Below are 72,089 nucleotides of genomic sequence, written 5' to 3'. Positions count from 1 at the left end.
TCCGTTTCTTCAGCCACTCCCGCGTTTTTCCCAGAAACGGTAGCGTTTTTTCGCACACACCCATAAAACGGCCTGTTTCCACCCAGAAACACCCACTTCCTGTCAATCACATTACGATCACCAGACCGAAGAAAAAACCGTGAGTAAAATACCTAACTGCATAGCAAATTTACTTGGCGCAGTCGCAGTGCGGACATTGCGCATGCGCACTAAGCGGAAAATCGCTGCGATGCGAAAAAATTTACCGAGCGAACAACTCGGAATGACCACCATGGTTTTGCCAAACTGCTAACAAATTTGCTGCTGCGATCGACTCTAAATTAGCCCTGTAATCTCGCAAATAACCTGTGATTTGAAATCGCAGCTGAGCATGCAACTCTGTGCACCTCTGAATTAGACCCACAGTTAGTTACATTTTTAAATAACACAAAATAGTATGTGAAACTATTTTTACCATCCTTGGAACACTGTATGAAGAGATAACTGAGATCATTATACAATAAAACGGGATCCGGACAGGACCATCAGGATACTGGGTGTCAAAATACCAACACCGGAATCCTGACCCAGCTGTAAATGCTGGCACCAGAATCCTGTTTGTGATCACAATCCTGGAGGGTTAGGTTTAGGCTGCGGGGAGGGGGGATTCAGTTTAGGTTGCGGGAAGTGGGGGTTAGGTATATGCACCCCTGGGGAGGAATAGAGGTAGGCTGCAGGGGGGGAGGCAGGGGAATAGGTTTAGGTTGCGGAAAGGGAGGATTAGGATTAGGAAGACAGAGAGGGAAGGTAAGTATTCTTAACTTTCTCTTGTCGGGATTCACAATGTTGGGATGCTGTGGTAAGTATTCTGACCACTGGCATCCCGACCGCAGGCACTGAGAACCCAGCCCATAGATTGCCTTCTTCTGAAGCCTATGTAGTCACTTCTATAGGAGAACTCTTTTTTTTCAGTAGTGTTCTCCAGTGCTTTCACCATATCACAGGCTTTAGCAGTTCTTTCGTGCATACATCCTCTGCAGAGAATCAACTGGCATCTTGGTTTGCACTTGATAAGTAAACAAACCCATTCTCCAGTAATAGATTGTTAATATACTATATCCTGTGTAGTTCCATGTCACTAAACAGTGTATTTCAGTTATATTGGAAATCTACAGTATTCCCCAGATGACATACTTACAAACATTTCTTATTAAGGGTATTTCTATTTCTACAGTAGGCTTCGTCCGAATTTAGGTACTGTAGATTATAACTAAACAAAAGAATCATGCAATGAGAGTGTCTGATTATTATGCAGGATATCTAGATAGATGATACATTTAAAATAATTGAACTGAAACATTCTGTTTACAACAATAACCAATTAATTGAAAAGACAGTCTTTTCCAAAACACAAACTAGTTATGAATAATTTTAAAGTCAACCATCAAGCAATAACATAACCTTTGCTAAGACATATTTATCATAATGAGCCTCAACAATGCAGTTATCCTGTAGTCTCCCTTTGTGTTTACACCATCAGCATCCCTCACTTTCTAACCCAGCCAGGCATTCAGCACACGAACCTGACCTCTCAAATCCAGCTGACAGTTTCTACATCTATAATAGAGAAATTTATCCAGTGGGGTGGCGGGAACAAGATTCCTCATATATTCTGTATATATTTGGGTCTTGTCATCCTTTAAATGTTTTATCGCAATGTTATCCAATTCAGCAGATAAATACTCTTAAGTGATAGAAATAATTTATGCACAATATAAGCTATATGCTTTCTAACACATATTCATTTTAAAGTTTATTCCATGTATCTTGTCAAATTATAAACTTTTTTAGATATGGCAGAAACATACCAAAAACATTTAAACAAAGTAAGAATGTATTTTTATCATTATCCTGTAATAGAACTTACATTTACCGTCATATTCTTTATTTAGATATATGATGATTTGTATACAGTTTTAGAAAGGCTTATTTAAGGCTCATCAGCACCTAAAGTATCTTTTGTTAATATACTTTCTATCTACTCAAAACTGAAACAGAAATAGGATGAATGCTCTCTTGTGTGCGAATTTCCACCCACATGCTTAGAATTTTTTTTTTTATGAATTACTGTGCATTGTGTAAAACTGAAATCACATCTGATACATAATAGCTATGGTAATAGCACATATAAATATTTGATTTCCTTTGCAATTTGCAGTGTACACAGATTGCATGGGTGGTTTTCAGTTTGCCAGCTGTCGGGATCCTGGCGCACAGTATACCGGCGCCGGAATCCCAACAGCCCGCATACTGACACTGTTTCTCTCTCTTGGGGGTCCATGACCTCCCTGGAGGGAGAATAGATAGCGTGGCATGCGTAGTGCACCACCGTGCCCGCAGCATGGCGAGCACAGCGATCTGCAAGGGGCTCATTTTAGTATGCCAGGGGTCGGGATTCCGGTACCGGTATGCTGTGTGCCAGGACCCCGACAGCCGACAGACTATACTGCACCTGATTGTATGCTCTAGTGATGTCAGAAGGTGGGCTGTGTCCCGTATGACACAGAAAATACTTGTTGATGGCAAAGAATACAGGGAGATAATGTACAGGGGTTCAGTATGATTTGCTGCCGCCCGGGTTGCCGAATGTCAGTATTCCGACATCGGCATCCAAAGTGGAAGAATGCCGGTAGGGAGGTGAACACAACGAAGCCCCTTGCGGGCTCTCTGTACTTACCATGCTGCGGGCTCAGTGGCATGTTTATTCTCCCTCTATGGGTGTTGTGGACACTCAAAGAGGGTAAATCTCCTACCTCGCCGGTATACAAGCGGCGGTATGGTGCCCCCCGTTGGGATCTCGGCATCTGTATTGTGACAGCCGGGATCCCGATGAGTGATATACTAACCGCATACCCTGCACGGTATGTCAGACATGGCAGCACTGTGCTATAGGCAAATCTCTGACTGATGCAGCAGTAGTCATTGATTTACTGAGAAACTCTGCAGAGCCAGGCTTATGTAGCTTATAAAGACAATAGTATGGAGTATGAACAAATATTTTCACTATTGTTGTAGAACTTCCAAGTGAAGGATGGATGGCATTTCTAACATAATAAATCAATGAGAGATAGCCTCACAAAAGATATGACCCTACTAAATAGCTGAGAGAATGTTAAATGTTATCAAAGAAATATATATTAATTTGTTCCTTAAACCTTGCATGGAATGACAAGAGAAATTAAAAAATAATCTTTTCTTTGTTAAATAAAAGAAAAAAAAAACAGATGCTTGACCCTCAGAGCCTGCAGTGTACAGGCTCCTCAAGTCCAAAATGAGCATATCTACATAAATATATATGTAAAATATATACAATATTGTACACCCCAAAAAATGCTCAGAGCTGCAGGTGTAGATTTCAGGACCAGCTGCTTTTCCCATGGGCAGCTTTTCATGGCTTGCTCATGAGATAGGTGATTTCCGAAAATCTAAAGAAACTGCGCTCGCTTTGCAAGTTTATCATAAGCATACAAATATCCTTACCCTCATAAACTCCAGTTGGCCAAAGTTGGACCTGCATAAGTAATAAATCTAGCTACAAATATATAACCACAGCTTAGGCATGATCATGAGTAAGCTTCTAGTTTTGTCGCACACAAACCTAGAACCTTACTAATGAACATGAATAGGTTGTATTCACGGTTAAGGCAAACAGCTATTTTAATTGAACCAATCAGTTAAGAGAGCTTGAACGGGAATTAAGAGATGATGAAAATTATTTTTGTCAGTTAGAAAGTTCCAACTGCTTCAAATGTTAAAAAAAAATTAGGAAAGATAAAAGAAAAGTGATGTTTTAGGCATGTTTTTCAGATCTAGGTAAATCAATATAGATTTCATGTCTTGGATAAGAACCTTAACTTTTTGCCCCTTACATAAAAAGCCCATAGCACAAACGATAAACATATAAAGGTTGGCATTGTATGCCATACATTCTTGCATTCCAAGCCCAAATCCTACATCTTCTGAACTCATACCCAATGTCGGACTGGGTCATGAAAGGCCCACCAGAGGACTGCAGTGGTAGGGGCCCATGTGTAGGGATGTGGCCAGTCTCCAGAGGGAATATAGCCAGTCACCATATTGGTTTGCCTAACCAGTAGAGAGTGCATCAGCTGGGGTCTTTGATAAATATATATATAGAATATTTCTGATAGCACATGCATGACAATGTACCAGATTAATAACAGAATGCACTGTAGAAAATACTCCATAGTCCTATGTAGTATTAGGTAACATAAGTATAATGTATAACTTAAGTGCACAGTCTGGAACCTGATCCCTAGAAGAGGAGGATAGCACCGAGGCAGTAGGGCCCACTGGGGATTTCCCCTGTAACCCTGTGGGCCAGTCCAGCCCTGCTCATACCCTTACTTCACAGTCTAATTCTATCTTCATTATTCACTAACACTGATAACAACTCAACACTTTCATCAGCTTCCCTAATACATTCCATAACAATATTATTTAAACATGTACCCATCACATGATATGGAGTTCCTTCATCAATTGAGTACACAACCAGTCTGTAACTATTATCACATATTGAGATTGCACTATTTAAAAAAAATAATAATTAAGATTTGAAGAGTATAAAAAGTGTTAGCTGACAGATTTAACCACTAACATGTTTCCTGTATACATTTTATTTTTATTTAAATTGTATGTATAAGAATATCATTTTTTTAAATAGAATAATTAATAATAGAGTTGAGTACCTTATGAAATTCATGTATATAGTTGCAGCTGTGAAACTTATGAAAATGTAAGATTAGATGGAAATTTGCAGCAAAGCTTGAAAAAGTTGCACGTTTAATGACAAACACAAGAGATTCAATATTTTTTTTCTTGCCACAAACAATAGTAATGGCTGTCTGGCAAGTTCTAATATAGAAAATAGGGAAATAATGTATTATAAAAGCTCAGACTACTGTCTTTTTAAACTAAATTGATACATGTAACGTGAACTTTCCAGACTGTTCAGGAAAAAATGAATACAACCTTTTCTAAATCATATTATTATTATTATCAACAGGGAAATATAAAATTTTAAATATTCTCTTTTTAAAGTCTTTGATTTTCCCCAGTCACAAAACTTGAACTGCATTGTTATTTGGTATCTGTATAATAGATCGACAATGCATACTGTAGGTCGACAGTTATTAGGTCGACACCATATGGTCGATATTCATATGTTCAGCAGGTACAAAAGGTCAAGAGTTTAAAAAAGGTCAATATGAAGATGGCCAATGCATGTTATTTTGTTATTTTGCCTTACCTTTACAATGTGCTTCATTTGCTTTCCATGTAAACATCTATTGGGAATAGCAACCTGGGATGAGTGAAGCGAGCCACCATGCCTGAAGCATGGTGAGCAAAGTGAGCCCATGGGGGTACACATTTCTACTGATGGTGGTCAGATAACAGGTAAGATACTATATTTGGGAAAACATAACAAATAAAAAAGTGTCAGCCATTCGTGTGTCGACCATTTTTATGTAGACCTTTTGTACCTGGCTACCTTAAGCACTGTTAACCTTTCATTGTCGACCTTTTGTACCTTTTGTACTTGTTAGCCTAATGTATGTCAACCATATGGTGTAGACCTAATGACTGCCTACGTAGACATTGTCTATCTATTAATCCACACACTTGATATTTCTTACAATCTTCACTACTTTACATTGACCACTGCTTACTCTTTGGAGCTGGTGTTCAACATGTGGCCCTCCAGCTGCATTAAAACTACATATCACGCGGGGACGCATAGCTTTGAAGCCAAACGGAGCAGAAATACATTCCTTAAGCTCCGAAATAATACGAGGATGCCTGGTGAATCCACCCGCCCCTTAGAAACGGTCTGGAGCAAGCACATCAGGTCCACGGAATTGGATAACATGTACACATGTTCCCGTGAGTTGTGGCCTGCCCGCCTCCATCAAGCCAGGGACTACTATATCTTCTGTGGCCGGCAGAGAGATCTGAAGCAGAGGAGAGGAGGCTTAGTGGAGGCCGTGCGGTCTGGGACAGTGCTGCATCGGTTTGTGGATCCCCGAAGGTGTAGACATCAGTGTGTCTCAGTTGGAGTCTGCCATGCTGGGCTCTGGTAGCTGTGAGAAGCAGATGCCTGCCCGATAGAGGTGGTGTGAAGGAACGGTAGCCATATTGGATTCCTCCCTCCTGTCCCTCCAGTCCCTGATAACTGCAGGACAGCTACCTGGTGAGCACTGGAACCACCTGGGGCACTGGGTGTCCCCCTTCCAATCACCTCAATAGCCTGATTTAACACCTGAGAAGGGGTGAGCTTTCTATTGGCTATGCTTTTTGTAATCATGCAGTTCTTTTCACAGATATAATGTTATAAAGCAGGGCCACATATCTTGTTCTGACCTGTTTTGGGGTTAAAGCAGACATTTTTCAGAGCTGGAAGGGGCATACTCTTAAACTTCAATCTGAGGTGCAGCAAGGTGGATGTCCATTGACAAGCAGGGAATCCCCGACCAATCAGTCTATGTTGTGATGCCTGCGGGTGATTAATAACCATACTAATATTTTTGTTACTGGAATATCATACTCCACTAATTATTGTTATTGACTATATCCTGATATATCTTGGCCATGAAGCACCATCTGGTGGGCTAAACCTGCTAGTTGTCAGCATTCAGAGTCTTACCACCGGTTCTGGTCCCTGCAGCCTCCCTGTTAGCTGGCTGGTGTGGCTGCAGCGGTTAGGAGCTGCGGCAGTGAGGTCCTCCAGTGCGGCTACCGGGCGTCTGGAGGCCGGGGTCCGGGTCCTGGGGAGCAAAGCATGGCAGCCTGAGGTGTCTGTTTCCAAATGTCCCGTTGCTGGAGTGCGGCGTCTGGGAGACTGAGGTCAGAGGTAGTGGCTGTGTGCTGCTGGTTCCACATGTGTCCTCTGTGCAGGGAGCCGCCATGTTGGAGACCAAGCCAAGCCAATAGGTATCCCAGTTCGCATCCAGCCAATCTGGTGCTGTTTTCCCTTATAAAAAGGGTTTGATGCTTAGCGATTGTGCCAGTGCTTCAAGTTACTTGCTGCTGTAAGGTGCTCAAGCTCTGTGCTCCCAGGTTAACCCCTGGTATCCTGGTTCTGTGTAGGCCACCCAGTGGTCAGTTCTGTTATTGCAGTCCTTTGCTTCCAGTCCACCTGCCCTTGTGGTTTAACTGCTGGGTCCTCTCTGGTAGAGGATCTCTGTTTGCTGTCAGTGCTCACAGTGATCCTCTCTTCAACATTGTTCACAAGTCATCTCCTCATTTGGTGTTCTTCAGCATCATTTACAAATCACAAGTCATCTCATTCAATATTCTTCAGCATCGTTTAGAAATCACAAGTCATATCCTCATTCAGTGTTCTTCAGCATCGTTTACAAATCCCAATTCATCTCCTCTTTCTATTTTTTTTAAACTCTTTATTTATACCAGGAGAAACAAAGAAATTTACAATACAGATTCAGTTGCATAATAAAATGTGAAAATCAGTCTCCATGGAAATATTTTTCAAATAATTTTGTGCACATTTAGTCAAACACACAAAGATGTCTCCCGAGCGGGAACCATATACATAAAGAGAAAAGAACAGAGAAGAATAATGAGAGAGGAATAAAGGGGGGAACGAGAAGAGTGAGGGGAAAGGCAGATAAAGAAAGAAAAAGAACAACAGGGCCGATCTATGCCATGAGAGGGAATGAACACCAAATGCAGCTATGAATAGTGCATACACTGTACAATGTAGATATAGACATTCGGGTTATGTACTGCTGAATAACAAATAGGGACCTGGGAGGGCAAGACGGCGCCCGGAGGGAGGGTCCAGGTGCAGCATGGCCAGAAATTCAGAAGACGGGGACAAAAGAACGGTTTGAACATCATAGTGGGGGAGACATCGCAAGCAACCAGGGGCCCCAAACGAGTTCAAATTTGTGGGGACAGTCATGTAGATAATAAGTGATTTTTTCCATATTAGCAACAAACCAAATATAATTATTCAAAGCTGGGATAGTAGGAGCAGCGGAGGTTTTCCAATTTTTAACTATTAATGATTTAGCAGCCACTAATATATGGGAAAACAATTTATTCAACAGAGGGTCAAGATCTGGATGTGGACGGGCCAATAAAAACATCCACGGGTCCGGTTCATGTGCTAGTTCAGATAAGGAGTTCAGTATATCGAGTACCCTATTCCAGAAGTTAACAATACGTGGACAGGTCCACCAAATATGGTAGAGAGTTCCACGTTGACCGCATCCCCGCCAACAGACCGGGGTGGCAGAGGGAACATCCGAGATAGTTTGTCCGGGGTATAATACCACCGATAATATAGTTTATAGGATGTCTCCTTGAGTCAGGTAGAGATAGAACTTTTAGCAACACCCTCCCGTACTTCCTCCCGGCAGGCTTCGTCTGGTGGGGGACCTTGGTCCTTCTCCCACTCCCGCTCATGGCGAGTCTGCGGCCCTGAGGAAACTCCAACCAACATAGAATAGATTAGCGAGATTAGTCCTCTACATATGGGTTTTGTGGTACATAGAGACTCAAAAGAAGTTAGATCCCACAGAGCGTCAGCTTCAGGCAGGGAGAGAAGGAAATGACGGAGCTGAAAATATTCAAAAAAGGGAGGGGATAGCGAGGAAAACTTACATTTGATATCGTCTATTGACATCCAATGGCCTTGTAGAGAGATATCATGTACCACATGGATCCGGGCGTTAAACCAGGATGTGAACCGATAGGGTGAGACCCCAGCGGGGAAATCAGGATTGTCCCAGAGGGGTGTGAGAGGGGAGCATGAGGAGGACAGATTATATTTCGTAAAAGATTTATGCCAAATAGAAAGATGGAATTTAAGGGAGGGGGAGGTGTTCGTTAGTGTTAGCTGATGTGGTTTGCCCAGACCCCATAGCGAAGCCAGTGAACTAAGTCCCAATGAAAGTGCAGCAAAATTGACCCAGGCAATAGAGCCACGGGGCGCAAAGGAGGCCACCATTTGACTTAGATGGCAAGCCTAGTAATAAAATTTGACATCAGGAAATCCTCGGCCTCCCTCCAAGCGAGGGAGCCGGAGCATAGTAAAGGCTATCCGTGGGGGTTTGTCGTTCCAGACAAACTTCACGAATGAGGCCTGGGCATCCCTAAGAACCCTCTCCGGAACCCTCATAGGTAAAGTTTGAAAAAGGTAGAGAAGTTGTGGTATGACTGTCATTTTAAGGGCAATAATCCTACCCAGCCAGGATATAATATGTGTTCTACATCTTGCCAAATCAGATTTGATCTTGGTCAATAACCGCAGGAAAATTCCAGAATACAGAGCATTATAATGAGAAGTAATATAAACACAGAGGTACTTAATCTTAGTGGCCTGCCAGCGAAGGTCATATGAGGACTGCAGGGAGCGTTGGAGATCTCCAGGTACATGCAATAACATGGCTTCAGATTTAATGAAATTTATTTTATAGCCCAACAGGGAAACATATTCCTCTGTAATCTGATACAGGGCTGGGAGAGAAGACTGCAGCTGAGTAAGAGACAACAATACATCGTCGGCAAAGAGCGAAATCTTAGACTCCTGCGAGCCCACCTTCACTCCCCGAATTCCGTCAGTTTCTTATCATAGCGGCCAGGGGTTCAATGACCATGGCAAACACCAGGGGGGAGAGAGGAAACCCCTGTCTGGTGCCATTGGATAGCGGGAAGGCAGGGGATAAAATTCCGTTTGTGAGGACCTTAGCTATAGGGGAGGAGTAGAGGGCAGAGACTCCTGTCAAAAATTCCGCTGATATACCAAATGCCTGCAGAATCTGAACTAAGAAAGGCCATGAAATACAATCAAACGCCTTTTCGGTGTCGAGAGAAAGGATAATAGATGGGGTTTGCCTGCAATTCAACAATTGAATAAGATCAATCGCTCTCCTAGTGTTGTCCCTGGCCTGACGTCCAGGGATGAATCCCACCTGGTCATAATGTATCAGACCAGGGAGCACACCATTGAGGCGAGTAGCCAAAATTTTTGCGTAAATTTTAATATCCAAATTCAATAAGGATATCGGCCGATAGCGCAATTTCGTGGATCTCTGCCCTCCTTGTGGATAACTATAACTCTAGCCTCCAGCATATTACTTGGGTATGGGGTGCCATATAGTACAGCATTGAACAGTAACCTGAGATGGGGGACCAAAATGGGGGCAAATTTTTTTTTTTTTTTATCAAAGCTTGAAGAGAGATAAAGTTGCGACATAAAGTACCAACCAATCAGCTCATGTCATTTTTCAAACTGCCTGTAGACTGTAAGACAGGAGCTTATTGGATAGTACTTTAACTCTCACAATGTTATCTCTCTCCAACTTTAGTTTCAATGCTTTATTAGGTTTTCACATTTTTAAAACAGTGTATAAAGTCAAATTATACTCAGTAAGACAAAATATTGTCATCAGTATGACTGTAAAGTAAAACAATGTTTCAGAAGTATTTAAAGGTAAATGGTCTAACATGTGAATCTCCGTATTGGTCAGTATAACAGTTTTAACTCAAACATATACTTTTAGAACGAAGATAATGTATAAAGTGATTAAATCCCTGTATGTGTAGGTAAGCATTATATCATTATAACCTTGCATCGTGAGATATAGATTTGCATATTAATCTATAGCTTATACAATATTTATAGACAATTCCAGTAATTTCAACAGAATTAAAGACAGGCGAGTTATTATAATTTTACAAGGACAGATATCCACAAAACTATTTACGAACAACTTGTATGGGGGGGAAGACACAGACGTGGGAGGTAGGTAGGGAAGAAGGGTATAAGGGAAAAAATGAGTTGAACCCTTGTAATACAAGGGGATTTCTGTTAAGTAATAAGATGGAGACTTGGAAAGTACAATACAAATATCTAATCCATACCACAGTATCCCATATCTAGACCATTATTAGACTTTATGGTTACCAGTATGCATCTCCATTGAAATGTTTGATTGCAATTTGAAATCCAAGGAAGATATAAATTGACCCCATTTATCATTGAATTTTGATATTCGATAGCCTGGGTTGAGGGAGAGTGCCCTTTTATCAAAATACAATAACTGCAGCAATCTTGCTTTCAATTCTTGGACCGAGGGGGCTTGCTTCTTGGTCCAATAAGTTAAAATAAGTTTTTTAGCCATGGTCAAGGTTATCGTTAGAAAGGGGATGGCTTGTTTCTGTTGCGAGGTTAATGCCCAATGTTTAAAATTGACACAAAGGCAGGCTAAAGGATGAGGGGTAAGGGATAGGTTTAGTGTCTTATTAAGGAATGAAAGAACCTTGCGCCAAAATCGAAGTATTTTGGAACACGTCCAAAAGCAGTGGAAATATTTAGCATTAGCCATTCTACATTTTGGACACGATCCAGGTTCTGAGGAGTCTATATATTTCCTTTGTGCTGGTGCTATATATATCCTATGGATGGTTTTAAAATGTACTTCTTGGAGATATGCAGATTGTAAAATTGACATAGTTTTGGGGTAGTGGTGTAATAATTGATGGATTCCATCAACATCTGGGACATCCTTTTTCCAAGAATCTAATAGAGGTAGAACTCCTTTGTCCGAATGTGGAGAGAGGAGTAGTGTGTATAGGGATGAAGATTTGAACTTGCTGAATGGTAGAGAGCGGAGCAGATTCGCAAAAGGTAAGTTAACCTTAGTAACCGCATAGGTATTTTGCAAGGATGATATGTAGTGGCGTACCTGCAGGTATAGATAAAAGTGGGAATTAGGTATGTCATATCTTTCTACTATGTGTGCAAAGGAAAAAATATGACCACCCGGGTCAAACATTTTTGTTGCCAAATTTAATCCCTTCTTACGCCACAATCTGATTGCGGGGTTGTGTAGGGATGGTTGGAAGGTTGGATTGCCCCAAATTGGGATATACGGGGAGTACCTGTGAGTAGAATGTAAAGTCTTATGAATTGTAAGCCAGCTATCATACGTGTCTTTAAATAGTATGTGCTGTAGGACGGATAAGGGAATAAGGTGTATTGGGGAGTGAAGAAGGGCTCCAGGTGAGAATGGTTGAAAAATAGATTGTTCTAGAGTAAAGTCAACATAGTCTGATGTTTCCAGTAACCAATCTGATATGTATCTGAATTGTGCGACTTTGGAGTACAACCGAAAATCTGGGATTCCCAAACCCCCTTCTCTTTTATGTTTTGTCAATTTCATGAGGGATAACCTGGGTCTTTTATTCTGCCATAGAAAGGATGAAATGGCTTTATTGAGTTTGATAACGTCTTGGGGAGAGATGATGCAGGGAAGCATTTGTATTGTATAGTAAATTTTTGGAAAAATTATACTTTTAACTACAGCTGCTCTACCCAGCAGAGATAATGGCAATTTATTCCATCCGTCTAACTGGGAGAGAACTTTATTAAGTAAAGGTGTAAAGTTGGCCTTGTATATTTGCAGTGGGTTCTTAGTAATTTGGATTCCCAAATATTTTATAGAGAGGTCTTGGATAGTAAATTGACTTATTATCGGTAGGGATTGGGTCTGAGTCGATAGGGGTGTTATAGGTAAAATATCCGATTTAGAAATATTAATTTTGTATCCAGATTGAGTATGATATGCTAATATTATGGCCATAATTGCGGGGAGGGAAGTCTCAGGCTTAGAAATAAAAAGAAGCATATCATCTGCAAAAAGTGAAACCTTTAGTTCCGAGGAGTTAATTGATATACCTGTGAACAAGGGGGCTGATCTGAGTGATATCGCTAATGGTTCGATCGCCAATGCAAACAGGAGTGGGGACATGGGACACCCTTGTCTCGTGCCTCTCTGGATAGGGAAAGGAGGGGACAAAAAACCATTACAGGCTATCTGAGAGGTAGAGCTTTTATATAGAGTCTGGATGAAAGAGATAAAAAGAGCAGGAAAACCAAAACGTTCCATGGTGGAAAACAGGTGAGGCCATAGAATTAAGTCGAAGGCTTTTTCTGCATCTACACTGAGTATCATTTTCCCACTATTATCTGAATCTTTGTCATAACATGCCTGGATTGCGGCTAAAACTTTCCTGATATTTACAACAGAGTGCCTGCCTTTAATAAAACCAGTCTGGTCCTGATGAATTATGTGAGGTAGTACAGGATTCAATCTGTTAGCAAGTATTTTTGTTAATAATTTATAGTCCGAGTTTAGCAAAGAAATTGGTCTGTACGACCCAGGAATATCATGTGGCCTACCTGGTTTAGGGAGGACCTTGATAATGGCTGAATTAAAATAAAGGGGGGCATTATGATTAAAAAGGATAGAGTTGAAAACAGAGACCAATATGGGGCAGATTTTAACATTGAGCATCCTATAAAAGTCCCCACTAAATCCATCCGGACCAGGAGATTTAGCTTGCTTAAGTGTTTTGACTGCATCTTGGACTTCCATTATAGATACAGGACTCGTCAATTTTGAGAGATGTTCTTCAGGAATAGAGGGGAATGTTAGATTTGTCAAAAAGGAAGGGTTGTATGAAGAAGAATCTGTTTCCACAGTGGGTTCTGGGGGGTTTAGTGATTGAGGTGCAGAGTATAGTTCAGCATAGAACGTTCTCATGACATCCGTTATTTGTTTATTAGATGTAGTGTGGGAGCCATCAGGCATTTGTAACGGGTGGACTGCCATAGCAGGTCTGGTGCCATTCAGAATATTAGTGAGTAACCTACTAGTCTTATTGCCAAATTGATGATATCTAAAATTAGAAGCAAACTGATACTTATCTGTTAATGATTGAAGAATATCATCAAAATGAGCCTGTGCTGTGAGATAATTTGTCCTATTTGTGGGTGTCGGGTCCCTAGTGTAGATAGAATATGCGTCTGTAAGTAATTGTTGTTTTTCAAGGTATGATTCTGAGGTTTTCTGTTTCAATTGTGATTCATAAGACATTATAGACCCTCTTAGTACTGCTTTAGCCGTCATCCAGTATAGGGCAGGGTTTGAGGCCAAGGTGTTTTCATTATGGAGATGGAAATCATCCCAGGTTTGATTGACATGGGAAATAAAATTTGGGGAGTTATGTAAGTGTGCAGGGAATCTCCAGATTTTGTGATCAGAAATTTCATGTTGTGTTTTAAAGGTTACCCATATAAGTGCATGATCTGATATAGCAATTGGTTCAATATCAGATTCAACAACTTGGGCAAACAATGAGTAGGAGAAGGCAATGTAATCTATTCTAGAAAACGTGTGGTGTGCCGAGGATAAGCAAGTATAGCCTTTATCAGTTGGGTGAGTAGCCCTCCAAACATCAATCAGTTGTAGCAAATGAAAAAGGGCAGGGACCCCTAATTTAGGGAGGGAGGGAGCACGCGTTTTAGGGTGAGATTTATCTAAGTGTATGTGAGAAATAAGATTAAAGTCTCCACATAAGACAATATTGGAAGAGGTGAGGGGAAGTAAAATGCGAAGAATGGTCTTGAAAAAAGTTTTAGTGTAAACATTTGGAGCATAGAGATTGCAGAGTGTGTAGATTTTTGTGTAAAGTCGGAAGGACACCACTACATATCTGCCGTTAGGGTCAGCTTGGACAGATACTTCATCTATAGGTAAAGATCTGGAAACTAGAACTACTACTCCCCTAGATTTAGTATTATAGGGGGCGGATGCAAGAACCTGCCAATTAAGCATTTGTAATTTAGTCGTTTCAGCAGCGGTTAAGTGTGTTTCCTGAATACAAGCAATATGTAATTTGAGCCTGTTCAGGTATGTGAGTGTCTTACGTCTCTTTGCCGGAGTATGAAATCCCCCGATGTTGATGGAACCAATCTTAATATTTGTTACCCTGTGATCAGGGAAAGAAGGGTCCGAGGGTAGGAATATGTCTCCAAGAAACCATTGATCATCCTAGATAAAGGGAAAGAACAAAAATAGGAAAGAACAAGAGGGTGGGGGGAGACATAAGACAAAAACAAACGAAACATGTACCAGAATATGCATCGATGCATGAGTATCATGCTAAAGAGTTATCAAACTCCAACAAAGGTAACTTCCGAACCGTATGAAAAAGAGGATCAGTGGAGCCGTGCAATCACTACGGCTATGAGATAATCCTCGATCGGGACATGGTAGAGGCTCCATGGCCCAAAACATGAGTATATATACCCCTAATATTGTTTGTAATTATTGAGACATATATTAGAGTGTAAAAGGTATAGGGGGGAGGAGGGGGGGAGGGGGGGGGGGGAGGGGAAGGAAGAGGGGAGGGTGAGGGGAGGGGGGGGGGAGGGGGGGGGGTGCAATGATATAAGAAATCCATAGTCATCTTTTAATAGCTAAAATAGCTCTTCTCTAAATATCATAAAATATAAGATGACCACGGTGTTATATATATAACAGCATATGGTAGGTAGCAAGCAAAGACTATTAAGATCCTGTATCCCCTATTCAGAGCGTGTATAGCATATAGCATAGTAACAAATAGAACGTAGACGGGGACAGCATACGAATATTTGTATGGGGAGAGATAAGTAGAATACAATTAGAAATGTCTTTTCAAGTATTGGCATTCGCTGAGGCATCAGAAATGTCGTCATAAGTTGTCCGGGACCCTTCATCCAAAATGGCCTGAGCATCAGCAGGAGAGGTAAAGTCATAATGTTTATCATCCATAAAGATACGGAGTCTGGCTGGATACATAAGAGCAAACTTTTGTTTAGCTGCCACTAAGGAAGAGCAGATTGGCGAGAACGCTTTACGTGCCTTAGTAAGTTCCACTGAGAAATCCTGAAATACACGGATCCTGGAACCTTCCCAAATCAGGGTGTGCTCTCTGCGGGACGCCTTCCATATTGCGAGTTTGTGGAGATAATTTAAACATTTAAAAATGACCACCCTTGGCCTTTTATCATGCGGTTTCGGGGACGGACCAAGTCTGTGAACCCTTTCCACTACAAGGTCAGCACATTCAGATTCGATTTTTAGAAGTTTGGGAATAGTGGTGTTCACAAAAAGCATAAGGTCAGGGCCTCTTATTGATTCAGGAACTCCAACTAATCTTATATTACATCTTCTTGTCCTGTTTTCAATATCGTCTATCTTGTTCCAGAGGTGATAATTATCTCTCTGGAGTCTGTCAATAGCACTCTGTGCATCAGCTAAATCATGGCAAACAGAGCCCATCCGTCTCTCAGTATCTCCCACTCTGATCTGCAGCTGCTGTATTTGCTGGGTAATCTCCGTCACTGCCTGTGCTAAAAGAGGGGTCATTGCCTGCTTAATCGCTTCTACTATGTCCCCATAAGTGGCAGGGGCGTCTGGAGCTTTGCGTACCTGCGGAATGTCTTCGTCTGGGGAAGGTGCAGCTGCTTTTTTTGAAGCAGGGAGAGGAGACGCCGCGTCTTGGCCCGCCGCCATGTGAGGCTCTGCCCGGCGCTTCTCCAAGCGGCTCTGCTGCTGCGGCTTAGCGGAGTGCGGCGCTGAGAGAAATTTGTCCATCTGAGGTCTCAGGAGCAGGGAGACAATCGTGCGGGGGGTATTGGAGGCAAAGGTGCCGTGAAAGGTGTTTTTAGCTGTGGGCTACGGAGCAGAGCTGAGCGATCACGCTGCAGCTCCCATGAACCCGGAAGCGGAAGTCTCATGGGGGCAAATTTTTTATAGTATGAGGCTGAGAAGCCATCAGGGCCCGGAGCTAAAGAAGATTTAAGATTCCTCAGAACGGCAGTTATTTCTTCATCAGTTTGTCGAAGTCAAAAAAATATTACATAAATAGAACATACAAACTACACACATTTAAGTCGCTATACTTGCAAATACGCGCAGCGAGCACAGCCATATATGGTAACACACGCATTTACATGGACACGCCACAGAGATGGATTTGACACTTATTTCATACAGTACATAATTATAATAATATCAAGCGCCAGACATCATGATGATTTAAAATTATATCTAATGAATTAATGTCATGAATGTGTATTATTTGAACGAAGCAAGATAGACCTGTCATATTTACTATTAAAACAACCAGCTTAATGTGTAGATTAATTTGATACTTGTTATTAAGTTGTAGTACATTGCAACACGGAATTATGATTAAATGTATAAAAGCTAAAATAACTTTTATTAGAACAATAGATATTCCAAAACAGGTAATGAACAGGAAACTCAGGCCAGCCCCTTTGGACGTCTTCAAGGCTGAACCTGATCAGCATATACAAAGAGAATAGTGACTCAATCATGAATGAGAGAGAGTCCCCTCCCCCAGAAACTAGATAACACATTGATCACAAAGGAGCTCAGTGGCTTTTTGGTCTCAGAGGATGATGGACTTGCTGCCAGTTCAGTTCCTGTATTTATTTACAGAGAGAGGGAGACATAAGATGCATTGGAGGGAATGGTAATTGTATCGCTGGCATGTAACTGAAACTGTATGAAACTGTATGTAATTGTATGCAATTGTATGTTTTAACTGCTTACTGTGTGAGTGTAACCATGTAACTATAGGTATACTGTACTTTGTAATATATATTGAATCCATATCCTTTTTAATAACAATTATATACATCAATGAGCTTTGGAACTCAGATAATGTGTGGGTGTATTGTTTTCTCTTATGGGATGCAGTGTTTTGTGATGTTTAGTACACATTCATGGGATATGGCAATAAGAGGTGCAGGCGTTTACAATATATATTAGAGTGGGCATTTTAAATATTTGTGAGAAATCAATTTGGCATTCTTAGATGAGGGCTCTTACGGGATATCACGTTCTTAATGATGCTCTGTACATTATAAACGCGACGCTGTGGTCGATCAGCTTGTGATGGACGCATCATAAAAGCTGAGAAAATCATCATATCCGTGTGTATTGTTGTGTTATTAGTAAGACGCTGATATGAAATTCAAGGGACAATGCGTTTCTCATAATATTTAAGATGCAAAAATGTATTTTTATTGTTGCAAAACAAGGTTCAAATAAGTCATATTGTGTTTGATTCAGATTGGATTGCTTATCTTTTAAGTAGGGTTAAAAGTACATTTAAAAGTTGCTGCATAGCCTTGATATAGTTTTTTTTAAAGTCAGGCCTAAAATAACTTCTGGTGCTTGTATGATGTGTGATTTCTTTGTGACAAAGGAAGCCGCATGGTTTGTCCTCCATTTTGGACTAACCACATGGCCTGTCCACCATTTTGTGTAACCCTCATGGATGTGGAAGGGGGAGGAGCAGCGGCCATTTTGGGAAGGTCATTTTTCTAAATGGCTGATTTTCACTGATCAGAATAATCAGCTTTCCTTGGTCACATCAAACACCATTTATGAGTTACCAATGCATTTATTTAACCCATGCCATAGTCGATTACAAATAGTATCAGCTGGGCCTAGTGAGAGTTAAGAGATGAATACTTGATGTAAGAATTACACACACAAAAAAAAAAAAAGTTTTTTTTCTTTTACCTCTAGGATTTAGTTAAAATCTGCTTGCTAGTTTAGGATAGCCATTGAAATGTTAATTAACCTGTCCCACTACCCTCTTTAACAGGCATATGAACCTCTGTTGATATGCAAATTTGATGCACTGAATGGGTAAATGAGTCTCATAGGAGACCAGTGAATGGTACATATATATAATTATTATAATTATGTGTATATTTATATCAGTGTATGTTCTGCAGGATAGCTATCCAATCTGAATCATATCATTTAAATTATTGATTATTGCTAGAGTCATTATAGATCTGTGTGAAATAGGATACATTTGTTGCTATATAGGTAAATTTATAGGTAAATTTGAAAAAACAGTATTTTAAGGAAGTAAGCGTAAAGACACAAACGCAGGTCTGCATAAAAGTTTATACAGAACAAGTTGTGTCTAGTGGGCAATAGTAATTAGTATTGTTCACATTTATAGAGCTGTGTGATTTACTGCGTACGCAGGGTTTTGTACACGTGTCTCTGACAAAGTACAGGACTGTGCACGCAACATAAGAGACATGCACGGTCGCGTGTTTGCGCAAAGTGCGTAAGAATGCGGGCGCTAAGTACAAATTATACAATAGTGTCGTTTAGTTCAAAGGTGGGATTGTAGACATTTAATACAATAGCACATAACTATCAGATTTCAAAAGCAGGTTATTCTTAATTTAGTTTAAAAACTGTATTGCCTCTGGGGTAAAGCTGCCTATCTGAATGAATTTAAATTTTCTGTACAGAAAAACCAAAGTGTATTTGTGTGAGTGAAAGCGGACAGAGTGGAACTGAACCCAGAAACTGAAGTGGTCTGAAGTGGTCTGAAGTGGTAAAACCGGGTTAGTAGAGGCCCGGCGGCGTAGGGTTCGCTACCTTGCATGATTAGAACTGATGTGGTCTGAAGTGGTCTTAGTGATCCCATACAACTAAGTGCTGAAGTGGTCTGGAGTGGTCTAGGCTAGGTGGTCTACAGCAATTGTAGGGCATATAGATAACTAGTATCTATAGGCTGTGCTATTGCATCGCATGTCCGTGTGTTCTGCACAGCACAACGTGATACATATGCGCTGTGGGAGAGCATACACAGACGTGATTGCATAGACAAAAGTTTTTTTTTTTTTTTTTAACAACGTCGGGAAATCTCCCTGGTGGGCTTCACTGGAAAGGGTGAAGGATAGTTATCTAATTTCTCTGTTTTTCACCCTGCAAACAATTCCAGTTGAAAGATACCGAAAAGGAATTTTTTGCTGCCTCTCTCAGGAAAATATTCCAAACAGAACTTCCACCGAAAGAAGTTACGGTGTTGTAAGGTCTGATAGGGGCCCTAGGTTGGGTACATTGCCTTCGCTATTGACAGTGTATGGTAGTACTGGCCAACGTGGGTGGAGAGAGGGCGGAAGCGCTCGGAGAACTTTCACCGTCACCTTATATTGAGTATTTTGGTGTTTGTGGGAAAAGGCCCACAATTATGGGAGCCAGTTGCTCAAGTATAGGACGTATAACCAGGGTTCAGGTTGAAGAGCCGCGGCCCAGGGGGTCAGCGAGGTTTTAAGGAAAAAGTATTATGTGTGGGAAATATGGTCCACACGCTGAAGATATTTTGTCTGAATGGGAATGTATGACTGACAAAAATAGGGTACCATTCCCTAAGGTGAGCAGCTTTGAACCAGATGTATTGCAGAACTTAAGGATAAGAATATGTCTGATAAAATCCCGAAAACAAAGGGTCAGACATACAAATTGTTTAAACCTGTGACAGCAAGAGGGGTTGGTGAGTTTGATCCTAAGGTATAGCAGGTGGTATGTTTAACCAAAGTCATATAAGGCAAGAATGGAAATATAAGAACTGTTTGAACTTGTAGCAACAATAAGTAAAAAAAAAAAAAAAAGAGAATGCAAGTACACCGCCTTATGTAGATGTGGAAGCAGTTACGGCCAGCATACAAACTATAGAAAATAATAAAAATATGAAAAATATGACTGTAACCTATATATGTACTAATGAATGTTGAAGTTTTATTTAGGAGGAGAAGGTGACCTGATCGTTTTCAGCCATTTCTCATGCACCAAGAGGAGTGTCTAACCGGTAAAAGAAGAGCAGTAGCCTGTGGGGGAAGTGGCTGAGACCAGTGGAACAGGTAAGTATGGTATCATTTGTGTACATATATAGTAAAACCAAAAAATAAAACAAAAAAAATCAAGAAAGTAACGTCAGAAATGGAGAGAAAAAAAAAACCTGTCTGCACATTTAGTATTTGCCAGTAGGAAAGTGGGCAGAGACAAGGTAACCCCAGGGTATTTTTCAGTTACCATACAAGAAGTATTCATTCCTAGTAATGCCCCTAGTAAAGATGAGCTTGGAAATGTTTGTTGGACCACGTGCAGACCCTTAATACGGGATGAGAGGGATTGAATGAAATACTTCGCATGACCTAGAAGCTTTTTAAAAACATTTTTTTGTTTTTGTCTCTTGCAGAAATAGAAAACTCTCCATCTGGATGAGATCACTGGTAAACACTAATTCAGCAAATGGGAGGTGGCTGTCTCTGTGCAAATGGACGGGCTCAATAAGGCATTGAGTGTCAGGGTGCAGACTTCCTTGCAAAATTGGAAAGGTCACAGTAGCTAATCTTAGATAGTGTGCTATTAAACATCACAAGAATAGTGTTAGGCGCAGAGAACAACAGGTGGAGAGGTTGAAGACGGTTAGTATACTTGCACATACAGGAAAGACCCATCAGTCCAAACCCCAGATCCCTGATGATCAATAATATGTTACACTTGTAGGAAGGAAGGGCATTTTGCCAGAGATTGTAGGAGTAGTAGGACACATAGTCAATATAGATCCCCTAGACAGAAAACACAAGCCACATTATTAAACACATAGACGGGACCAAGGGACATATAGCAAGGAATCATAAGCCATATAGAAAACACAGATTCGGCTAATGGGAAGAACAAAATAAATGCAACATTACTCTTTGACAAAACTTGAAGACTAATGTTACATTTCACTGTTCTAGATGCATGTCCATCACAGGTAGAGAAAATTAACTCACAGATACCGGGTTCCCTATGTACTTAGGATGGACAGGATACTGGATTGATGGCTGGGATAGTACCAGTAGAGATAAGACACACAGAATTTTTTTTTAAGGGGAGTAGACCAAGTAGAGAATCACTTCCCCGTAGTGACCAATCCAGTTGTCAAATTTTTTATAAAATCTTCTCCACCTCTACAAACTCATCTGTCACCAACCTCTATTCTGTTTCTCTACAGTTTTCCTCTTCATCTTTTGTGTTCACACAGGGTGGTACAATACATGGACCCAAGTACAGTTCAAACTCCACTTGCCTAGGTCCTTCAGAGTTCTGCCCAAACCCAGTATATCTCAACAGCATGATGACACCAGTATTACTGCAGTGTGCCTTGTCATGCACAAAGAGTGGAGAATGGGAATACTGGTGAAGGGAAATTTTGTATAGACACTGATATTTCTGTTGGTAAATGGCAAACCTGACATTTTCTCTTTCATTTTCTTCTTCTTTCTCTCCTCTAGAGATGTTTCTTTTTTCTTTTCTTTTTTTGAGTTATGCTCATGTTACTCTACATTGCAAACACATGATAGTTAAATTAAGATACAAAAATTTGTGTTCCCTGCAGGAAGAGGCAGTTTGGAGGACAAAGGGGTATGGCCAGGAGTCCTCAGGACTGTGGGCAGGTGGACACGGTAAGCCAGTAGCCCCCAGAGCATATCTTCCAAGTCTAGCTGAGGTGGCACACGGTCTGACTCATCTAGGCAAAGAGGGTAGGTGCAGGCTGATGAAAGTCTACTGGTGTGCGCCAGGATTCTATTCTCATGCAGGTAAAGAGAGCAATGACCTGTCTTACTTGCTTGAGGAAGAATATTGGTAAAGTTATACCAACAGAGCCATCTGTTAGGATCTCCTGCTCTGTGCTGCCACGTCGCCATGGCAACCGGGAGGCAAGTGTTAGCGAAGTAACCTGAGCGCAGCTGATACTCCGGTCCGGGTTTTTACTGTTTAGTGGTTACAGGCTCTGTGCACGGCAGGGAATCCGGCGCTGGTTTTGTGCTCACAGTCTGTGAGGTCTGAGTGGGGCGTGGACAGCACCTGCTATATAAACCATCCTCTCAGGCTAGGCAAATGCTGCTGAATCTTTGTTTGTTAGTCAGTTCCAGAGAGTTAGCTAGTACTGTGTGACTTTGTATTTACTTGTTGCTTACTGCGAATAGGCCTTGGGATTCGGTACTTCATTCTGCCAATCCGGACCTAGCAGTAAGACTGGAGTCAGTTGTTTGACCTGCTGGGGTTCTTTTGCTATTCTGTGAACCCAGCAGGTTTGCGGCTGTACTCTCAGACCTGCTTGCTTAATCCTCCCTCACTGTGCAGGGCGTCCAGGTGTCAGTTTAGTGGCAGTAAGCTGAACCTGTGCCCTGCAAGTGGGGGTTAGGATTGTGGATACTCTCCTTGTGTCTATATTTCTATCTCTGACCAAGGAGTTTATTCCCACACCCGTTGGTAACCCTTTGGGGTTTTTTCTGTTGCTCTTAGCAACATCATTTCAGGTGCTCCACATGTTAAATCACTACACATCGCTTCATTGTTCGCTCTATTCCATCTGAGCATTCCTGACACTAGGGAGACACCCAATTCCTGAGCCTTTGGGCTTCTCCATTCACTTTGTGTTTATTAGTTATTCCATCACCTCCTGTGTATGTTATGTTATACTGTCTGTGAGTTTGTTTGCTTCGCTTCCCTCTCTGTTCATACACCGGTATACTCCTGTTAGCACTGGTGTGCGTAACATATTCAGCAGCCCTACTCCTGTTGAAATTTTGTGGGAATATGGAGCATACCCCTCAAAATACTTTGCAACAGGTGGTCGATCAGGTGCAGGTCCTGACTCGACAATTTAATGAGATGTCCATTAAAATGAACACCCCGCAGGCCGCTAGCGGAGCTCCCGCAGCAGCAGCGGCAAGTTCAGGGGTTAAGGAACCGAAAGTAAATCTCCCGGATCGTTTTTCTGGAGATCGCTCGCAGTTCTTTTGTTTCAAGGAGAGCTGTAAGTTATATTTCAGGCTTAGGCCCCAGTCTTCTGGGTCGGAGATTCAGTGGGTGGGCATGGTGATTTCCTTGCTACAAGGAGACCCACAGGTCTGGGCATATGGGTTACAGCCTGACTGTCCGTCGCTTAAAAGTGTTGATGCTTTTTTTACGGCACTAGGCATTTTGTATGATGACCCTGACAAGATGGCTTCAGCCGAGGCTCAGATTACGGTTCTTAAGCAAGGGCGACGGCCAGCTGAGGTTTATAGTACGGAGTTTCGGAGGTTGGCTCATGATACCCAGTGGAATGACCCAGCCCTGAGAAATCAGTACCGTAGGGGCCTTTCTGACCAGATAAAGGACAAACTGGTACAATATCCCTCGCCTGATAGCTTAGATCAGCTCATGCAGTTATCCATCCGGGTGGATAGATGGCTGGGAGAGCATAGGCTTGAAAGGGAGACCGCAGTTTTCTTTTTTCCCAAGGGAACCTCAGACTCTGAGGAATATTCCGAGGAGCCTATGCAGATTGGGGCTACCCGCCTCTCCTCGCGTGAGAAGACGCGGAGGAGACAGCAGGGTTTGTGTTTGTACTGTGGGAATAAAGGTCATGTTGTAGTATCATGCCCAGAAAAACCGGAAAACTTCAGGGCTTGAGGGTGATGGGAAATATCCTGTCAGGCCAGAAGTCAGAATTTCCCAAAAAGACTTTTCTCATTCCGGTGACTTTGGAGATCCTCGGTCAAACTGTCAAGACTGAGGCCTTTGTTGACAGTGGGGCCGATGGGGTTTTCATGGACCGTCAATTCGCCCTGGAACACTCTGTTCCCTCAGTACCTTTGGCATCAGAGATTGAGATCTGTGGGTTAAACGGAAAACCATTGTCCCAGGGTAAAATTACCTCCTGCACCAGCCAAATTCCTTTGTTTATTGGAGCCACACACTCTGAAAAATTGTCTTTTTATGTGACTGTCTGTTCTTTTGCCCCATTGGTTTTGGGGTTACCCTGGTTAAGGGCCCATAACCCTCAATTTGACTGGGTCTCTGGGGAGATTCTTAGTTGGGGTAGTGATTGTTTCAGGAGTTGCTTGAGCCTTCCAGTCAGGCTCTCACAGCTAAGTTTGCCAGGATTGCCAGGATGTTATGCAGATTTTGCGGATGTGTTCTCCAAAAAAGTTGCGGAGGTACTACCTCCCCATCGCCCCTATGACTGTGCCATTGATTTGTTGCCGGATGCTAAGCTTCCCAAGAGCAGGTTGTACTCCCTGTCACGTCCTGAGACTCAGGCTATGGCAGAGTACATTCAGGAGAACTTGGCTAAGGGATTTATCAGACCCTCACAGTCCCCAGTTGGGTCGGGGTTCTTTTTCGTGGGTAAAAAGGACGGTTCGTTGCGACCCTGCATCGACTTCAGGGAATTGAACCGTATCACGATTAAAAATTCGTACTCACTGCCTCTCATTTCGGTTTTGTTTGACCAGCTTCGTACTGCCACCATTTTTTCTAAGATTGACCTACGCGGTGCTTACAATCTAATCCGAATAAGAGAGGGGGATGAATGGAAGACTGCCTTTAATACCCACTCAGGGCATTATGAATATTTGGTGATGCATTTTGGGCTCTCTAATGCCCCGGCAGTCTTCCAGGAACTCATGAACGATGTGCTCAGGGAATATTTGGATAGATTCTTAGTTGTTTATCTAGATGACATCCTAATCTTCTCTCATTCCCTGGAGGAACATCGGAAGCATGTACGCTTAGTCCTCCAGAAACTCAGAGACCACCAGCTTGGGGCGAAGCTAGAGAAGTGCGAGTTTGAAGTCCAGCAAATCGCATTTCTAGGGTATATTATCTCCTCAGAAGGTTTCCAAATGGAGGGTTCTAAGGTACAGGCAGTCCTGGATTGGGTGCAGCCCACTAGTTTGAAGGCGCTTCAGCGTTTTCTGGGCTTTGCGTATTTTTATAGACGGTTTATCGCTGGATTTTCGTCTATAGTGGCCCCCTTGGTGGCACTCACTAAGAAAGGGGTGGATGTTGCTCACTGGTCTTGTGAGGCCAAAGCGGCCTTTGCCCGTCTCAAAAGGGCATTTGTCTCGGCCAAGGTGCTGCGACACCCAGATCCAGAGAGTCCTTTTGTGGTAGAAGTGGATGCCTCTGAGATAGGTATTGGGGCAGTGCTCTCTCAGATGGGGGTGTCTGATAATCGCCTTCATCCCTGTGCTTACTTTTCCCGTAAATTTTCGTCTGCCGAGATGAATTATGATGTGGGTAACCGGGAATTGTTGGCTATAAAGGATGCACTCGGGGAGTGGAGACACTGGCTTGAGGGGGCTGTTTGTGGTCTCAATTCTCACCGACCATAAGAATCTGGCATATTTAGAGTCAGCGAAGCGGCTCAATGCCAGGCAGGCACGATGGGCTTTGTTTTTTGCTCGCTTTAATTTTTTGATAACATATCGCCCTGGGTCAAAAAACATCAAGGCTGATGCGCTCTCGCTGAGTTTTGCTCAAGTTCAAGAGACCACCGAGGAGCCATTGCCCATTGTGTCCCCATCATGTATTAAAGTAGGCATTACCCAGGACCTCTTGTCATTAGTCCTTAGAGCACAGGAGCAGGCTCCTCCAGACCTTCCGGTAGGTCTCTTGTTTGTGCCTCCTAGGTTAAGATAGCGAGTGTTCCTGGAATTCCATGCCAAGAAGTCGGCAGGGCATCCGGGTATTGCCAGAACTCGGGAGTTGTTGTCTAGGGCGGTGTGGTGGCCCTCGGTGGCTAGGGATGTGGATCAGTGGGTTCGGGCATGTGACGTTTGTGCCCGAAATAAAACTCCTAGAGGGGTTCCTGTCGGCCCATTACATCCACTCTCTATTTCGTCTAAGCCATGGACCCACATTTCCATGGATTTTGTGGTGGACTTGCCCAAATCCTCGGGGATGACAGCCATTTGGGTTGTCGTTGACAGGTTTTCGAAGATGGCGCATTTCGTTCCACTGGTTGGGTTGCCATCGGCCAGATGCCTGTCTGAGTTATTTATGCAGCTTGTTGTGCGCCTCCACGGGTTGCCACTTGATGTGGTCTCTGACCGTGGATCCAAGTTTGTGGCCAAATTCTGGAGGGAATTTTGTTCTGATCTCCAGATTTCTGTGAGCTTGTCGTCTGGCTACCATCCACAGTCTAATGGGCAGGTGTTATGTCTCCAAGTGTCATACTGACTGGGTTGCTCATCTGTCCATGGCGGAGTTTGCCTATAACAACGCGGCTCACTCTGCTACAGGGATCTCTCCCTTCCTTTGTGTGTATGGGCATCATCCTAAGGCCAATTCTTTTGACCCCCTGGATTCCACACCTGGTGGTTCCTCTGTTGTTTCGGTCCTTAGGGGTATTTGGAGGAAAGTGAAGAAAGCCCTTGTGTCTGTGTCATTAGTGACCAAAAGGGTTTTTGATAAGCGGAGAAGACCCTGCAGCTTCAAATTAGGAGACTTCGTCTGGTTGTCCACTAAGAATTTTAAGTTGAGACAGCCATCTCATAAGTTAGGCCCCCGGTTCATCGGCCCTTATAAGATCACCAGGGTTATCAATCCGGTGGCATTTCAGTTAGATCTGCCCCGTTCATTGGGTATCAATAAAACATTTCATTGTTCCCTCTTAAAACTGGCGGTTAGTAATCCTTCTTCCAGTGGAAGACCTTCTCCTCTTCTGATACGGGGTCAGAGGGAGTTTGTGGTTGAAAGGGTTCTTGACTCCAAGATGGTTCGGGGTCGGCTGTCATTTTTGGTGCACTGGAAGGGGTATGGCCCGGAGGAGCGGTCGTGGGTGCGCAGTTGTGATCTTCATGCCCCCAGACTGATACGCTCTTTCTTCTCGCAGTTCCCCGATAAACCCGGTGGTAGGGGTTCTTTGACCCCTCGTCAGAGGGGGGGTACTGTTAGGATCTCCTGCTCTGTGCTGCCACGTCGCCATGGCAACCGGGAGGCAAGTGTTAGCGAAGTAACCTGAGCGCAGCCGATACTCCGGTCCGGGTTTTTACTGTGTAGTGGTTACAGGCTCTGTGCACGGCAGGGAATCCGGCGCTGGTTTTGTGCTCACAGTCTGTGAGGTCTGAGTGGGGCGTGGACAGCACCTGCTATATAAACCATCCTCTCAGGCTAGGCAAATGCTGCTGAATCTTTGTTTGTTAGTCAGTTCCAGAGAGTTAGCTAGTACTGTGTGACTTTGTATTTACTTGTTGCTTACTGCGAATAGGCCTTGGGATTCGGTACTTCATTCTGCCAATCCGGACCTAGCAGTAAGACTGGAGTCAGTTGTTTGACCTGCTGGTTTTTTTTTGCTATTCTGTGAACCCAGCAGGTTTGCGGCTGTACTCTCAGACCTGCTTGCTTAATCCTCCCACACTGTGCAGGGTGTCCAGGTGTCAGTTTAGTGGCAGTAAGCTGAACCTGTGCCCTGCAAGTGGGGGTTAGGATTGTGGATACTCTCCTTGTGTCTATATTTCTATCTCTGACCAAGGAGTTTATTCCCACACCCATTGGTAACCCTTTGGGGTTTTTTCTGTTGCTCTTAGCAACATCATTTCAGGTGCTCCACATGTTAAATCACTACACATCGCTTCATTGTCCGCTTTATTCCATCTGAGCATTCCTGACACTAGGGAGACACCCAATTCCTGAGCCTTTGGGCTTCTCCGTTCACTTTGTGTTTATTAGTTATTCCATCACCTCCTGTGTATGTTATGTTATACTGTCTGTGAGTTCGTTTACTTCGCTTCCCTCTCTGTTCATACACCGGTATACTCCTGTTAGCACTGGTGTGCGTAACACCATCCCATATCCCTCCTGCAGATGGATCTTTTCAGCAAATACAAATCGACTTCGTACAGTTAACACCCTTTAGGAATTATTGTTATGTATTGGTGTGCACTGATGTTTTCTCAAACTGGGTAGAGGCATTTCCTGCCACCACGGATGCTGCTGTGTTTACCGCAAATAAAAATTGTGCAGACATTTGTGTGTAGATAATGATACGCCTAGAAGTAGGAGCAAAGCCTGAAATTGTACTATTGTGATCATAGATACTGCCACTAGCATTATGTAGCTTCGGAACCACTCCCAGATCTTCACTCGACGAATCACCCTCTTTGAAATTTGTTTTGTTTTGGTATTTGTGTCTTTTTGGGTTGTATTTGGAAGACAACCTCATGTCATGATTGATCCGCACAATGATCAGAAATACACCAATGAGGTGACAGTACAGTACCTTATTGAGATGAGCCAGCATTTGAGAACTTGACAAAAGAACTTGAAACTGTTGATTGCTGGTATGCCAAATGCTAACTGTCTTGATTGTGAACCAAGAGACTGTGTGATTGTTCTTACGCTCAGGTTGCCTAATAGACAGGTGGGAAGGACTATACCAAAATTTGTTGACAGCACTAAAGGTCGCCGAAAGAGAGACTTGGGTCCACTCGTCCCACTGCAAGAAGGTTGCTGACCCGGAGAGAACTCGTGACAAAGTAGTTTATTGCTCACATTCATCGAGTTTGTGAACTGTGTGTTTGAAGTGAACTGTGTGTTCCAAGTGAACTGTGTGTTCAAAGAGCAAGGTGGAGAGCAAAGTGAACTGTGTGTTCCAAGTGAACTGTGTGTCCAGAGAGCAAGGCAAAGAGAACCTCGTATCACCAGAGACTCTGTTCCGTGAAGACTGAGAGGCGGCACTGTTGAACACTACCTGAGCGTACTAAAGGACTGCAGAAAGACCAGTCATTGTAATTGATTTGTTATGAACTGAAGTTGTTTTGTTCTATTTCTCTTTTCTCTCTTTCCTGCTGACAAACATTTTCTTTCAGGATATTCTATTTTTGCAAGGTTTTTTTTTTTATGAGGAGTCGAGTGTGGGACTGGAACTGGTTCTGTAGGAAGAAGTGATCTCCTTATAAGATCCCAGGATTAGCCGAACAGTTTGTTAAAATCAGAGAAAAATCAAAGTTCTAGTAGTTATGAAGTTCAGAGGTCATCAGGAAAAAAATCAGACAATGGCTATTCACACATTGCAGATAAAGAGCTCATTAATATATGTGGAAGAAAGGTTTATGAGTGGCTCTCCCCGAAATCCGAAGGTTTACGTTATTTAGGAAGGACACTGCTTATAACCCTTGTTCAATGATTAAACAGACCTAGCATACGTTCCAGAAAATGATAGGAATATGTAGATCATGAAAATTTTATATGTCACTGTCACGATTTGTTTGTGTCTTCTTCATCTACCCAGCAGAACCTCAATTGAATCCAAACATCAGTGTACAAAGACGTAGGTACATGTATGTGTGAAATGTTCACTGCAAATCAGACATTATAGGCCAAAGCACTGTCCCAGCATACTCTATAGGTTGAATGTTGTCCCAAACCCAACCAGTGGTCCCGTGACCGCCGAGTGCATATAGAGGATGTCTCGTCCTCCTCCCTGTCTTCCCCAAATATAGTCCAGTGTCTGATTTGCGAAATGCATACATACTTGTGTCTAGGTCACCGATTATGGTGTGAAATATTTTTTTCTTATGTTAATAATTGATGGCAGTTATTGTTTACTGCCAAAGGGTGGACTGTCGAAGTCAAAAAAATATTACATAAAGAGAACATACAAACTACACACATTTAAGTCGCTATACTTGCAAATATGCGCAGCGAGCACAGCCATATATGGTAACACACGCATTTACACGGACACGCCACAGAGATGGATTCGACACTTATTTCATACAGTACATAATTATAATAATATCAAGCGCCAGACATCATGATGATTTAAAATTATATCTAATGAATTAATGTCATGAATGTGTATTATTTGAACGAAGCAAGATAGACCTGTCATATTTACTATTAAAACAACCAGCTTAATGTGTAGATTAATTTGATACTTGTTATTAAGTTGTAGTACATTGCAACACGGAATTATGATTAAATGTATAAAAGCTAAAAATGACTTTTATTAGAATAGATATTCCAAAACAGCTAATGAACAGGAAACTCAGGCCAGCCCCTTTGGACGTCTTCAAGGCTGGACCTGATCAGCATATACAAAGAGAATAGTGACTCAATCATGAATGAGAGAGAGTCCCCTCCCCCAGAAACTAGATAAAACATTGATCACAAAGGAGCTCAGTGGCTTTTTGGTCTCAGAGGATGATGGACTTGCTGCCAGTTTAGTTCCTGTATTTATTTACAGAGAGAGGGAGACATAAGATGCATTGGAGGGAATGGTAATTGTATCGCTGGCATGTAACTGAAACTGTATGAAACTGTATGTAATTGTATGTTTTAACTGCTTACTGTGTGAGTGTAACCATGTAACTATAGGTATACAGTACTTTGTAATATATATTGAATCCATATCCTTTTTAATAACAATTATATACATCAATGAGCTTTGGAACTCAGATAATGTGTGGGTGTATTCTTTTCTCTTATGGGATGCAGTGTTTTGCGATGTTTAGCGCACATTCATGAGATATGGCAATAAGAGGTGCAGGCATTTACAATATATATTATAGCGGGCATTTTAAATATTTGTGAGAAATCAATTTGGCATTCTTAAGATATATCTTTATTCAGCTCCGAAGAGTCGAATTCAGATAGCCGAGGGAGATTAGCCCGATGCAAGAATTCTGATATTAAGGCATCAGGGGGGCCGGGGCCTGAGTTAGTTGAGTTTAAATTATAGAGTTTAGTATAATAGTCCTGGAACACCCTGTTTATACCCCCTGGGGCATACGTAACCTCACCAGATTCGGTGTGCACCGCCAGAATATTATTTTGTGACCGGTGTGCTCTAAGGCAGGAAGCCAGGATTCTATCAGCTTTGTCGCCCTTCTCATAGAAGGTCTGATTAAGCCTCTGAAGAGTCTTCGCCATACGCTCTGACAGAGATAGCGACAATGCCGTTCTCGCTTCCAGCAGGGACTCTAGGTTAGATGGGGTAGGGGAGAGTTTATGTTGGCGCTCAAGGGCCTGGAGTTTAGTAGGAAGGGAAAGGAAGCTAGTTTCCCGGGTCTTTTTAAGCTTAGATGCCTGACTAATCAAGTGACCACGTAAAACAGCTTTATGTGCCTCCCATAGAGTAACAGGTGAAGTCCCCGGAAGGTCATTAAGGAGAAAATAGTCAGCGAGGTAGATTTTAATCTGGTTAGTAACTTCCTGACTATGCAATAGGGAATCATTCAAACACCAAGAGGTAGGGGGGGACATGGGCCAATAGATTGGACATCGACAGTGATCGGGCAGTGGTCGGACCAAATCATAGGGAGTATGCTAGTAGATTTAAGTTTAGAGGACAGATCCCGGCTGAGTAGGATCATGTCGATCCTAGAATAGTACTTATGTACTGAGGAAAAAAAAGTATAGTCCCTAGTCAGAGGGTTAGTTAGTCTGAAAGAGTCAAATAGCAACTGGAGTTTCAGAAGATCTAGCAGAGCAAGAGATGCTGAGGACGGCCGGTGATGGGTAGAAGAGCGAGGAAAGGGAGGGGAGGACCTATCCAACGAGGCGTCAAGTACCTCATTAAAATCGCCTGCAACGATGACTTCCCCTCTGCAGAGTCTAGTCAAATGTGCACTCAACCTCCTAAAGAATGTAGCCTAGTTTTGGTTTGGTGCGTAGACATTAACAAGGGTACACAGGATATCATTTAGCTTCCCAATAAGAATAAGCCATCTACCCGATTTATTTACATGACTGTCCAACAATTCAAACGTAAGGTGGTCAGCTATCAAAATGGAGACCCCCCTTTTCTTGTGCGTAGCATCACACGCATGAACTGTAAGAGGGTAGGCTTTAGATTTTAGATCAGGATGGAGGGATTTCTTAAAGTGGGTTTCTTGTAGGAAAACCAAATCACCTTTGGCCTGTTTAAGGGAGAGGAAAAGCTTGGTGCGTTTGTTAGGGCTGTTCAAACCCTTAACATTATGTGAATAGATTTTAAGAGCCATGGCCAGCGAGTTTTCGGAATGCCTCATCGCCCCCCTCCGGACACCGCAACCCTATAGCAGACCAGAGCAAAAACATTGTGAATATACATGGCAATCGGCGGACAACATTACACATTTGAACAAGAAAAAGAAAAGAACACAGAAACAGGGGGAGCAAAACATGGGAAAAAGTAGGGAAGAGGGGAAGATTGGAGACCAGAAGGAACTACATCTGGTCTAGCGTGCCGGTCAGGGGACATCAAAAAGGGGTCACTAAGTGACAACAACCGGACTTGGTTATAAGACCCAACTGTCCTGAGTCTAGGGACCAGTGTTAAGGGGATAAAGGATTAAACAACAGTTCCTAATTCCTACTACCACATAGGGTAGCTAGTAATGTAAAAGTGGCTATCCAAAGCTGAAACAAACATTACCATAAGCGGAGGATAGCACTAGCAAACAATAAAACAAAAGGTGTCAGTTCCAGCACAGAGGGATACATTTCCCATAAGGGGAGCCTCAGCCCTATACTTTCCCTGTATACATGGCTACGGTGGTAAAAGCTAAGTGGCTAGTTGTTTATGCCAGGTGTAAGGGGAACAGGGCCAGTAGTGGAACGGAAACAGAGAGCAATTACATCTCAGCAAAATAAGCATACGTAGAAGTAACAAAATACATAAATGAAACAGTGTTTAAACATGTAAGGCATCAAGTGGTAGGGCCAGCAGAGGCAGATTTCCGTGCCGAGGGCACTCGCTACCAGTCTCGGTTCAGGGAGCGTCTCAGAGTGTGGCAGTCGACTCTACAGAAGTAGCCTCGCAGATCCGCTGTGGAGACTCAGACAGGGTCGGAGGCGGGGAAATACCCAGGTTACGTATACCCAGGTTACGTAAGAGTCCTTTAGCTTTGGCTAGATCCCTAGCCGAATGGAGGCGGTTATGATGCCACACAAGAATGCGAAAAGGGAAACCCCATCTATAGCGAATGCCACTTTCTCGAAGAGCCGAGGTAATGGGTCGGAATTCCTTCCTCTTAAGCAGGGTGCTAGGAGCAATATCTTGGAATATTTAAAGAGAGTGTCCCAGGAAATCCAGCTTGGAAAGCTTCCTAGCCTCCCTAAGCAAGTCCTCTTTAGCCGAATAATAATGGCATCGCAGAATAACATCTCTAGGTTGAGCCTGATCCTGAGAGCGAGGGCGGAGAGCCCTGTAGGCCCTATCCAACAAAAGTTGGTCTGTCGGAGTTGAAGGCGACAGGTGCACAAACAGTTTCTTAAGGTAGTCTCAACGTCTTCAGGGATACCCCGGATGCGGAGATTATTCAGTCGCACCCTATTATCTTGGTCTTCTTGGTGTTCTAGGAGTAAGGGCATTTCCTGCTTTAGGCCTTGAATTTCATCACCTACTCCCTGTTGGAAAGCAACCACTTCATCCAGTTTAGACTCTAAGTGGTCCGTCCTGTCTCCAAGGTCGGTAACGTCAGCTTTAAGAGAGGCAATGGCAGTATGTACCTCCGCCTGTTCCCCCTGCACAGATTTCCTCGTCTCCTGAATTTTGCGGAAAAGCAGATGGAGATCCTTCCGGGTCAATGGAGAATCCAAAATGTCAGGTTGCGAGGAAGCCCCCTGTCCCGGAGATTTAGTATTTGAGTAGGCAAATTTTTTCAGGCTCTGGCTCAGGTCCGTGCCGTGTTGCTTTTTGTTACCTCTAGGCATGGTGGAACGTATGTGTAGGACAGTTAGAGAGAATCACTGCATCACTGTGCTTGAAAAGTCCTGGTAGCAGGGATAGAACAGTGCCATTATTATGACATAGACGGTCCCAAGACTCAGGGCAGGTTCCAATGAATCACATTATGAAGGATTCAGGTTCTCCCAAGCAGCCGAAATCAAACATTAAAGCTTCCAGCAGATGGAGCTCCAGCCTCAAATATCATAGGTGAAGCAAGGCATAGAACAGAGATAGCAGAGGCCTTCGCAGTATTTAAAGAACGGACCCAGGGGGTCCCCCCTGATCCCAATTGCTGCAGCTCAGCGTAATCTGGTCCCCCACACTGATAGAATGACATGGTACAGACAGACAGTGTCAGGGCAGAATGTAGTGCTAATGCAGGCACAGACACAGACTACCTTCCTACACAACCACATTAAAGCATGGTGGGGTCAATAGGCAGGATCTAGTAGGTGGTGGCCCCCAGCCACGGTCCAGCCAGTGGCCAGGGCACCCCACCCCTACCTCCAGCCGCTGAAAGTGACAGGAGTGTCCCGGATTCCGGATCCAATATGGCCGCCGGCATCCAAGGAAGCTGAGGCAATCCAAGCTCACCTCCACAGGCTCTGAGTGCAGGGCTCCCCGGGCATTAGAGACCAGGAGGCAGGCGGCTTCAGTGAGGCAGAGGAGAGCCGCTTCCAGTACAGCTGTCGCTGTGGAAGGACCGGCCGCCGGTCTCCAGGGACCCGCGGCGGCCGCCCTAGCAACCACAAGTTCCGTCTCGCCAGACGGAAGCAGGCCGCCCTGCGCACCAGGTCCTCCACCTTGCCAGGCAGACACAGAGCACCTCCCGGCACACACGGAGGCTGCAGGCGGGACTCCGATGAAGAAAGCGGAGCTGTGCAAGGTGAGGGTCACTCCGCTGGGCCAGTCAGCTCATGTCCACCACGGCCGAGTCTCAGTGTAAATCCAGCCCCCGGCTTCTGCTAGGCGCGCAGGCCCCAACCCGCAAGGAGGCAGGAGGCCTCCCCCGGCTCCGGGACCCGACACACCAAGTGCAGGGGGAACTGGGGCAGTAATCAGAGGGCAATTAGGCTGTGATAAGGGCTGCAATGAGGGCCAGAGAAGACACTTCACACGCTGGCAGCTGGAGCTAGACACAGGTACGTCCGTCCAGCTTGCCTTCCAGGCCACGCCCCCATTCATCTCCTCTTTCAGTGTTCTTCAGCATTGTTCACAAATTACAAGTCATCTCTTCATTCAGTGTATTTCATAATCATTTACAAATCACGTCACTTCTCCATTCAGTATTCTTCAGCACTGTCTACAAGTCACGAACATTTTGTTCTTCAGAACTCACTCGGACTTATCTTTTAGTTCTGATGTATTATTGAAGTCTCCATTACAACTGAATTAATTTTTCTTCAGTGTATCGTTCTCAGTCATTACCCTCATTACTTACCCCTTTTCATCTTCGGGCCAACTCTTCAATCCATGAGTAAGAACTATATTCAGCCACCTCGTTTCCTTCCTTTGCCGAAAGCTGCTCCCTCAGTCAATTGTCAGTCGTCAGATCCTCAACTCAAACCGAGCATGAAACTAGTGCATATCCTTTTTTTGTGCCGCTCACAATGTGCTGGAATAGGAGTACACATGCGGTAAAAAAATCAGCCGAAGGTCTCCTATAACCCACTTTTCTTGCATGATGATAAAACAGTCCAGACATCAGTGGAGCCATTCTTGTTTGAAACACTAGAAGAAATATTATTTTTTACATCTGTGTTCCGCAGCTTTACCATGCCTCCAAAACGCTTTAAAGTTGCCAAATCTGTCTCCCAAGTGGCCTTTTTTAAACCTTCTCCTCAAACCTCTAAACCCAGGGATGCTAGGGTGTTTACTTCTAGGAAAGACTCTCCTGCCTCACCCTTTAAAGCTAACACCTCATCCACAGAGGACAAAGCTGCGGAACTTATTGTTGATAATGATGCTCTTATGGTGGGTACCATGAAGTATATTTTGTGTCAATTTAAGGAGGAGGTAGCAGCTGACTTTCGTGCCACCTTTCAAGCGTGCCAGCAGTCTATAGATAACTTAGGGGGGTGCACCAACCATTTAGAGTCCAAAATGGGAGAAGTAGTCAGCTGACACAGCGATCTGATATTTTCACATGAGGCACTGCAAGCGGAGATTACAACTCTCAGAGACGAGGTCTCTGATTTGGAGGACAGATCAAGACACAATAACATTAAACTGTATGGAGTCCCAAGATCAGTTTCCAATAGCAGTCTGAATGACTGTGCTGTTTATCTTTTTAAGAAACGTCTACCTACAACCAGGTCTACGGATATCCTGATAGACTGCATCCACAGACTCCTCAAAGCTAGGAATGCTCTGGAGGCCATCACGTTAAAAGGTCGATACTGAAAGCTGCTAGACCATTGGAGGAGGCTTCAGAGGTTCTGGTTTCCATTCAAGTTTTTGGTGACTTGTCTCAAGCAACTTTGTCTAAAAGGCGTTCTTTCTATCCCATCACCACTGTTCTTCGAAAAGAGAACATTCCTTATAGATGGGGGTTTTCCTACAAAGCTGCTGGTCTCTGGAGATGGCTCCATTGTCACAATAGCTAACCTGGAGGAGGGCAAAAATCTACTTTCTAAATGGAACATTGCGGGATCCTCTACAATTTCATCTCCTGACTGTAGACTCCAGCAGGACTGGTCTATGGCAGGTTCGAAATCATGAGTATAACTTGCTTGCAATGATTGACAAACCATACAAATTTATTTTGCTGGCTTGATACATATTGTAAAGTATGACTATTGTGTTTAGATCTTACTTAGACACATCTCTAAATTACCTAGTTAAAGTATGGAGTATTATAATGTTTCTCCAGTTTAGTAGAGATATCTCTCTCCAGAGTTTTTTTTTGTTATCTCATACTCATAAGCTTTACCATTGTTCCTCTTTGGGCTTCTCCAATTGTGTTTTGTTATTAATCTCCTCTTATACTTGAGATGGATAAGTTATTTGCGGGAATCTAAATTTCAGGAGCTTGGAGTAGCTGAAAGCAGATATTGAGTACACTACATATACTTAATTTGGGTGATGGGGGATTAGTTACTACCCCCAATGTTTTATTTAGGTTCGCCATGTTGTGTTGCCTTGTAGTGACCCTAGGAGGGGTCATTTCAGTTGGGGTTTTTTTTTGTGTTAATCCTACATTTTTTAGTTTATTGTAGCTGTAGTCATAGGCAGGACATGTCCATATACTGATCTCTTCACTATCTAGACATGGTAAACATTGTCTGTATAAATGCTAAAGGGCTAAACTCCCCTCAGAAAAGCAGATTAGCTTTGAATTACTTTCATAAACTTAAAGCTCAAATACTTGCAGTACAGGAGACTCACTTTAAAAACTCAGCTCTGCCGCTTTTTAGCACTATGAGATTTCCCCATTGCTACACGGCAAATGGGCCAACCAATAAGGCTGGTGTGGGTATCCTTTTTTTCACAGAAGTGTGTGTTTACCTTATCAGCGCAACATGCAGACCCTGAGGGGAGATACTTAATTTTGGTTGGCCGGTTACAGAATGTCAAGGTTGTCCTAGTTGCTTGTTATGCCCAAAATACTAAACAGTTATCCTTATGTAAGGATTGTGCAACAATACACAAGCATATTAGAGGCGCTGTCCTAATTCTAGGAGACTTTCATATGGTTCTGGATCCATTAATTGATAGTTCTCAGAAGCATGTACCACTCTTGAGTCAGCCACTTGAATTTGCTAAAGGCTTTCGCCAGGTGTTGGCAGAATATATGACCTCTTCAGTGTCTGGCATACTAAACTCCCTTCAGAACAAAATTATACATATTATCCATTTTGTTGTCATGTTCACGGAATTGGGTGTGTTTCATTAGGTCGACATGAGTTAGGTCGACATACATTGGGTCGACCACGTTTGGTCAACATGCATTAGGTTGACATGATCACCAGGTCGACATGGTCATTATGTCGGTGTGTACTAGGTCGACATGGAAAAGGGTCTGAATGCATTTTTTTACTCTTTTTGGTGTCGTTTTCTTCGAAAAGTGACAGGGAACCCCAATTAGTGCATCGTGACCCCTCGCATGGCTCACTTCGCTCGCCATGCTTCGGGAATGATCCCTCGCTACGCTTAGCACAGGTTGCCATTCCCAATTGTAGTCCACGTGGATTGTTAAGTATGAAAAAGGTCAAAAAATGAAAAAAAGTATGAAAAACTCATGTTTTTTATGTCGACCTAGTACATGTCGACCTAATGACCATGTTGACCTAGTGTTCATGGCAGCCTAATGCATGTCAACCAAACGTGGTCGACCCAATGTATGTCAACCTAACTCATGTCGACCTAATGACCGCCATCCACGGAATTTACTGTAGGATATATCTAGCTTTATCAGCTCGGTGGATGTTACTATCTATTGGCAAAGTGAATATACTCCCCATGTCATGGTCAGATTATTCCCATTTATTTTTAACATGGGATAGTATTAGTGGTGAGATGGGTATCTCCTCACCCGTGGGTGTTTAGGAAACCAGATCCTATCTCTGCTGGAGGCTAAACAGGCCATACAATCCTCTTTAACTTATTTTTTTACAGAAAATTCTCCTGAGGAAACATCCACATTCAATTTTTGGTGCTCATTGAAAGCTGTGATTAGTTCTGTGATTCAAATAGCAGCAAAACATAAGAGAGATTACAAAAAGTGCTACGAACAGGCAAAACTAGATGTTGCTAGACTTGAGGCTGCTCATAAAGCGGACCCTTCTGATAAAGCACTGTTTAAATTGCTCCCCAGTGCTAGAGATAAGGTAAATGTTTTTTCTCTTGCTGAAGTTCAGCATAATCTCAATCAGCTTAATCAGAAGCTCTATATGTTCGGGAATCGGGCTAGTAGATTGTTAGCAAATAAGTTGAGAGTTATGAGGGCTAGAGAAAGGATTCAGAATATATATTCGGATAAGGGAGCGAAGGTATCAGACCCTACTGAAATACCTAATGTGTTCGGAACATATTTCTCCAAATGATATAACCTTAAAGATGACCCTTCAACTATTCAGCCTAATATGGCAGGTACAATATAGAGAACTTCCTTAGTGAGTTTAACCTTCCGTTTTTAACATCTAAGGCCTGTCTGTCTTTTAATGCCCACAGGATGCTGGAGGAAGCAGAGAGAGCTATCGACTCTTTGCCACTGGATAAAGCACCAGGCCCAGGTGGGTGGCCAACCATTTGTGTTCCCTCCTGCCAACTCTTATGAATCCTGATCAGGTGGGGTTTGTGATAGATAGGCATCACCAGAAAATACGCGCAGGGTACTGAATGTTATTGAGCATTGGGTAGCAAGGAAGGTACCCTTACTAGTCCTTTCCTTAGATGAGGAAGAGGCTTTTGACAGACTATACTGAGGGTACTTGCAATCTACTTTGAAATAATTTGGCTTTCAGGGCAGGATGTTGGATTCTATCCTAGCATTATATACGGCACCGTCGGATAGAGTTTTTCTTAATGGATGTCTTTCCTCGGGTTTTGCTATTTTTAACTGTATGAGACAGAGGTGCCCTCTTTCCTCCCTCATCTTTACACTGGCAATTGACCTTCTGAAAGAATTAGAATACAAGACTCAATAATAGACCCTATGATAAGGGTTTGCTCACATAAGATAACTCTGTTTGCAGACGATATCTTGCTGTGTGTGCTAGACCCAGAAGCCTCCTTGCCTGAGCTTTACTCAGTCTGGTAAAGTTACGCCGCGGTTTAATATTACAAATCAAACACTACTAAGACTCAAGCACTCCCTTTTAATATTACTTAGGACTGTTTAATCAGACTAAAGGATTTTTATAGATATGCATGGAAGTTGAGATGCCTGAAACATTTAGGAATTAATTTGGCGAGCAACGATAATTTAAGTGACTGTAATTATGGTCCTCTTTTGAAGGCTTTTGAGGGGCTGACTGAAGAGTGAATGATGCAAGGGGTATCGTGGTTGGGTAGGATTGATGCAGCAAAAATGGTACTCCTCCCTAAATGAATGTACATATTTCACACTATTCCCAGACCACTCCTGAAGTGTCTATATAACAAAATTAATCAAATTTTGATAAAATACATCTGTGGGGTTCGAAACCTAAAAGTGTAAAGAGCACTTTAGCTCTTTCTAAATCTGCAGGCAGAGTGGCTTTTTCAGATGTCGAAAAATATCATTCCTCATGTCTTCTAAGCCTAGCAAGGGATTAGTTTGAGCTGGTAGCGCCAAAACTTTGGGTTGTTATAGAAACCTGTAGCCCTTCTAGATCTATTTTGGTTGCCGCCTACTGCTACACATACAGTAGATACTGGAATCTTGTAATGTGGTTAAGACCACAATAAAGGTATGGCATCAGCTGGTTTCTTCTAGTGAAGAAATCACTTTGCCATCTTCCTCCTTAACGTTACAATCTTTAATGACAATGATTCCAATTCTAAACTTAGGGGTCTATTTACTCAGCCTTGGATGGAGAAAAGTCGCTGGAGATAAAGTACCAGCCAATCGGCTCCTAACTGTCATTTTTGAAACACAGCCTGTGACATTGCCGTTAGGTCCCAATTGGCTGGTACTTTATCTCCAGTGACTTTATCTCCATCCAAGGCTTAGTAAATAGACCCCTTAGACACTTGGATAAGGAGTGTTATATATACACAATAGGAGATTTGTTTCTAGGGGATAATATAGCAACTTTTTCCTACCTTCAGGAATGATTTGGCATCCGGAAGCAGGACTTTTTCAAGTACTTGCAATTGAAAAATTGGCTTCAATCATATCTCCCGTTACCACTTAAGAAACCAACTTTTCCATCATTTATTAAGGTCCGGTTTAGTACTCCTTCGCATAAGGGTGGAATTTCCTGGTGGTATCAGTACCAACTCTCAGCCAGTAAGAAGGGCAAATTAAAATCTCAGATTAAGTGGGATAGAGACCTGGGCAGGATGTTTCAGGAAAAAGAGTGGGATATTATTTTTCGTAACTGTTTTTAAACTTTCCAAATGTATTAACCACTTAGAAATTGATCCAAAGGGTATACTTCCCTCTGGAGATGCAACATAAAATTTGTCCTTCTATTTCTAAATTCTATTGGAGGAATTGCGGTGGGGTAGGTGATATATTTCATATCTTTGGGCCTGTCACCTTCTACAGCCACTCTGGAATGAGGTGTTTCATATGATAAGCAAGGAAATTGGAATGGATGTTTCGGCAGATCCTGTAATTGCGCTATTTCACTTTTACTCTGGTCAGCTATCTCCAGGTGAAAGATATATTCTCAGACACATTTTGGTAGCTACTAAAGCCTCTATCACTCAATTGTGGAAATCTGCTTTGATCCCATATATTGCAACTATTCAGAACAAGGTCGATAAGCATTGCTTGTTTGAAACCTCAGAGGTTAAATATTCATCTTCCCCAACCTCTATTCATTTGAAATGGTTTGTGTGGAATGAATATAGAGAAAAGATGGGTCATTCAACTATTTATAGTAGATCAATTGACCTTTCTGTTCTATGTTTCTACTCATTCAGATTTGTAACATATTTGTTATATTGTCTCATCTTGCGCTCAGTATTTGTTTGATTTGGAATCCGTATATATGGGTTTTTGCCTTTCTATAAACATTCTTTCTGGCTCCACTAATGTTCTCTTTTATTCTTTTCTGTACCCCATATACTTTTGAAAATCTCAATAAAAAGTAATATTAAAAAAACTACATATCCCAGCATGCCCTGCCACTGTATTGCATTTAAGGCTTGTGACACTGTGACAGGGCATGCTGGAGGGCTGCATGTTGAATACCTCTGCCCTATAGTATTCTTTCCTGATTCTGCACATTGAAACATGCATGAAAACAGCTATTACTCTTTTGATCCATCTGCCAGCATATACTGAACATATATTTGATTGTTTTCACTCACCAAGTCCCAGTATGCGCTATGATTTTCTGTGAGTGATCATATACAGACATAAACTTGTTTAGATAGTATCATCTGCAGCCTGAATCATTTATTAAACATCACTTTGTAGCATGAGTGCAAATGGAAACCAAGCAGCAGTAAAAAATAAAAAATAAATGTTCAATTGCACTTAATCCCTCTGAGAAAAACATAAATTAATAATTACTATACAGAGAAGCTGAGCTTATCTTTGAAGGTCATGCAAACATAATATAGCACTGTATAATCAAAAATGCTTTTTAAAAAATAACCAGGCCGCGAGCGTTAAGCAGCCACGTTATGTGTAATTCCAGAGGTTCAACTGCAAGTCAAACCTGATGTTCATTCTTCCTTCAATCCACATACTATTAATAATTTCTTCAGTTTATTTCAACCATGAATATTCAAGCCCAGAAAATAAGACTGCCATGCTCTGAGAAACGACTCAGTGCTGATGTTCCGTATTGTGTTTCAGATTAATTGGGAAAAAAAAATATTTTCTCTTAGCATTATGCAACATGCCAGTTGAATTCTCCATACAACTGTGTGTCTGCCAATCTTATTTACCCTCTAGTAATCGTAAAAATGCTTTATGTCCTTGTATAATGTTTTTTTATCAACCCCATTTATAAGTCAAAGAAACAATTCATAAAACACAGCAAATTCTTTTGTAATAAAAAGTTTGATGCATTGTCTAACATATTATAACAGAATATTCCATTGGTTTATTTAATTCAAAAAGGATAATTTACTCAACACAATTTACGGCGTACCTACTTTTGTCCATGTATTTTTTTTTTTTAACGCCAAACATAGTTGCACACTTTTCCTTTTTGTTAATATTTGACATTGTAAAATGTGGGTGAACTTAATGTTGCATTATTGCAAGTTAGCTGGAAAATGTGCATAGTGAACAGTGCAAAAAAAGTTACTTTAAAGTCCTGCTTACTTTCACTTTAGTTTGATATCATTATATCATAATTAATTAGAAATAATTTTTGTAAAAATATAAAACAAGAAGGTAAAGCTCACGGCGCTTAGTTAATCATGTACAATGTGAAATGAAAATGGGCTAAATTAGCCTGTAAGAGTATTATGGAGTGAGAAAGTTCTATCAAGATGGTAAAGTACTGTAGTAAGGAGGTAAATCTGAAACTGTATCCCTGTCTGTAGAAGTATCCGAAAATCCCTTCAGCACAGCACTTACTTCTTAACCCCTTGTAACGTTCCTCAAAAGGTATCTTTGTAATCCCTCTGTACATATAAGTATGCTTTCAGCAAGGAAAGGAAAACCCATCAGTGGGTCAGCAGTAATCCAGACACCCGCTTTCCGTGAAGGCTGTGTCGTCACTTTATATGTGTGGGTAAACTTTCAGCGTGGAGAAACCCATCAGTATGTCAGCGGTATTCCAAACACCCAAATATTGGAGAGATTAAAATATCCAATGAGGATTTTAATGACACGATAAAAATTCATACAGATATAAAACAAATTAAAAATCTCCGTCTGAGTGGGAATGGACAGTGATCGAAGGGATCGTACCCGCTCTCTGTGGAGGCTGTGCGCTCCCGCTGAAGACGTCCGGCAAGTCTCAGCGCGCTGACCCGGCAACAGCCTCAAGCGTGAAAGCCGAAGATGGTCCCACTCCGTCCGTCTCCGTCTCCGTCCAAATTCTGCAATGTATATCAACGCGTTTCAGAGGTTCCGCCTCCTTTCTCAAGATATATTGCAGATGCAACAGTCATCCTTTAAATACCCGTTGGTAATCCACATTTGATTGATTCACAATCTACAGGTGTTTGTAATCAATCACACTCCTTTCACACATTACAGATGACAGCGTGAATTTACACAATGGAAGGTCAAATATACAGATACTTTTCGGTGGCCTTATTCTAGCCTAATAAATTTATATAATAATAAAAAGACAATCAGGAACAATTAGGATATTATACATACAATGGTGATAAAATTCTAAACACAAAGAAAAAAGCCCTACCATACTATATCTATTGTTATAAATATATCACATGCCATGGTAATACATATTCATTCAGTCACCATGCAGAAATTGGGGGAATGGATAGATAAATAAATAAATAAAAAGGAGAGAAAAAAAAGGAAGGTCTTAGTCATAGATGATTATAAAAACCATTTTGTCTCAAAATCTTTGTTCAAACCATGAGGCATTAAAGTTTTAAATTCAAAAAAAAATTTCATTTCTAGTTTTGCTAATCTTTCTGTTCTATCATTAGTTCTCCAATTACAGTTCACTTGTTTAATACCTGCAAAAAATTTAATAAATTTGGGGTCACAGTTATGCATAGATTTAAAATGCATAGAGACATGATGGTTTTCATATCCCCGTTTAATATTTCTCACGTGCTCTGCTTGTCTGTCCTTTAGTGGACGTATCGTACGACCAATGTACTGCTTGCCACATTGGCATTCTAAAAGGTATATTATATATTTGCTATGGCAAGTAATACATTCTTTTATGGCCATCTTTTTATTTGTGCTGTTAGAGACTACCTCTGTGATTTTTCTATCGGTTTTACAGGTTTTGCACATAGAACAATCCCCACACCTTTGGAACCCTTGTGTTGCTAAGCGAACTTCTTTTTTAGGTATATGCATGACACTGCTGACTAAAAGGTCTTTTAAATTATTCACTTTACGGTAAACGAATCTTGGGGTTTCCGAAATAAATTCTTTAAGACAGGGATCTGCATAAAGTATCCCCCAATGTTTTCTAATGATCCCCTCCAGCTCTTTATGCTGATTCGTGTACCGGGTAATAAATGGAATGTCTCGCTTACTCTCCTTTGTCCTTATTTTGGCCGCAAGTGTATCAGACCTGTCCATATTTCTACATTGATTTATTGTATAATCTACTTGATGTTTTCTGTATCCTTTATCTAAAAATTGCTGCTGCATCTTTTTAGCCTGGATATCGTAGGTATCCAAATCTGTGCAGTTGCGGCGCAACCTGTGAAACTGACTATTAGGTATACTAGTAACCCAGTTTTTATGGTGATTACTATCAAAATTGATATACGAGTTGCAATCTGTTGGTTTGTTATAATTTTTTGTATAAAGACAATTATCTTTTATGTATATAGTAAGATCCAAAAAATTGATACTGAGATAACTAACCTGAAAAGTGAGACATATATTACGGTTATTAATAACTAATAATTACTATTTACATAGTTTGTGAAAGGGCCTCCAAATTGCCTTTTATACTGCTAGTATTGAAATGGACTGTCTGATATTCCTATTTGGCTGCTTTCACTGAAATAGTCATCAACCATTCTGTGAATGGTGACCATATCATATCAGTGGCGTGCGGTGAGCTCAGTGGCTGGTGAGGCACTGCAGCCATAATGTCTGCTGTGTCCCGCCGATGCGCGCCACCGCACCCAAGCCAATGCCTGCTACCACCGCTGTCCCTGGGTCAGTGGGAGACAAAGAAAGGCAGTGGGCGATTCCAGGGAGAAGGAGTGGGTGACAGCAGTGGGTGATGCTAGGGAGAAGGTGTTGCCAGTGAGAGGGTGATAACAGTGGGTGACGCCAGGGCAAGGATGACAGCAGTTTGTAACAGGGAGAGGGGGACAGCAGTGGGTGACGCCAGGGAAAGGAGGATGCCAGGGAGCTGGTGACAGCAAGAGGGTCACAGGGAGAGGGTGACAGCAGTCTGTGCCAGCTGTGGGTCACAGGGAGAGGGTGACAAGAAGAGGTTGATGCCAGGGAGTTGGTGACAGAAGAGGGGGAGAGGGTGACTGCAATTGGCACCAGCTGTGGGTAATGGAGAGAGGGTGACGCCAGGTAGATGGTGACAGCAGTCGGTGCCAGCTGTGGGCAACAAGGAGAGGTTGACAGGGAGAAGTTGACGCCAGGTAGTGAGTGACAGTGAGAGGGTAGAGAAGTCTGTGCCAGCTGTGGGTAATAAAGAGAGGGTGACGACAGGGAGAGGGTGACAGAAGTCGGTGCCAGCTGTGGGTGACGGGAAGAGGGTGATGCCAATAGGGTGGCAGGGAGAGAGTGACAGCAGTCGGGGCCAGCTGTGGCTGACGGGGAGAGGGTGACAGCAGTCAGTGCCAGCTGTGGGTGATGTCGAGAGGGAGACGCCAGAGAGAGGGTACCAGCAGTCGGTGCCAGCTGTGAGTGATGTCGAGAGGGCGACGCCAGGGAGAGGGTGACAGTGAGAGGGTACCAGCAGTCGGTGCCAGCTGTGGGTTAGAGCAGTCGGTGACAGTGAGAGGGTGACAGGAAGAGGGTGACGCCAGGGAGAGCACATTACTGTCCCACTCTACCAGCAGTATAGAATACAACAGAAGGAGTACAGCCCTGAGCCTTGGGTCACTGATAAAGCATGGGTGAACTCAGCCCATTATAAACTAAATTACCCACCACTCTCCCCCGCCGCAGCCCCCGCCGCACACAGGTGTGCGCAGCACATTTTATTAGGGGGTGCACCATCGTAGAGGCGTGTCTAGTACCACCTACCTACTGGGCATGTCTAGCAACACCTATCGGGCGTGTCTAGCACCACCTACTGGCATTCTTTTCTATTCAATATGCACCTTACCTATATGGTGGTTTCTCATAACGGGGAACCTCTGAAGAAATGTATCCTTCCTGGGCAGACAGTGTCTTCAGTCGGTGATCACTATTCCTGTAGGAGATCACATGATCCGGAAGATGCCTGTTTGTGTAGGAATATAACCAATGTCATCATCATACAACAGAGGTTCACCCAGACTCGTGTCACCTCCTTCCCGCTGCATCTATCAGCCACGCCATTACCCCTCCCTGCATCTCTCAGCCACACCATCATCTCCGCCCTGCGTCGTCTCTCAGCCACACCATCATCTCCTCCCTGCGTCGTCTCTCAGCCACACCATCATCTCCCATCTGAATCTCTCGCAATACCCCTCACTTTGTCTCTCATTCTCCCCACTTCACTCTGAGCCTCCCACCCTTCTGTCGGGGTGGTCTTCTGTATGCCGAATGTCGGGATCCCGGCACACAGTATACCGGCGCCGGAATCCCGACACCCGGCATACCGACAACTATTTTCCCTCGTGGGGGTCCACGACCCCCCTGGAGGGAGAATAAAATAGTGTGGCGCGCATAGCGCGCCACCGTGCCCGCAGCGTGGCGAGCCCGCAAGGGGCTCCTTTGCGCTCGCCACGCTGTCGGTATGCCGGCGGTCGGGCTCCCGGCGCCGGTATGCTGGACGCCGGGAGCCCGAGCGCCGGCATACCGTACGACACCCCTTCTGTCTGTGCCTCTCAGTTGCCCGACCTTCACTGTCTCTCAGCCTCATCAGTGGAGTTGGTGGGCCCAGCAGGAGAACACGGGCAGGTGGGCGGCCGTTCGCGTGGTGTGATGTCATTGAGGCGGAGGAGTAGTGTGGAGCAGCGGGCAGGATGGGAGTAGTGGTGCATAGCAGGGAGGGTAGGATGGGAGTAATGGTGCGGAGCAGGGGGGGGGCAGGATGGGAGTAGTGTTGCATAGCAGGGGGTAGGATGGGAGTAGTGGTGCGGAGCAGGGGGGGCAGGATGGGAGTAGTGGTGCATAGCAGGGGGTAGGATGGGAGTAGTGGTGCGGAGCAGGGGGGTAGGATGGGAGTAGTGTTGCATAGCAGGGGGGGTAGGATGGGAGTAGTGTTGCATAGCAGGGGTTAGGATGGGAGTAGTGGTGCGGAGCAGGGGTTAGGATGGGAGTAGTGTTGCATAGCAGGGGGTAGGATGGGAGTGGTGTTGCGGAGCAGGGGGGGTAGGATGGGAGTAGTGCAGCATAGCAGGGGGTAGGATGGGAGTAGTGGTGCGGAGCAGGAGGGTAGGATGGGAGTAGTGTTGCATAGCAGGGGGTAGGATGGGAGTAGTGGTGAGGAGCAGGGGGGGTAGGATGGGAGTACTGTTGCATAGCAGGGGGTAGGATGGGAGTAGTGGTGCGGAGCAGGGGAAGAAGGATGGGAGTAGTGGTGCATAGCAGGGGGGGCAGGATGGGAGTAGTGGTGCGGAGCAGGGAGGTCAGGATGGGAGTAGTGGTGCGGAGCAGGGGGGGCAGGATGGGGGTAGTGGTGCATAGCAGGGGGGACAGGATGGGGGTAGTGGTGCATAGCAGGGGGGCAGGATGGGAGTAGTGGTGCATAGCAGGGGGTAGGATGGGAGTAGTGGTGCGGAGCAGGGGGGGCAGGATGGGAGTAGTGGTGCATAGCAGGGGGGGCAGGATGGTAGTGGTGCGGAGCAGGGAGGGCAGGATGGGTGTAGTGGTGCGGAGCAGGGGGGGCAGGATGGGAGAAGTGGTGTGGGGCAGGATGAGAGTAGTGGTGTGGGGCAGGGGGTAGGATCGGATGAGAGTAGTGGTGTGGGGCAGGATGGGAGTAACGGTGCTGAGCTGGGGGGGGGGGTTGGGCAGGATGGGAGCAGTACTGTGAATAAGCGCACAGTTAAGCATCACTGTCACCTCACCTGCAGCTCCCGGTCCGGCCGCGATGTCTCCCTGCTATTTAGAAACGTGTACCTTTTCATAGTCTACATCTACATGTGCGGGTGCCTATTAGCTCCCCGCCCTCCCAACCCCCGGTAACACAGTCCGGCCAGAGGAGAGATAAGAGCCGCCACTGCGACCCCCCCCCCCCGACCCCCGCATGGCGCACGGACTCCTCGTCTGCCTGGTGTGAGGCTCTGGCTGCCACACACCAGGCAGACGAGGAGTCAGTGCGCCGTGCGGAGGGGTTTGTTAGCCGAGTGGACAGGGTTTTGAAGTGGCGGCTCCTATCTCTCTGCCTTGGGCCGTATTGCATTACCGGGGGATGGGAGAGCGGGGAGCTAATAGGCACCCGCACATGTAGATAAAGAAAGATAAAATCCATGCTGTGTCTCGTCCCCTCGCCCCCCCTTCCCTCTATTCCCGCGACTGGCCAATGACATGGGTGGTAGTGACAGGGGTGTGCTTTCATTTAGGCTGAAAGCACGCCCCCTGTCACAGAGGCACTTATAGTAAGTGCCGCTTCTGCTGATATTTTTAATGGGCTTTCGCTGGCAAAAGCTTAGCCCCGCCCCCCGCTTCCGGACATTTCACATTGCTAGCGGGAGGCACTGGCAGCAGTGCCTCCGAATCACACTACAGGCAGTTTTCTTGTAAATTAAAAAGATTAAAATAATGTAAAGGCTAAAGCAGATAGTTATGACACAGAATATGTGTCATAAATATCTTCTTTACATTATTTTACTGATTAATGACAGGGGAGGCACTGCCTCCCCTGCCTCCCCTGACTGCACGTCCCTGTATCATATGCAGTGGCAGTAGACTTGTCAGTAATTGTAAGCAGCTCTTTCAGTCCGGACCAGATATCAAAAGTTGTTCCTGACTGATCGGCAGCACCACCAGCAGGGCGCTAAGGAAAAGTGAGTTTTTTCCTCAGAGCTGCAAATGCCGGAGATATTGAAGGAGGAGATATTGCCATGTCGCGTGCCCCTTGATATGACAATTTGTTCTCCAACAGCTCTTTGCATCTCTTCAGATTTGCTTACAAACAATGGCAGAAATTTTCACAAGAAAAGACAGTTTTTTTCAGTATAAGCGCCAATAAGGAAAATGGATAATAGATATAAATACGTCCCTTGGAGAAGTTCTCATTCGGTTGTTCCTCAATTATTCAAGGGACGTTCTCAGTTAGTATAGATGATGTCCAATGATTTGATATAGAAACAGAAAAAACAAAACAGACATGCAATGTGTAGTATTGTTTTGCGTGATGAGTTCTTTTCATGTATAGAATAAACCTAATCCCATTAGGAAGATGGCATAAGGAGGGAATCTATATACGGTGCGTACCCCAACTCACACTGGGAGGGGCAAGTATGTGCACGGAAAGGTTTCTTTAGGTTTCTTCGCCCTCTTTGTGTGTCCTTCACCATAAAGTATGCATGAAAGAGCATACCTAAACTCACTTTAAGGTGGACATGAGTCAAAAATATAAAGGTATCTTTTATCCTATTGCTGCTGTATCATATGGAAATGCGTACCGCACTCACAAGACACGAAGTGAAGACAGTCCTATCAAGGTATCTTTAGGGTCCACAAACACTTCAAACTTCTGAAAATGGCTCAAAGGGATGTTTTCCAACAGGATCAGGTGCTAGAAATTGGATGGGGTCACAGACAAACAACAGAGAGGGGAGGGGTTGCAAATCCCCACCCCTAAATTCCCCCCCCCTGCACACTAAAAATTACATGGAACCATACCTGAACCTATCTGGCTAACTTACCCGGGAGCCACCCCCAGGATCTCCCATTGGCACTACAAAGAGCAGCATGCCTTCCAAATACTGTTCCCATTCAATGCCTTTTACACACATGCAAACAAACAATGGCAGTTGCTCGGTCATTCCTGGAGATAATTATATATCAGGTGCTAGAAAGGGAGGGGTCAAAGACAAACAACAGAGAGGGGAGGCGTGGCAAATCCCCACCCCTAAATTTCCCCCCAGCAAGCAAAAAATTACCTGTAACCATACATGAACCTATCTGGTAATAGAAATTCAGAGAATTAGTCACACATGTTTGCAAACGCATGTTTACCTGCTGAACCACTTCAGGGCTTCTTCTCTCTACAGATTTGTATCAGTTGGAAAGAAAGATACAACATAGTACTTCAATCTAGGATCAAGTATGGTCGCCAAAATATAGTTATCTGATTTCAAGAGATTGACGACCCTTGGATCCTGGCGTAGCCAATGAAGAGCTTGATCTACAAGTCCAACATGCTTAGCGTACTCGCTTCTTTCAGCTTCTCCTTTAATTTGTCCAGCTTCTTTTCTAAGAGTCTAATAAGAGGAATGACCTGACTCACGCTGGCAGTGTCTGAACTATCTTCACATGTGGCAACTTTGAAGGGTTTTAGAACCTTGCACAACATGGAAATTATTCTGCACTGCACTTGACTAATGTACATTCCTGCTCCTTTCCCTATGTAATAAGTGGATGTGAAGCTTGGATAGCCTTTTGCTGCTCCTCTATCTGCTGAAGCATATAGAGGGTTGAATTCCACCTCATTACTATCTCTTGCTTCAGCTGATGGTGGGGCTAATTCAACATTTCTTGCAAGTACTGCAATCTTCTACTTGCACTTGCCGAATGGCAAAAATGACCCAAAATTTTCCGGGCCATGGATGGCATCTCCTGCACACTCCTGTAATTTTTTTTACAAAAATTGCACAACCAAATTGTGTGAGCAAAACATGGGACGTGCTGGAATTGGCCCAGATGTAATGCTCTCACAAAATTGGTGACATTGTCAGATATCACAAATCCTTGGGAGAGTCCAAGTAGGGTTAGCTATTTTGCAATAAATGTAAGCAGTATACCTCTTAGTGAAACCGGTGATACACAGAGTAGCCTGCCTCTGAATGAGCTGGCATTTGTGAGATGCTGCTGTTGTTGCTGTTGGTGCTGCTGAAAGCAATACATCTACCCAGTGGGCTGTCACAGTCATGTAGTTTTTAGTTTTCTCTGTTCCGCTTGTCCACATATCCATGGTTAAGTGGACAGTGGGTACAACGGCATTTTTGATGACACTAACAATGCTTTTTTTAATGCCCTTGTGCAGGTTGGTTAATGCTTTCCTAGTGAAGTGGAATCTAGATGGGATTTGGTACCGGGGACACAGGACCTCAATCAACTGTCTAAAACTATATTAATGATGGATACTGGATGCACATCTAATACCAGCATAGTTGTTATGGCATCAGTAATCCACTGTGCAGCTGGGTGACTGCTTTCATACTTGCTCCCCCTTGCAAAGGATTTTTTAACAATTGTTTAGTTAAATTACAAGTAGTCTTCCTGACCCCTGTGTGGACAGTAGCAGCAGCAGCAACAACAGGTGTATCACTCAAGGTTACTTCTAAAGAAGCCCAGAGAGGAGAGGAGTCAGTCACACCTATGAGATTGGAAGGAGGACTACTTCCGATCATGACTGAGGATGTTGTGATAATGGTGTTGGTGGTGGAGATAATGGAGGATGCCGATTAACGGCAATGGAACCCAGCTGTGTAACTACGGTGTAAGGTTTAAATAGTACATGTTAGGGCCAGTACAACCACGCTTCTGACGAAGTACCGAGTGTCCGAAATGCGTAGAGCACGGCTCGTTTGTTTGTGGACTCTTGGACTTATCCATCCTGCCTGGGGGACCATCCTGATAGATGTGGAGCCGTGCATCCGGAGCTCGGTAACCCGTTCACCCATTTACATCTGGTGGCTGAGGATTTCCCCTGAGACAATACCATCTGGGATTGGTGATATGCCCCAAAGAGTTCATTTGATATGCTGTTTTAACTTTGATGTTTGTAAGTGCAACCTGTAAAATAAATTGTGTTGCATCTTAAGGATTGCTACACTATGTTTGTTCTTTTCCAAGTGTCTCCATACTGTCTCCTGTGAAAGGGACTAGGAGACACTTATTTTGCGGGTCATATATCTGTATTGGAGACTTTAAGGAGGATTGCTGATCATATAAGTGGACTCTATATTACACCTCTGGTATTAATCAGCCTCAGGGAGGTCAGAAAACATCCCTCCTTGCAAACTGTGAATCATTTTTTAAAACTGAAGTTATCACTGAAAGGTGTTATGGTTGTAATGTGGTGATTGGAGAGTGCTATTATCTGTGCACAGTTCTTTCTTTTGTAACATTGCCTTTAGTGTGTTAGTGGATGTACACTGATGTGTACTGTTTAGCTGCACCCCAATTTAGTGCGCACATTTTCTAAAGTATTTTCTACCAAGACCTGACACTGGCTGCAGCGGCGAGTCTGTTAGACAAGTAGGAGAAACAGTTATGAGGCAGATACAGTAATTTGAAGTGTGACACATGTCCTGTTTCTGTTAATCTCAGCAGTGACGTGCGGTGGGGTGAGGCAGGTGAGGCAGAGCCTTTCCTGTCATACTAAAGTTTGCACCAGAGTTTTTACTATATAACGTATATGAAAAATACAAAGAATATATTAGAAATATCTTCTTTGTATTATTCTAATAATTTTTATAGTCAAAACTCTGAAGTAAAACGTCTATGGCTCACCTGCTTACCATTTCCGCACTTCTCTCATCCAAACTAATCAAATTTCCAGGAGTTTATGCCTCTGCATTTTTTCATAATGCCCACATGTGCCCTTTGGCTCATATATTGTGTGTAAATGTTGGTCTGGTACTATTCAGTGCCTCCTGAGCCATTTACCACACCACACATCCCTGAATCTCAGTAATGGTAATTCAGGGTCTTATGTCCTTATTTCTTACATGTCTGTTTCAGCTCTGTATTTGCTTTAGTGATAAGTGTCTTTTTAAAGAGAAAAGCGAGAAGCAACATAACAAATAAAGATCTGTCCTAGTGAAGAGAAAACTGTCACCTTCAGTCATCTTTTGCAAATTCAAACAATGTCATCATCCAGCTGTTGCCCATTGCATATGTCACAGAACAGGCTTGCACTGAAGAAGACCCATGTTTTGGGAGCCAGGAAGCCAAGGGCAAAATGCACTGTGGGAAAGAACCAGTGGTGTAACTATAAATTAGGCGCCACCCAACCAAAAATTTTTCAGGCGCCACCTTCTCCCCCATGGTACCTGACCATTGTCAGGAGATACCCCCCCCCCCTCTTGGGTGGCTGCTGCCACAGTTCTGCAGTCCTGTCATGCCTGCCTCCATTGATAATGTCCTGCTCATTATCGGTGGATATGCCCATGGCCACCACCGCCTTCGGTCTTCGCTCCTACACCCATTAAAAATGTACCTCCTAAAATGGCCGCCTCATAATCTAGCATCCTTAATAAATATCTCCCCTGAGGCGGTGTCCATTTTGGGAGTAATTTTTCAATGTGGACAGGCATGACAGGACCACCAGGTCCAAGCAGTGGTGTAGCAATAGCCCCCACAGTCCCCAGCACCCACAAGTCACCAAGCGATTACAAGCCACCACAGGGTCTGCGGAGGCTTTTGCTATAACACTGAGAAAGCAGGAAGAGAATGGTCTCTCCAGTATTAGTGAACATCTTCAGATGATGTTATATTTTTTTTTAAATTGAATTGCAAAACTATTGGCAGAAATACCCGGACCTCTTTGTTACCTATGATGTCAGCACTTTTGAAGAGCGCGATGCAAAACAGCAGAGATCTGATAATTTCTCCACAGTTTCTTCTCTACTTAAATAGCAAAAAGCCTTTCTTCTTGCTAAAAAGCAGGAGAAAAGGTCTTCAAACCTTTTACAAATAGGGCCCATAATATTTAGAGCTCCCATACAGGAATCTCCTACATTTTTGGTTTATTAACCTCACTAATGGTGTATTTTTATGTTACCCTTTAAATGTTATGGTAAGAATAAGAACACGGACAACAGTGCTGGCTTTTAAAATGTTGTCAAATTTATTAATAATAATAATTCTCAATTTAAATTTTGAAATGGTGGCTGCACTAAACAACAGAGAGGACAACATTGGTGTTTAACTCTCCATTCCACAGCCCACCCATTCACTGTAGTGTAACTATTTCCTGTCTAGGTCAATTGGTTTACGATATACCCCAATGCAAGGAAAATGCACCAAATAAGCCTAAACCGTAAACTACCGTTCTTTACCGTCACACACACATAAGCAAACCATACACAATGAGGTTTGAAGGGTGTGAAAACTGAACAAAGAGGCAGATATTCTGCCTCACACCACTATTAACTACAAAACTCTGACTGCTTTATAAAGGAAACTACCAACACATTATTAAAGGGACAACACTCAAACCTCTTGGGTTTTAATGCCCATCATGTTTATGCTGTCAGTTTTTGGTGGAACATGTATTTCTGTTGTCATGAGGAAAACTTAATACCTTATAATGACAATGTGAAAAAAGTATTTTTTGAGATTTTTGCAAATTTCTTAAAAATAAAAAACTAAGAAATTACATGTACAGAAGTATTCACAGCCTTTGCCATGAAACTCAAAATTGAGCTCTGGTGCACCATGTTTCCACTAATCATCCTTGAGATGTTCCTACAGCTTAATTGGAGTCCACCTGTGTTAAATTCAATTGATTGGACATGATTTGGAAAGGGAAATTTACATCCGTATAAGCGCCTTCACAATAAAACAAGTATATATACAAAATAAAAACAATTTTATGTTCCTTTAGTTGGCAAGTCCCCTTCAATTTCTTGATTTATTCTTTGTCTTGATAAGGTGTTTCTCAAACCCTGACAAGCATGTACTGTAGAGTGTAATCAAAAGATGGAGGAAGCAATGTGTAGTATTGTTTAGTATTGGTATGGGTCATTGGGTCGACCCAACTTAGGTCGACACTCATTAGGTCAATCACTGAAGGTCGACATTGCCATGCATTAGGTCTACATGGGCGTTAGGTCGACATGTACTATGTTGACAGGTCAAAAGGTCAACATGAAATTTTTGACTGTTTTTGGTGTTGTTTTCTCCGTAAGTGCACCATGTTTTTTTTACTATAGACATTGATTGGCTGATAAAAAAATGTAACCTTATGTATCAGTGTGGATTTATACCTACTAAACTTTTGGGAGAATAATTGGAGGCCACTGTGGCTTGAAAGAAACCTAGATAGGAGTTCTGAACCTGTGAGTGTGGTACACATATGATATCAAAGTCACTATATAAAAAAAAGGATATGTTTATATGCTTCATCCATTTACACTTAACAGTGAGTTAGGTACGCACCATTTATTTCATCTTGGTAAAGGCTATACAAGGAGTCTAGAAGAATAAAGATGCCTTTATATACACTTCTGTGGAGGCTTTCGTGTGAGTTGGGGTATGCCCCCCTTTTGTTCATATCTTTCCCTTTCTGTATCAATTTTTTTTTCATAATTTGAACTGGATCAAAGATGCTTTAATTAGAGGCTGATATACTAAACAATACTACATATTGCTTCCTCCATCTTTTAATTTCTCTCTACATGCTTGTCGAGGTTTGAGAAACACCTTATCAGCACAAAGAATAAATCAAGGAATTGAAGGAGACGTACCAACAAAAGGAACATAAAATTGTTTTTATTTTGTATATATACTTGTTTTATTGTGAAGGTGCTTATACGGATGTAAATTTCCCTACTTCTTGTATTACGTTTTGTTCATCTTTATTGGGTGTGGTGACACCTCTTGGAATTTGATCTGTTAAAGCTGCCTAGCGTACAGCTTAAAAGTCCAAAACTAGTCTTTTTGCTTTCATGTGATTTGGAAAGGCACACACCTGTCTATATAAGGTCCCAAACCTGACAGTGCATGTCTGAGCACAAACCAAGCATTAAGTCAAAGGACTTGTCTGTAGACCTCCGAGACAGGATTGTCTCAAAGCACACATCTGGGGAAGTGTACAGAAAAATATCTGCTGCTTTGAAGATCCCAATGAACACAGTGACCTCCATCATCCGTAAATGGAAGAAGTTTGGAACCACCAGGACTCTTCCTAGAGCTGGCAAGCCGTCTAAACTGAGCAATTGGGGGAGAAGTGCCCTAGTCAGGATGGTGACCAAGAACCCGATGGTTACTCTGTCAGAGTTACAGCATTCCTCTGTGGAGAGAAGAGAACCTTCCAGAAGGACAACCATCTTTGCAGCAATCCACCAATCAGGCGTGTATGTTAAAGTGGCCAGACAGAAGCCACTTCTTAGTAAAAAGCACTTGCAGCCTACCTGGAGTTTGCCAAAATGTACCTGATGGACTCTCAGACTATGAAAAACAAAATTCTCTGGTCTAATGAGACAAAGATTGAACTCTTTGGCGTGGATGCCAGACATCATGTTTGGATGAAACCAGGCACCACTCATCACCAGGCCAATACCACCCCTGCAGTGAAGCATGGTAATGGCAGCATCATGCTGTGGGGATGTTTTTCAGCATCAGGAACTGGGAGACTAGTCAGGATAGAGGGAAAGATGAATGCAGCAATGCACAGAGACATCCTGGATGAAAACCTGCTCCAGAGCACTCTTGACCTCAGACTTGGGCGACGGTTCATCTTTCAGAAATATACAAAAAGAAAGATTTAACCACCTAAACGCGCTGTCCATTCAATTCACCCAACATAAACCTATATGGGAGTATTCTCACAGTGGTGAGTGAAAGTTCAGTGTCGTTGATGGGGTAGGTCAAATGTTGGTGTGTGTTTCTTTTCAAAATCTCTGGCGGGATGTCTCTATCGGGGGAGTTCTTCAGGCAAAGTATGTCCAATTTCCTTGGTTTCTATATATTGAGGTGATGTCAAATTCTCTAGTTGGTCGTCATATAGAGCCCTCCATGAAGGATAAATCCTCAGAGTGTCACGAGTTTATAAAAAACAACTGGATAGAGAGACCATATAGTGTAATACGTTTTGATGAATCATAGAGCACCCACCATTTACAATATTGCCCCACAACTGATCGGTGTAATACCACACCCCTATTACCAATGGTGACACCCAGGTGATGGTGCCAGAAAACAGTGGGATGGAATCAATTACCAAAGTGAGTAGAAAATGTGCATAGATCTCCTCTCTTCACAATCGTCACAAGTGGTCTCCCTTTTCCGACTAATAACCAAGCGATGGTGCAATAAAACGGTAGAATTGAATCAATTACCAGAATGGGTCATAAGTAGGCATAAATCTCCTCTCTTCCCAGTTGTTACGGGCGATTGTCCTTCAAGTGGATATATCCCGGTATGTGGTGAATTTATGCAAAAGAGTATAGAAACCACATAGCGTAATATGTTTTTAATCGTCACATACTAAAACAGACATATGTATAATGATCCGCTTAGGGAATCCTAAATGATAAAACCAAACCAATTACCAGAAGATAAAAGTAAAAAACTATTTAAAAAAACTTTGGGGTAGCCTGGATGGTAGTATGATTCACTCAATTACCAGAACAGCAGAGTAAGTGTGCTCAAATACTCTGGAGGTGTGAGAGATGGTATGCTCCCAGTCGGCGCTCCGGAATCGCTCCCTGGACTCCTCACCTCGTCTGGTAGCTGGGGAACGTTCTGTCACCGCTGCTGCCCCTCCACCAACGCGTTTCGACTATCAGTCTTTTTCAAGGTGGAGGTATAAGATAAATGCTGTGTTTTTATAGCACAAGATATCAGTCCCTCCCACACAGGGGCGGGGACCGGAAATCAATAATAAAACTTTCCAAAGAGTAATTAATACAATGCTAAGACATAAAAGATGTATATAACACAATTACAAATGTGGTAAAACATTTTTCTTAACAACTTAATGCCGTAAAAGATCACATAAAAGAGTATAAAACCTTAATCATTCACTTGCGTTCCAACTCCTTGGAACGCAAGTTACTTCCGGCGGAAATCCGATCATGCCCTTATAAGGATATAATGGTCCCGGCTAACCCCGTTCTCTGGGGCTGGTGCCGCACGTCGAGAACCTACGTCACTCCCGGGTGACAGAAGGAGGTTGAGGGGGGTGGACGTGGTATGCGTTCCGCCGTCCACGCTGAATCCGGAAACGCTATGCGTTCCAAATCCCGGAACATGCAACCAGCCCTCCGTCATCTTGGGGAGAGGGCGGGGGGGCGTGGCTAAAGTCCGGCTTCTGCTGCATATACTATACTCTGGAGTCACAGGCTGTCTACCTTCCAGGGACCCATGGATGAATAGGACAAAAACCATCCAGGAGTCTAGATATAAAAGGGCCCTGGGAACGGAAGAACCTAACATATAAATAAAACTTATATGAACCTTTGAGACACATGTGTATGCAAACATTATTTTTAGCAGAAATGGAGTGTATGTTAGCCCTATATGTGACTCTGGGAGAAGGTGGGGAAACAAATGTGAATTATTAATGGGGACAGGAGGGGATGGAGGAAATGGTGGGGTTATAAAAACCATTTCATCTCAAAGTCCAAATTCAGGCCTCTAGGAACCAATGTACTTAGATTGAAGATGGATTCCATTTCCTTTCGTGCCAGTCTTTCTTCAGTGTCGTTTTTTCTCCAATTATTTTGAATGGAGTGAATTCCACAGAAGTAGACCAAATTATTAATATTGCATTGGTGTTCATGCTTGAAATGGACGGACAGTCCATGTGTGGTCAGTCCTTTCTTGATGTTACGCAAATCTTCGCTAGTTCTTTCCTTTAATTTACGAGTAGTCCTGCCAACATATTGTTTTTTACAGATGCATTCTAGTAAATAAACCACGTTTTTGCTATCACTAGTAATAAAATCATTAATTGAGAATTCTTTAGAATTGGCAGTGGAAGTGTATTTTGTAATCGCAGCATTGGTACCCTTACAGCTTCTACACATTTGACAGGACCCGCAGCGATAAAAACCTTTTGATTTAATGGGGTTTTTCCTTTTCTTTGTGTCCAACATGCTGGAGACCACCTTAGATCGTATGTTGTCTGTAGAGATGAGCGGGTTCGGTTCCTCGGAAACCGAACCCGCCCGAACTTCAGGTTTTTTTACACGGGTCCGAGCGACTCGGATCTTCCCGCCTTGCTCGGTTAACCCGAGCGCGCCCGAACGTCATCATCCCGCTGTCGGATTCTCGCGAGGCTCGGATTCTATCGCGAGACTCGGATTCTATATAAGGAGCCGCGCGTCGCCGCCATTTTCACACGTGCATTGAGATTGATAGGGAGAGGACGTGGCTGGCGTCCTCTCCGTTTATAGAGAGTGAGACTAGAGTAGAGAGAGACACAGTATTATTTACTTTAGTAATTTTGGGGAGCATTAGGAGGAGTACTACTACTTGCTGAAGTGATAGTGTGACTGTATATCTGACTTGTGGGGGAGACAGTGGGGAGCAGTTAGAGTCTGAGAGCAGGAGTACATATTTTAACGTACAGTGCACACTTTTGCTGGCACTCTGCTGCCAGAGTGCCACACTGCCATTGTGACCACACTGACCACCAGTATATATTGTGATTGTCTGCTTAGGAGTACTACTTGCAAGTTGCTGATAGTGTGACCAGTGACCTGACCACCAGTTTAATTAATCACCACCAGTTTAATATATATATATATATATATATATATATATATATATATATATATAATTGTATATAATATATATATAATTGTATATGTATACCACCTACCCGTGTTTTTTTTTTTTTTCTTTCTTCTTGATACATACTACTATAGTAGCTTACTGTAGCAGTCTGCAGTGCTGCTGAGCTGACAGTGTCCAGCAGGTCCGTCATCAGTCATTACATAATAAATATATATACCTGTCCGGCTGCAGTACTAGTGATATTATATATATATATATATATATATATATATTAATTTCATCTCATTATCATCCAGTCTATATTAGCAGCAGACACAGTACGGTAGTCCACGGCTGTAGCTACCTCTGTGTCGGCAGTCGCTGGTCCATCCATAATTGTATACCACCTACCCGTGGTTTTTTTTTTCTCTTTCTTCTTGATACATACTACTATAGTAGCTTACTGTAGCAGTCTGCGGTGCTGCTGAGCTGACAGTGTCCAGCAGGTCCGTCATCAGTCATTACATAATAAATATATATACCTGTCCGGCTGCAGTACTAGTGATATTATATATATATATATATATATATATATATTAATTTCATCTCATTATCATCCAGTCTATATTAGCAGCAGACACAGTACGGTAGTCCACGGCTGTAGCTACCTCTGTGTCGGCAGTCGCTGGTCCATCCATAATTGTATACCACCTACCCGTGTTTTTTTTTTTTCTCTTTCTTCTTGATACATACTACTATAGTAGCTTACTGTAGCAGTCTGCGGTGCTGCTGAGCTGACAGTGTCCAGCAGGTCCGTCATCAGTCATTACATAATAAATATATATACCTGTCCGGCTGTAGTACTAGTGATATTATATATATATATATATATATATATTAATTTCATCTCATTATCATCCAGTCTATATTAGCAGCAGACACAGTACGGTAGTCCACGGCTGTAGCTACCTCTGTGTCGGCAGTCGCTGGTCCATCCATAATTGTATACCACCTACCCGTGGTTTTTTTTTTCTCTTTCTTCTTGATACATACTACTATAGTAGCTTACTGTAGCAGTCTGCGGTGCTGCTGAGCTGACAGTGTCCAGCAGGTCCGTCATCAGTCATTACATAATAAATATATATACCTGTCCGGCTGCAGTACTAGTGATATTATATATATATATATATTAATTTCATCTCATTATCATCCAGTCTATATTAGCAGCAGACACAGTACGGTAGTCCACGGCTGTAGCTACCTCTGTGTCGGCAGTCGCTGGTCCATCCATAATTGTATACCACCTACCCGTGGTTTTTTTTTTCTCTTTCTTCTTGATACATACTACTATAGTAGCTTACTGTAGCAGTCTGCGGTGCTGCTGAGCTGACAGTGTCCAGCAGGTCCGTCATCAGTCATTACATAATAAATATATATACCTGTCCGGCTGCAGTACTAGTGATATTATATATATATATATATTAATTTCATCTCATTATCATCCAGTCTATATTAGCAGCAGACACAGTACGGTAGTCCACGGCTGTAGCTACCTCTGTGTCGGCAGTCGCTGGTCCATCCATAATTGTATACCACCTACCCGTGGTTTTTTTTTTCTCTTTCTTCTTGATACATACTACTATAGTAGCTTACTGTAGCAGTCTGCGGTGCTGCTGAGCTGACAGTGTCCAGCAGGTCCGTCATCAGTCATTACATAATAAATATATATACCTGTCCGGCTGCAGTACTAGTGATATTATATATATATATATATATATATATATATATATTAATTTCATCTCATTATCATCCAGTCTATATTAGCAGCAGACACAGTACGGTAGTCCACGGCTGTAGCTACCTCTGTGTCGGCAGTCGCTGGTCCATCCATAATTGTATACCACCTACCCGTGGTTTTTTTTTTCTCTTTCTTCTTGATACATACTACTATAGTAGCTTACTGTAGCAGTCTGCGGTGCTGCTGAGCTGACAGTGTCCAGCAGGTCCGTCATCAGTCATTACATAATAAATATATATACCTGTCCGGCTGCAGTACTAGTGATATTATATATATATATATTAATTTCATCTCATTATCATCCAGTCTATATTAGCAGCAGACACAGTACGGTAGTCCACGGCTGTAGCTACCTCTGTGTCGGCAGTCGCTGGTCCATCCATAATTGTATACCACCTACCCGTGGTTTTTTTTTTCTCTTTCTTCTTGATACATACTACTATAGTAGCTTACTGTAGCAGTCTGCGGTGCTGCTGAGCTGACAGTGTCCAGCAGGTCCGTCATCAGTCATTACATAATAAATATATATACCTGTCCGGCTGCAGTACTAGTGATATTATATATATATATATATTAATTTCATCTCATTATCATCCAGTCTATATTAGCAGCAGACACAGTACGGTAGTCCACGGCTGTAGCTACCTCTGTGTCGGCAGTCGCTGGTCCATCCATAATTGTATACCACCTACCCGTGGTTTTTTTTTTCTCTTTCTTCTTGATACATACTACTATAGTAGCTTACTGTAGCAGTCTGCGGTGCTGCTGAGCTGACAGTGTCCAGCAGGTCCGTCATCAGTCATTACATAATAAATATATATACCTGTCCGGCTGCAGTACTAGTGATATTATATATATATATATATATATTAATTTCATCTCATTATCATCCAGTCTATATTAGCAGCAGACACAGTACGGTAGTCCACGGCTGTAGCTACCTCTGTGTCGGCAGTCGCTGGTCCATCCATAATTGTATACCACCTACCCGTGGTTTTTTTTTCTCTTTCTTCTTGATACATACTACTATAGTAGCTTACTGTAGCAGTCTGCGGTGCTGCTGAGCTGACAGTGTCCAGCAGGTCCGTCATCAGTCATTACATAATAAATATATATACCTGTCCGGCTGCAGTACTAGTGATATTATATATATATATATATATATTAATTTCATCTCATTATCATCCAGTCTATATTAGCAGCAGACACAGTACGGTAGTCCACGGCTGTAGCTACCTCTGTGTCGGCAGTCACTCGTCCATCCATAAGTATACTAGTATCCATCCATCTCCATTGTTTACCTGAGGTGCCTTTTAGTTGTGCCTATTAAAATATGGAGAACAAAAATGTTGAGGTTCCAAAATTAGGGAAAGATCAAGATCCACTTCCACCTCGTGCTGAAGCTGCTGCCACTAGTCATGGCCGAGACGATGAAATGCCAGCAACGTCGTCTGCCAAGGCCGATGCCCAATGTCATAGTACAGAGCATGTAAAATCCAAAACACCAAATATCAGTAAAAAAAGGACTCCAAAATCTAAAATAAAATTGTCGGAGGAGAAGCGTAAACTTGCCAATATGCCATTTACCACACGGAGTGGCAAGGAACGGCTGAGGCCCTGGCCTATGTTCATGGCTAGTGGTTCAGCTTCACATGAGGATGGAAGCACACAGCCTCTCGCTAGAAAAATGAAAAGACTCAAGCTGGCAAAAGCACCGCAAAGAACTGTGCGTTCTTCGAAATCCCAAATCCACAAGGAGAGTCCAATTGTGTCGGTTGCGATGCCTGACCTTCCCAACACTGGACGTGAAGAGCATGCGCCTTCCACCATTTGCACGCCCCCTGCAAGTGCTGGAAGGAGCACCCGCAGTCCAGTTCCTGATAGTCAGATTGAAGATGTCAGTGTTGAAGTACACCAGGATGAGGAGGATATGGGTGTTGCTGGCGCTGGGGAGGAAATTGACAAGGAGGATTCTGATGGTGAGGTGGTTTGTTTAAGTCAGGCACCCGGGGAGACACCTGTTGTCCGTGGGAGGAATAGGGCCGTTGACATGCCAGGTGAAAATACCCAAAAAATCAGCTCTTCGGTGTGGAAGTATTTTAACAGAAATGCGGACAACATTTGTCAAGCCGTGTGTTGCCTTTGTCAAGCTGTAATAAGTAGGGGTAAGGACGTTAACCACCTCGGAACATCCTCCCTTATACGTCACCTGCAGCGCATTCATAATAAGTCAGTGACAAGTTCAAAAACTTTGGGCGACAGCGGAAGCAGTCCACTGACCAGTAAATCCCTTCCTCTTGTAACCAAGCTCACGCAAACCACCCCACCAACTCCCTCAGTGTCAATTTCCTCCTTCCCCAGGAATGCCAATAGTCCTGCAGGCCATGTCACTGGCAATTCTGACGAGTCCTCTCCTGCCTGGGATTCCTCCGATGCATCCTTGCGTGTAACGCCTACTGCTGCTGGCGCTGCTGTTGTTGCTGCTGGGAGTCGATGGTCATCCCAGAGGGGTAGTCGCAAGCCCACTTTTACTACTTCCACCAAGCAATTGACTGTCCAACAGTCCTTTGCGAGGAAGATGAAATATCACAGCAGTCATCCTGTTGCAAAGCGGATAACTGAGGCCTTGACAACTATGTTGGTGTTAGACGTGCGTCCGGTATCCGCCGTTAGTTCACAGGGAACTAGACAATTTCTTGAGGTAGTGTGCCCCCGTTACCAAATACCATCTAGGTTCCACTTCTCTAGGCAGGCGATACCGAGAATGTACACGGACGTCAGAAAAAGACTCACCAGTGTCCTAAAAAATGCAGTTGTACCCAATGTCCACTTAACCACGGACATGTGGACAAGTGGAGCAGGGCAGGGTCAGGACTATATGACTGTGACAGCCCACTGGGTAGATGTATAGACTCCCGCCGCAAGAACAGCAGCGGCGGCACCAGTAGCAGCATCTCGCAAACGCCAACTCTTTCCTAGGCAGGCTACGCTTTGTATCACCGGTTTCCAGAATACGCACACAGCTGAAAACCTCTTACGGCAACTGAGGAAGATCATCGCGGAATGGTTTACCCCAATTGGACTCTCCTGTGGATTTGTGGCATCGGACAACGCCAGCAATATTGTGTGTGCATTAAATATGGGCAAATTCCAACACGTCCCATGTTTTGCACATACCTTGAATTTGGTGGTGCAGAATTTTTTTAAAAACGACAGGGGCGTGCAAGAGATGCTGTCGGTGGCCAGAAGAATTGCGGGACACTTTCGGCGTACAGGCACCACGTATAGAAGACTGGAGCAACACCAAAAACGCCTGAACCTGCCCTGCCATCATCAGAAGCAAGAAGTGGTAACGAGGTGGAATTCAACCCTATATATGCTTCAGAGGTTGGAGGAGCAGCAAAAGGCCATTCAAGCCTATACAATTCAGCACGATATAGGAGGTGGAATGCACCTGTCTCAAGAGCAGTGGAGAATGATTTCAACGTTGTGCAAGGTTCTGCTGCCCTTTGAACTTGCCACACGTGAAGTCAGTTCAGACACTGCCAGCCTGAGTCAGGTCATTCCCCTCATCAGGCTTTTGCAGAAGAAGCTGGAGACATTGAAGGAGGAGCTAACACGGAGTGATTCCGCTAGGCATGTGGGACTTGTGGATGGAGCCCTTAATTCGCTTAACAAGGATTCACGGGTGGTCAATCTGTTGAAATCAGATCACTACATTTTGGCCACCGTGCTCGATCCTAGATTTAAAACCTACCTTGGATCTCTCTTTCCGGCAGACACAAGTCTGCTGGGGTTCAAAGACCTGCTGGTGAGAAAATTGTCAAGTCAAGCGGAACGCGACCTGTCAACATCTCCTCCTTCACATTCTCCCGCAACTGGGGGTGCGAGGAAAAGGCTCAGAATTCCGAGCCCACCCGCTGGCGGTGATGCAGGGCAGTCTGGAGCGACTGCTGATGCTGACATCTGGTCCGGACTGAAGGACCTGACAACGATTACGGACATGTCGTCTACTGTCACTGCATATGATTCTCTCCCCATTGAAAGAATGGTGGAGGATTATATGAGTGACCGCATCCAAGTAGGCACGTCAGACAGTCCGTACTTATACTGGCAGGAAAAAGAGGCAATTTGGAGGCCCATGCACAAACTGGCTTTATTCTACCTAAGTTGCCCTCCCACAAGTGTGTACTCCGAAAGAGTGTTTAGTGCCGCCGCTCACCTTGTCAGCAATCGGCGTACGAGGTTACTTCCAGAAAATGTGGAGAAGATGATGTTCATTAAAATGAATTATAATCATTTCCTCCGTGGAGACATTGACCAGCAGCAATTGCCTCCACAAAGTACACAGGGAGCTGAGATGGTGGATTCCAGTGGGGACGAATTGATAATCTGTGAGGAGGGGGATGTACACGGTGATATATCGGAGGATGATGATGAGGTGGACATCTTGCCTCTGTAGAGCCAGTTTGTGCAAGGAGAGATTAATTGCTTCTTTTTTGGTGGGGGTCCAAACCAACCCGTCATTTCAGTCACAGTCGTGTGGCAGACCCTGTCACTGAAATGATGGGTTGGTTGAAGTGTGCATGTCCTGTTTATACAACATAAGGGTGGGTGGGAGGGCCCAAGGACAATTCCATCTTGCACCTCTTTTTTCTTTAATTTTTCTTTGCGTCATGTGCTGTTTGGGGAGTGTTTTTTGGAAGGGCCATCCTGCGTGACACTGCAGTGCCACTCCTAGATGGGCCAGGTGTTTGTGTCGGCCACTAGGGTCGCTTAGCTTACTCACACAGCTACCTCATTGCGCCTCTTTTTTTCTTTGCGTCATGTGCTGTTTGGGGAGTGTTTTTTGGAAGGGCCATCCTGCGTGACACTGCAGTGCCACTCCTAGATGGGCCAGGTGTTTGTGTCGGCCACTAGGGTGGCTTAGCTTACTCACACAGCTACCTCATTGCGCCTCTTTTTTTGTTTGCGTCATGTGCTGTTTGGGGAGTGTTTTTTGGAAGGGCCATCCTGCGTGACACTGCAGTGCCACTCCTAGATGGGCCAGGTGTTTGTGTCGGCCACTAGGGTGGCTTAGCTTACTCACACAGCTACCTCATTGCGCCTCTTTTTTTGTTTGCGTCATGTGCTGTTTGGGGAGTGTTTTTTGGAAGGGCCATCCTGCGTGACACTGCAGTGCCACTACTAGATGGGCCAGGTGTTTGTGTCGGCCACTAGGGTCGCTTAGCTTACTCACACAACTACCTCATTGCGCCTCTTTTTTTCTTTGCGTCATGTGCTGTTTGGGGAGTGTTTTTTGGAAGGGCCATCCTGCGTGACACTGCAGTGCCACTCCTAGATGGGCCAGGTGTTTGTGTCGGCCACTAGGGTAGCTTAGCTTACTCACACAGCTACCTCATTGCGCCTCTTTTTTTCTTTGCATCATGTGCTGTTTGGGGAGTGTTTTTTGGAAGGGCCATCCTGCGTGACACTGCAGTGCCACTCCTAGATGGGCCAGGTGTTTGTGTCGGCCACTAGGGTCGCTTAGCTTACTCACACAGCTACCTCATTGCGCCTCTTTTTTTCTTTGCGTCATGTGCTGTTTGGGGAGTGTTTTTTGGAAGGGCCATCCTGTGTGACACTGCAGTGCCACTCCTAGATGGGCCAGGTGTTTGTGTCGGCCACTAGGGTCGCTTAGCTTACTCACACAGCTACCTCATTGCGCCTCTTTTTTTCTTTGCATCATGTGCTGTTTGGGGAGTGTTTTTTGGAAGGGCCATCCTGCGTGACACTGCAGTGCCACTCCTAGATGGGCCAGGTGTTTGTGTCTGCCACTAGGGTCGCTTATCTTACTCACACAGCTACCTCATTGCGCCTCTTTTTTCTTTGCGTCATGTGCTGTTTGGGGAGTGTTTTTTGGAAGGGCCATCCTGCGTGACACTGCAGTGCCACTCCTAGATGGGCCAGGTGTTTGTGTCGGCCACTAGGGTCGCTTAGCTTACTCACACAGCTACCTCATTGCGCCTCTTTTTTTCTTTGCATCATGTGCTGTTTGGGGAGTGTTTTTTGGAAGGGCCATCCTGCGTGACACTGCAGTGCCACTCCTAGATGGGCCAGGTGTTTGTGTCGGCCACTAGGGTCGCTTATCTTACTCACACAGCTACCTCATTGCGCCTCTTTTTTTCTTTGCGTCATGTGCTGTTTGGGGAGTGTTTTTTGGAAGGGCCATCCTTTGTGACACTGCAGTGCCACTCCTAGATGGGCCAGGTGTTTGTGTCGGCCACTAGGTTCGCTTAGCTTACTCACACAGCTACCTCATTGCGCCTCTTTTTTTCTTTGCATCATGTGCTGTTTGGGGAGTGTTTTTTGGAAGGGCCATCCTGCGTGACACTGCAGTGCCACTACTAGATGGGCCAGGTGTTTGTGTCGGCCACTAGGGTCGCTTAGCTTACTCACACAACTACCTCATTGCGCCTCTTTTTTTATTTGCGTCATGTGCTGTTTGGGGAGTGTTTTTTGGAAGGGCCATCCTGCGTGACACTGCAGTGCCACTCCTAGATGGGCCAGGTGTTTGTGTCGGCCACTAGGGTAGCTTAGCTTACTCACACAGCTACCTCATTGCGCCTCTTTTTTTCTTTGCGTCATGTGCTGTTTGGGGAGTGTTTTTTGGAAGGGCCATCCTGTGTGACACTGCAGTGCCACTCCTAGATGGGCCAGGTGTTTGTGTCGGCCACTAGGGTCGCTTAGCTTACTCACACAGCTACCTCATTGCGCCTCTTTTTTTCTTTGCATCATGTGCTGTTTGGGGAGTGTTTTTTGGAAGGGCCATCCTGCGTGACACTGCAGTGCCACTACTAGATGGGCCAGGTGTTTGTGTCGGCCACTAGGGTCGCTTAGCTTACTCACACAACTACCTCATTGCGCCTCTTTTTTTCTTTGCGTCATGTGCTGTTTGGGGAGTGTTTTTTGGAAGGGCCATCCTGCGTGACACTGCAGTGCCACTCCTAGATGGGCCAGGTGTTTGTGTCGGCCACTAGGGTAGCTTAGCTTACTCACACAGCTACCTCATTGCGCCTCTTTTTTTCTTTGCATCATGTGCTGTTTGGGGAGTGTTTTTTGGAAGGGCCATCCTGCATGACACTGCAGTGCCACTCCTAGATGGGCCAGGTGTTTGTGTCGGCCACTAGGGTCGCTTAGCTTACTCACACAGCTACCTCATTGCGCCTCTTTTTTTCTTTGCGTCATGTGCTGTTTGGGGAGTGTTTTTTGGAAGGGCCATCCTGCGTGACACTGCAGTGCCACTCCTAGATGGGCCAGGTGTTTGTGTCGGCCACTAGGGTCGCTTAGCTTACTCACACAGGTACCTCATTGCGCCTCTTTTTTTCTTTGCGTCATGTGCTGTTTGGGGAGTGTTTTTTGGAAGGGCCATCCTGCGTGACACTGCAGTGCCACTCCTAGATGGGCCAGGTGTTTGTGTCGGCCACTAGGGTCGCTTATCTTACTCACACAGCTACCTCATTGCGCCTCTTTTTTTCTTTGCGTCATGTGCTGTTTGGGGAGTGTTTTTTGGAAGGGCCATCCTGTGTGACACTGCAGTGCCACTCCTAGATGGGCCAGGTGTTTGTGTCGGCCACTAGGTTCGCTTAGCTTACTCACACAGCTACCTCATTGCGCCTCTTTTTTTCTTTGCATCATGTGCTGTTTGGGGAGTGTTTTTTGGAAGGGCCATCCTGCGTGACACTGCAGTGCCACTACTAGATGGGCCAGGTGTTTGTGTCGGCCACTAGGGTCGCTTAGCTTACTCACACAACTACCTCATTGCGCCTCTTTTTTTCTTTGCGTCATGTGCTGTTTGGGGAGTGTTTTTTGGAAGGGCCATCCTGCGTGACACTGCAGTGCCACTCCTAGATGGGCCAGGTGTTTGTGTCGGCCACTAGGGTAGCTTAGCTTACTCACACAGCTACCTCATTGCGCCTCTTTTTTTCTTTGCATCATGTGCTGTTTGGGGAGTGTTTTTTGGAAGGGCCATCCTGCGTGACACTGCAGTGCCACTCCTAGATGGGCCAGGTGTTTGTGTCGGCCACTAGGGTCGCTTAGCTTACTCACACAGCTACCTCATTGCGCCTCTTTTTTTCTTTGCGTCCTGTGCTGTTTGGGGAGTGTTTTTTGGAAGGGCCATCCTGCGTGACACTGCAGTGACACTCCTAGATGGGCCAGGTGTTTGTGTCGGCCACTAGGGTCGCTTATCTTACTCACACAGCTACCTCATTGCGCCTCTTTTTTTCTTTGCGTCATGTGCTGTTTGGGGAGTGTTTTTTGGAAGGGCCATCCTGTGTGACACTGCAGTGCCACTCCTAGATGGGCCAGTTGTTTGTGTCGGCCACTAGGGTCGCTTAGCTTACTCACACAGCTACCTCATTGCGCCTCTTTTTTTCTTTGCATCATGTGCTGTTTGGGGAGTGTTTTTTGGAAGGGCCATCCTGCGTGACACTGCAGTGCCACTACTAGATGGGCCAGGTGTTTGTGTCGGCCACTAGGGTCGCTTAGCTTACTCACACAACTACCTCATTGCGCCTCTTTTTTTCTTTGCGTCATGTGCTGTTTGGGGAGTGTTTTTTGGAAGGGCCATCCTGCGTGACACTGCAGTGCCACTCCTAGATGGGCCAGGTGTTTGTGTCGGCCACTAGGGTAGCTTAGCTTACTCACACAGCTACCTCATTGCGCCTCTTTTTTTCTTTGCATCATGTGCTGTTTGGGGAGTGTTTTTTGGAAGGGCCATCCTGCGTGACACTGCAGTGCCACTCCTAGATGGGCCAGGTGTTTGTGTCGGCCACTAGGGTCGCTTAGCTTACTCACACAGCTACCTCATTGCGCCTCTTTTTTTCTTTGCGTCATGTGCTGTTTGGGGAGTGTTTTTTGGAAGGGCCATCCTGCGTGACACTGCAGTGCCACTCCTAGATGGGCCAGGTGTTTGTGTCGGCCACTAGGGTCGCTTAGCTTACTCACACAGGTACCTCATTGCGCCTCTTTTTTTCTTTGCGTCATGTGCTGTTTGGGGAGTGTTTTTTGGAAGGGCCATCCTGCGTGACACTGCAGTGCCACTCCTAGATGGGCCAGGTGTTTGTGTCGGCCACTAGGGTCGCTTATCTTACTCACACAGCTACCTCATTGCGCCTCTTTTTTTCTTTGCGTCATGTGCTGTTTGGGGAGTGTATTTTGGAAGGGCCATCCTGCGTGACACTGCAGTGCCACTCCTAGATGGGCCAGGTGTTTGTGTCTGCCACTAGGGTCGCTTAGCTTAGTCATCCAGCGACCTCGGTGCAAATTTTAGGACTAAAAATAATATTGTGAGGTGTGAGGTATTCAGAATAGACTGAAAATGAGTGGAAATTATGGTTTTTGAGGTTAATAATACTTTGGGATCAAAATGACCCCCAAATTCTATGATTTAAGCTGTTTTTGTAGTGTTTTTTTGAAAAAAACACCCGAATCCAAAACACATCCGAATCCGACAAAAAAAATTTGGTGAGGTTTTGCCAAAACGCGGTCGAACCCAAAACACGGCCGCGGAACCGAACCCAAAACCAAAACACAAAACCCGAAAAATTTCAAGTGCACATCTCTACTTCATATAACAGTGCAATAATGTTACACACTATTCACTGCTTATAATGTGTGCATAAACTGCGTGCTGTAAAAACAGTACTCTAACATAAGCCCTCTAACCTGGGACAAATGACACTTATTTCCCCATTGTAGTCTAAATGAATTTAATGAATAAACCACATAATTAAGAAAAGGTAATGTTGGAGCGTCTGATACTGTAAAAAATGATGATGGCATTTTTTTTTTTTAATAATCATGTACATACTGTAGGTATAACCAGTGACATTGCATTGTAAGATTTACCTACTGTAAATGCTGTAATTTTCACCTTAGTTTTTGCCATTTTAAAGCTAATTAGGCACAGATCATATCACGTGTGGTGTTAAAGCAACTGCCAATCCCAATAATTTTGTGATTGGAAAAACTGGGACTGGTAGC

This window comes from Pseudophryne corroboree, chromosome 8, assembly GCF_028390025.1.
Source record: "Pseudophryne corroboree isolate aPseCor3 chromosome 8, aPseCor3.hap2, whole genome shotgun sequence".
Taxonomy (NCBI): Eukaryota; Metazoa; Chordata; class Amphibia; order Anura; family Myobatrachidae; genus Pseudophryne; species Pseudophryne corroboree.
Note: the sequence above shows the minus strand (reverse complement) of the source record.